Raw genomic sequence first — 72089 nt, forward strand, 5'->3', positions numbered from 1 at the left:
GTTAAGCTTATCAATATATACAATCCTTATATAGGCCATTTTTTCATTTGAGAAAGCTTGAACAAAATGTAGTTCAAATTTCACAAGTGTGTGACATAGTTTTAGAAAGTATATATGAGATTAAAGAAGTTGTGACTAGTGTTTGATAAAAATTTCTCAAATGGGAAAATGAGCTATGTAACAATTGTAGATCTTTCTGAGATGATCAAACTTGGTATTCAGAGTTTTTTCATCTGAGGTCATTTAGTGTCTCATTTGAGCAAGTTTGACCAAGTCAAATTTGGTCAAATAAAAAAACAACACTTTGACTCTAGTATTATGAACTCTAAATGACTTCAAATTGGAAAGTTTTGAATACCAAGTTTGTTAAACTCAAAAAGATCTACAATTGTTGTTTTGGTCAACTTTCCATTTGAGAAAGTTTGGACGGTTCCAATTTGTGATTTTTAAATTTCGACGCCTACAAACTAGTTTTCGGGACCCTAGATTGTCTCAAATTGAAAAGTTTTGAATACCGAGTTTGTTAAGCTCATCAATATATACAATCCTTATATAGGCCATTTTTTCATTTGAGAAAGCTTGAACAAAATGTAGTTCAAATTTCACAAGTGTGTGACATAGTTTTAGAAAGTATATATGAGATTAAAGAAGTTGTGACTAGTGTTTGATAAAAATTTCTCAAATGGGAAAATGAGCTATGTAACAATTGTAGATCTTTCTGAGATGATCAAACTTGGTATTCAGAGTTTTTTCATCTGAGGTCATTTAGTGTCTCATTTGAGCAAGTTTGACCAAGTCAAATTTGGTCAAATAAAAAAACAACACTTTGACTCTAGTATTATGAACTCTAAATTACTTCAAATTGGAAAGTTTTGAATACCAAGTTTGTTAAACTCAAAAAGATCTACAATTGTTGTTTTGGTCAACTTTCCATTTACGAAAGTTTGGACGGTTCAAATTTGTGATTTTTAAATTTCGACGCCTACAAACTAGTTTTCGGGACCCTAGATTGTCTCAAATTGAAAAGTTTTGAATACCGAGTTTGTTAAGCTCATCAATATATACAATCCTTATATAGGCCATTTTTTCATTTGAGAAAGCTGTAGAACAAAAAATACTACATTTTCTCTATTTTTATAGGTTCAACAAAAAATTCCTGTCAATTTTGGTCAAAAACCAAGAAAAAATTGAAACATTGACGTTACAATAATGTGATAATAAATTTCCTATCGAATAATATTAGTTTTATTAATTTTAAGTTAGAAATATATTTTTGCATTAACAAAATACTTAGTATTAGTAACATTTATATTCTATATTCATAAAAGAAATTAAAAACTTTAGGTTACAAAATTTTTCTATTTACAATAAATAATTAGTTAATCAATAGTATTTTTTAAAATAAATATTGCAAAGTATTGAAGTTGCTATGGAATTAATTGATTAACCTAGTATTAAACAAAAACAAAATCCCAGGTCTTTCCAATTACGCTGGCGGGTTGGCAAATTTTTCAGGGCTTCAGTCCCGGCCCAGACCAAGAACCGGGACTAAAGGGTGGGCGGCAATTTCGGTGCCCGCCAAAAAAATACCTTTAGTCCCGGCTGGCAACACGAGCCGGGACTAAAGGACATTTAGTCCCGGCTGGTAAGACCAACCGGGACTAAAGGGTTGGACCTTTAGTCCTGATTGGTATTACCAGCCGGGACCAGCCGGGACTAAAGGGTCGCAGGCTATATATATCGAACGTCTGTTCTGTTCATCTTCGATCTCGCCTCCGTCGCTCAGCCCCGCCTGGCCGCGCCATCCGCCGTCGTCGAGCTCGTCTCTGCTGCGCCGCCGTCGTCGTCTACCCCCGCCCGGCCGCGCCATTCTCCAGGCCCGCATCGCAGCATCCCGTCTCCGCCGCCGCACCCGACCCCACCATCCGTCGCCGACGCTTCCCGCGCGCCCACGCCGTACGGCCTCCGTCGAACTCGATATGATCTGCTGCTCTCGATCGGCCATGTTTTTTAGATTTTTTTTTACAAAGTCTCGGCTGTATGTTAGATTAAAATAAGTACATGTAGTTTATTGTTAGTATTTTTAGTTATTTTTAGATAGTTTTTGATATATTAGATTTAAATGTATTAAAATTTAATTAGTATTTTATTTAGATAGTTTTTTTAGATAGTTTTTTATTATAGTTTTTGATATACTAGGAGAAGCAGAGAAGACATTTATTCAATGGCGCAAACGCTTCATCATCATTCCTGGGGCGCCACCGCTTCCCCTACCTCACCCTAGGTACGAATGAAAGTGAACGAAATATTATTTTCCATTAATTTTCTATTGGCTTCAAAAATAATTGACACACAACTTGTTTTTGTAGCAGGGTCTCCCCCCAGCCTAGCCTAATCATTCATTCCCCATCTCATCACAGCGTCGCGGGGGGCGAGACGACTTCATCCCCACGGCGATCGCCAACTCCTACACCGGCTCCATCGCCTCCACAACGATCTCCAACTCCTACACCGGCCCCACCGCCTCCACAACGATCTCCAACGCCTCCACGCCGGTCTCCACCAACACCGGCCTCATCGCCTCCACGCCGGTCTCCAACACCGCCCCCACCCCCTCCACAGCGACGCACTACAAAGACGTCTAAGGTCCTGGCGGCAAAGAAGACCCCGAGAAAAAGAGTTATTTCTCAAGAAATACTTCCTGAAAAAGACTGATGAGCAAATAGCAACTGAAGAAGACAAAAAAGTGAAAGATTTTTTTATAGATATAAAAAACAAGAGTCAAGCGAAGCTTAAGGAGAAGCCGTACTTTTATATACCACGAGATGTGTTGAGGCAGAAGGTCGATGCTCATAAGAAAAAGATGATTGAACTTCGTAAGCCTTCGCCACTATCAGACTATGACCGCTCCCTCGTGAAGTCACATGATGCAGATAAGAAAAGGAAAAGAGCATCAGGGAAGGATGTCCCACAGCTCGGACAACAGAAGCAACCAATGCAGTTTTCACTGGATACTCATTGTCATTGAGTTAAACTCAAGTCGGTTACTAATCTTTGACTCGTTGAGAAAAGAACGGGCACTATACCAAGATATGATAGACATTATCCAGGGGTAATTTCGATCTCTCGCGCACAACTATTATTGAATAGACTTTGCCATAATTTATTAACGATCGTACATTATTGGTCGCACAGGGTTTGAAAAGAGTTTATTCGGCAACATCGCAAGGATTGCAAGGCACCACTTAATGTAGTTGAAATACCAGTAAGTTGTACTATATACACTTCCCCACGTGTTTAATTACTATATCGTACTTCAATTTACGTGTGAGATGATGAGAATAATCTTCTTCTCGTACAGTGGTGTTTGCGGCAGGAACCAGGTAATAACTTGTGTGGATACTACGTTTGTGAATTTATCACTGCGCACATAAAAAGAACTCCTGAAGATGTCCTCAGAGTACGTATATATCAATTTTTATTTATTTTTAAATGAATATATATACATATATGTGTATTAATACTTTTTCTTTTATTTCAAATGCAAGACTGAATGGTTGAAACGAAGGGTCATGCAAAAAGACCATCTGAAAGCAGTTCAAGAGTCAATAGCAGGATATTTTCTAGAAAAAGTGCTAAATCCCAACGGCGAGTTCTACTTTGATCTTAAGGAATAAATGATGTAAATTAAATGTTTATTGATATAGTTATTTTCGAGAACAAGATTATGAAAGTGTTGTATATATACACACATATATATATCTATAATATATATAGTTTCATACTTTATTCGAATATAATAATGCTCAAGATGAGAATTAGATGTAATTATACGCATGCGTGTATTTATATTAGCAGCGTAGAATACGTACATAAAAACATATTATATATTAAACAAATACGTGTAACTGAACTGAAAACAAATTAAACAAAAAAAAAAGAAAAAGAAAAGGAACCTTTAGTCCCGGTTGGTGTACCAACCGGGACTAAAGGGTGCGCCAGATTCGCTCGGCTGGAGGGCCTTTAGTCCCGGTTGGTGTTACCAACCGGGACTAAAGGTCCCTCTTTAGTCCCGGCTCGATGACCCGGGACTGAAGGTTCCACCTTTAGTCCCGGGATCGTTGTCCCGGCGCGGTAACCGGGACTAAAGGCTGTTACCGCCCGGGACAACAAGTCCATTCTGTAGTAGTGGAGGTCACGGCCTTGCGGCGCCAGAACAGCAGCCACCCCAGGGCACAGATGCCGACAACGCCAGCACAGCAAAGTAGTGCCATGAGTAATACGAAGCTTGTCAAGAGGCCAACGGAGACCTCGCCGCCGGCAAGCACCGTACCTGACGCCTGCAGGTACAACAGCTTCCTCAGCCGGACTAGCTGCACGGGCGCTGCCGGCAGAGAAGGGCTCACACTCAGCACCGGCATCTCCAGGCTGGTCATCAGGCCGGTGGTAGCGGGCGCCTGGCCGGCAGCGTGCATCAACCTGCATGGTTGTATACTGTATTGAGCACCACGATTTGTACAGCAGAGAAAGAGTATTATTTATAAAATGAGCCAGAAGAATGATCTAGGACAACTGAAATTAGGCCTTGTTTAGATGCATCCCAAATTCCAAGTTTTTTCACTCTCTCTCCATCACATCAATTTTTAGCCGCTTGCATGGAGTATTAAATGTAGGTAAAAAAAATAACTAATTACACAGTTTAGTTGGAAATCACGAGATGAATCTTTTGAGCCTAGTTGGTCCACGATTGGACAATATTTGTCAAATAAGACGAAAGTGGTACTATTCATCAGGTTGAAATTTTTTCGCAATCTAAACGAGGCCTTACTCAACATGAAGAAGATGCATGGTCAATATAATGATTGATGTATTAAATAACATAGAGAACGATGGCGGCTGCACAATAATAATGTTCTCTCATCATTTAATTTCATGCACATACAGTATATTAAAATGAAACTTTTCTGTACTCTAGCCTGTGTCCGGACTCCGGACCCCCTAAAAATATGCAGATCTCATGTTGGTTAAAAAACATTTAAAACGAAACTGTGCTTATATATATGGTCCTTTAGATAGTTGCATGCATATAGTATATATGCGATCATTGCATTTGCATAGTTAGGCCTTGTTTAGTTGGACCCAAAATCCAAAAAGTTGCTACAGTACCTGTCACATCGAATGTTTGCGGCTCGTGCATGGAGCATTAAATATAGACGAAAAGAAAAACTAATTGCACAGTTTGGTGGGAAATTACGAGACGAACGTTTTAAGCCTAATTAGTCAATGTTTGAACACTATTTGCCAAATAAAAACGAAGGTGCTACAGGGCTTAGATTTTATTACATACACAAAGCATATGACACAGACACACGACAAGCTAGCTGTCGTCCAAACATTGGACTAGCTAGGTAGCAGGCTTAAAGAGGAAACTTTTAACATATGACAGGCAAAACCAGAGGCAAACCCCGACAGCAGAATCCTGGTTACCCAAGACGCAGAGGGTTGGGGTGGGGTCAAAGTTGATTTGGAAAGGGATGTGATGGAATTGTAAAATGATTAATTTGATTTGGAACACGGTGGAAATGGGTTGGGATCTGACGCAGAGGGTTGGGGTGGGGTCAAAGTTGATTTGGAAAGGGATGGGATGGAATTGTAGAATGATTAATTTGATTTGGAACACGGTGGAAACGGGTTGGGATCTGACGCAGAGGACTGGCTAGAATATTATGTGTTGGCGACTTGGCATCTAGTATGACTTCAGGGTGAATAGAAAAACTGAAAGAAATAAACTATCATAGCAGGTTGGACTAGTTGCGCAAGCCCTTTTTCTAGAGCTTATTAGTTGAAGGGCGCGTAAGGCGACAGATACTAGAGACTGGTACTTTTTTAAAAAAAAATGTTGATTGATTACTGGAGTATATGTTGGTGTATGGATCATGATCCGAACGATGTTGTCATGTTGGTCTCATCATGCATGGAAGACTGTGTGACTGAGCCTGGTCGCCGACGGCGAGTAGTGCTGTCATGCTGCGCTGTCGTATGGGCCATGGGTTCGGACTTCGGAGTGGTGATCCTTCTATATATCACGGCTTAATAAGTCCGGATCGGGCGCGCGGGCGGCGGTGGCCGTGAGGCGTGGGGATGCCTCCCGCGGCTGGTGGTGGTGGGGTCGAGGCGCGCGGGCCGGCCGTGTACGTTATGAGGACCGAGGGGGAGGCCAGCGGTGGCAGCAATGGCAGGCGTGGAGTGGCGGCCGTGGACAAAGGCACCAGGCTGGTTTAGATGGGTGTTAGGAATCAGTATTTAACACTGTAGCACTTTGTTTATATTTGACAACACTTCATGGTTCGGCACTGGTGGTGTTGAAGTCGAGGTAGCAGATCTAAGCAGCGGAACACGTGCGGATCCCAGCGAGGATGCTCGTTGTTTCATAAAAAAAAAAGGGATGCTCGTTGTTTCATCAAAAAAAAGGATGCTCGTTGTTCGTTCAGGCGAAGTAGCCTGTGAGGGTGGTGTTGAAGTCGATGTCGGCGGTGAGGTGTACTGTGAGGGTGGTGTTAGAGTCGAGGTCACAGGTGAGAGTGTTGTCGAAGAAGGATGTTGAGCTCTGGAGGAGGAGAAAAGCAGAGCCGGGAAAATGGTGGTTCAGAGCTCACCTTCTGTTTTTCGATCGAGGCCTCGATGGTGGTTGTATATATAGCGTTCGGCGGTACGTGGCGTGCGACATCATTACGTCACACTTTCGCTAAAAAAACAAAACTTTCAAAGACGTGTTGATCTGGATCTGACATAGCCGACCATGAAGTGCAGCAGCATATACAGGACCATAAAGTACACTTCGTGACACATGCATGGAGTATTAAATATAGACTAATTACAAAACTAAATCCACAGTTTACGAGTTAATAAATTCATCTCGTAGATTACTGACGGATTCTATAATTTATTTTTTTCTTAATATCCGAACATCTAATGCTACACCCCATATGACTACTCCTAAACTTTACCAAACACCCCTAACACCGAAGGAACTGCATCGATACTATGCATTCCTTGTTTCAGTCATCTCATTTCTTTCTCCTTGTACGGCTGGGTTCCGGTGTTTCATTATTATAGGGGTGCAGAGGCCAGAACAATATCTTATCTTCAAAGTAAATGGCTAGCTTTATCTACGAAAAACAAATGTGAATTCTGAAACCGATGCAGAGCACCATAGATCAGTTGCTACGATGATCTCGCGCAGCTAGCTCGGATGACTGGATCTTGCGCAGCTAGCCCGTGCGTATGTACGCCTGGATGTGATCTTGCGCAGCTAGCTCGTACACATGAATGTGAGATTGGTTATGCACATATATCCGAGTGGTTGTGTGCGAAACAAATATCAGATATGCAAGAGGGTTCATGTTAGTGCACCATGCACGCTAAAAAACTACTGTACTATCATTTTTTGTTTGTATTGAATATTGCGTACGTGTGTAATAATTTTCTGGAGGGTGGACAAGTGCATTGTCGCAGTGTCTCGGAAGGTCCGTCAAGAGGGTCCATGTTAGTGCACCATGCACGCTAAAAAACTACTGTACTATCATTTTTTGTTGGTATTAAATATTGCGTACGTGTAATAATTTTCTGGAGGGTGGACAAGTATCTCGGAAGGTCCGTCAAGAGGGTTCATGTTAGTGCACCATGCACGCTAAAAAAACTACTGTACTATCATTTTTGTTTGTATTGAATATTGCGTACGTGTAATAATTTTCTGGAGGGTGGACAAGTGTTTCGGAAGGTCCGTCCTCGAGGCAAAAAGGCAGGTATCTGAAAAGAGTGACGCCAGTCTCATGACTTTTCATAGCAGATGGGATTAAGTAATGATGCACTATTTTCATTTCAAGATAGCTGATGCGGGGGTCGCAGTTTGACCATGACTTACAAGAGTTTGTAATCCGGACGGAGTGATGAGGACGGTGTCTGTCTGACAACACTTCACGGTTCGGCATAGTACCTGAAATCTAGAATATTTTATGCATTATGACTGATGTTATGGGAGTGGCATCAGAGGGAGTATCTAATTGGAGCCATTATCATAGGAAAAATGAAAGGGGCACCTACCATATCATATATGCCCAGATGGCATGTCAGGCAGCAAGCAACTTTATACACTGATTATAAAAACACGTCGCTTTGAACAAGATTAGGTCAAATCTTCTTAAAGAATATAAACATCCGTAACTCAAATGCTTTAGTTTGGAAACGTGTAGGATATATGTGTAGATTGCATTGAAAAATACTTGGAAAATCTCATAATTTGAAGGATATTAGGAATATATTCTAGAAGATACTAGTGTCAAAGGTATGCACTGAAGATTATGTGAAGTTAAATGTAACAAATATTTTTTACTGGATGGAGTGCCAACTTGAGACAATTTATTGTGAAGCAGGCATGTGATCTGTGTTTTCTCAGTGAGCAAACAATGAGCCTCTTGAAAGGGATACACGTTGATAGAAAAGTGTAGATCAAAAGAAAAGGAGCTCATTATGATCCTAGTTTGTGCAAAAGAATCAAAATGATAAAACAATAGGCTACCATGGAAACGACAATTTCCAAATTAGATCAATCAGTCAAGCAATCTGGGTATAATATAGGCATGCCAACTTGCACACGAATGCTACTTAGCATCGCAGAGTTTTGAAACAGAGCGAAAACATATACAACAGTGGCATATAGCAGTTAAATAAGCCATTGAGGGAAACAATAGATTTTTAACAGTTAACAAAGATTCAGACAACATGCCAGCAAAACATGACCAGGCAGGACAGGGTATGATAGAATGAACAAAGAGCTCAGAAGATTCAATGAACAATGCGAATGCTACAAGACACAAGTATTTCCAAGAAGTAGAATTGAGATGAATTATTTATAGAAGCTAAAAAGATCAAACAGGTTTTTATCATGTGCTTAGAATGCATACCACGTTGATAAGGAACCAACCTGATTAGGTGCCAAGCAGGTTGTCAAACAGATACAGAAATATACATTCAGGAGAGTGATATTGTACTGCATTCATTTCATGTTACTACATCTAACACTGCAGCCTGCAACACAAAAAAGAGTGTACGTGATTAGACATCCACATTGGCACCCAAAAAAATAATCCGTGTCAAGAAATGAGGTAGTATGACTATAATTCTTAGATTTTTTTTAGCGATCGTGTCAAGCATGTATTTCATTAGGAAGAAAGGAGTTTACAGAAACAAGAAGCAAGCCACGGCTTGCCAAGCACATATAATTCTTAGATATTTGACCAGTTGTCCAGTACAATCTGATGTACTTGCAGGGGCACACAATGGAAAAGCCTAGAAAGGAAGCTCAAGAATAACAGCAAGGGAAAAAAATCAATGGTGAGCAACACAATGTAAAATTAAATCCGTCATAGGAGAAACGCCAAAAAGTCTTTGGTTGCTCTCTGACGTGAGTTCTGGCGACTCAGAGTGGGTCTCGAACCTGGGCTTCCACCCCTGGATTTCGATTGGTTCCAATCCAATCTTAAGCTCAAATTAGCTCATTCCACCCACCTTCTCCACGATCCCACACATAATCTCCAAATCCCTTTCATCTTCTCCACCATTTTCACCCATCCACACTATCTGCAGTGCAAAACCCTTTGACCCTGAAGCTGTTCGACTGAGGTGCTGTGGAGGTAGGGAGAGACATGGAGGTACAAGAGGAAGGAAAGGAAGAAGAAACGCTCCGTGGACTGCTGAGTGGTTTGCGACTCTCGGAGGCGGAGAGAAGAGGTATTAAAGGCACTTGGCTGGAAAAGGAGAAAGGAAGTAGCGGGGAAGCTCAGGCAGTGGGGAAACTTTTTGCCGAGAAGCCTGGAAACGCAGAAGGGATTGCTCAATCTCTTGGGAAGATCTGGTGTCCAATTAAAGGTATAAAATGCAGGGAGCTTGGTTGCAATTTATTTCTTATTAGCTTTCTGCAACAAGGAGGAAAAAGAAGGGCACTGGAGGAGGGTCCTTGGGAGTTTGGTGGCGGTCTGTTTATAGTAAGGGAGTTTGATGGAGCAAGTAGGCTGGAGGAGTTGGAGTTCTTCTCAACTCCTTGTTCGGTGAGGGTTCTAAAGCTACCTTTGGGCATGATGAACAAAATCACTGGTGAGGCTATTGAGGACAATATTGGTAAAACTTTGGAGGTAGATGCTGAGGAGAATGAGTTGGCTATTGGATTGTTCCTAAGAGTGAAAGTTGTATTAGACATTCGAAATCCACTTCGGGGGTGGGGGTAACGGTTGAGATAAACAAGGAATGCGAGATGAACTGGTGTCCCTTGGAGTATGAATTTTTGCTACATCCGTGGGCTCCTTAGGCATACAGATAAAGTTTGTGATGCTGGAGGGTGGAGATGATGAGGAAGCCGTTTAGCAGTGAGTTATGCGTGATGGCATCTCGGAGGCGTTTTTTGGAGGACAACATAAGTCGAGGAAAGAATAGTAGTGGCTCTGGGGGTAGTAAATGGGAAAGAAGTTAAGGGAGTGCAAGGAAGTTGAGCTGGAGAGAATCAAAGGGAACAGTTTCAGGAAGTGCCAGGTTGAGCAACAAATTGGATAAAAGGGAAGAGTCCACCAGCCCACTGAAGACCCCAATGCTGGACAATAGAAGCAGATCCCCAAAAGAATTAATCTCTGGACAATCTGCAGAGGTGAAGTTTGGTGAAAAAAGTGGACAAGTTGCTATCCTAGAAATTGTGAAGGTTCAAAAGTCAGGGGTGATGGTGGCGTCAATAGTCCTGACAATAGAGAAGAACATCATCAGGAGGGGGTGAATTGTGCTCCAAACCTGATCTGCAACCTAGATGTTTCTGAGGAGCAGTACACCCCAGATAGTGTGATGGAAATAGAGAACATAGGAAAGGAGGCGGTCGGGAGTATGGACGATGCAGCTTGTGGGACAGGGGCTGGTTTGGGGTTTTTGGAGTCTTCAACAAGCAGCCACAGGCCTCCACTGTGATGTCGCCTCCTAAACCGGAGAAGAAAACCTCCTATATGATAAGGAGGAGCCGGAAAGCTAATTTGGGTGATGGCAAGTTGCTTGGTGATGGTCTGGTTCATAAACGCCATCTTATAGAAGAGATTGAGGTGAATGATGTAAGCCTGAAAAAAAAAGAGAGTGGAGGAGGTTCTAACCAAGACAACTAACTGTCTGAAAGCGGATGGCGCAGCAATTGAAACTATTGGTAGCAAGGCAGGGTTGCCAGGGCAATCCCGCCCAGCCAAATGAGGATAATCACTTGGAACTGTTGGGTTGGGGAATGCCTTGGCAGTTTGTGGGCTTCTGGATCTCCAGAAGCATGAATCCCCAGACATCCTCTTTCTCTCTGAAACAAAAATGGATTGGAAGAGGATTGAGAGGTTCAGATGGATCCTTAATATGCCCAACTTAATTGTGAAGGATTGTAAAGGGTTAAGTGGAGGCCTAGATCTCTTCTGGAATAAAGAAGTTGATTTAACAGTAAAAAGCTTATCTAGATATCATATTGATGCGGTGGTGAAGGAAGACTCTGGAAGAGAATAGCGTTTCACAGGGATTTATGGGGAGCCAAAGTTGAAAGAAAAACATAAGACATGGAAGTTGTTGCGCATTCTCAAAAATAAATATAGGAAGCCGTGGCTATATGTTGGTGATTTTAATGAGGTGTTGTTTGCTCATGAGGAGGGAGGCCAGCCAAAACCACAAGCATGTATGGACAGATTTAGAGAAACTTGTAGGCTGGAGGATATGGGTTTTGTTGGGGATGCTTTCACATGGCGAAACCATCACCATAAGGTTGAGGGCTACATAAGGGAAAGGCTGGACCGATCTGTGGCTTGTAATGATTGGAGGAGAGCAAACCCCTTGGTGAGGGTGATTAGTGGAGATCCGCGCCATTCAGAACATAGGCCTGTGATTGTTGATGTAATACCAAAACTTGAAGCTAAGTGGTTGGAGGAGGAGGATTGTTGGGAGAGGGTGACGAAGGCTTGGTCAGATGCTGTGGTTGCTGGGGCGCGTAACTTTAGGGAGATTCAACAGTCTGTACTCAAGGATTTACATGATTGGGACAGGAATGTCCTTGAAGAGCTAGAATGGAGAATTAGCAAAGTGAGGAAGGAGTTAGAGAGGTGCAGACGACAGCAGATTTCTCAAAGTTGTGTTTCTCAAGAGCACGTTTTGTAGGATAAGATGGAACGTTTGTAGGAGCAACTAAACACTAAACATTTACTGGAAGCAACGATCTCATACCGTGTGGCTCATAAAGGCTGACCAAAACACAAAATTCTTCCATGCTGCAGCCTCAGAGAGGAGGAGGAATAGGATTAAGAAGTTGATTGATGAGGATGGGAGAGAAGTAGAAGGGGGTAGGCTGAAAAAATTTATTGCTAACCAGTACAAGAATATCTTTCTTTCCCATGCAGGTTCACAAGCTGATGATGTGTTGTGTTGTGTTTCATCACATGTCACTAGCGAGATAAACGTGGCGCTCATCAAACAATTCACAGAGGAGGTCTGGGAGGCCTTGCAATCCATTAGGGACCTAAAAGCTCCAGGTCCGGATGATGCTCCCGCTATTTTTTACAAAAAAGTTTTGGCCTTTGATTGGTGATAGGGTGAAGGAGGTACTTACAGTCCTAAATGGAGAGCCTATTCCTCCGGTTGGAATGACACAAATACACAATCATGGTGTTAATCACGAAGATCAAGAACCCAACGAAACTGAAGGATCTCCAGCCAACAAGTTTGTGCAACGTTTTGTATATGCTAACCCCTAAGGTTCTGTCCAACCATCTCAAGTCAATTTTGTTAGGTTTGATCTCCCACCAGTTAGGCCCAACGGCCTTTTGGGCCTTGTTCTCGCGCCCTGATCGGGGGCGCCCAACCCTACATGGTTGGTGGGCCCCCGTCGCACAGCGCTATAAAGGAAAGGTGGGGGCCGGGGCTCGTTGTATGAGGTTCACCACGCCGCCAGTCACCCCACCGACATCCTAACCCTAACCCGATCTTGAGAAGGGGCGCTGCCAGCGACGGGAAGCACCACCGACGCCGGCAACGCCACCCCGACGCACACGCCGCCGCCAAGGACGCCACTGCGCCGACTCCAGACGCTCCACCGAACATCGCTGCCGGCGCGCAGATGGCGTCCGCCAACGAGATCCCGGCCGGTGCTTCGACCACTACGGCCTTCGATGGTCTGCTACCTCTCACTCCCCTTCTCTCTGCCTCTCTGTAAATCTTGAACATGTATTCCTATCCTAAATACCCGATCTGGTGAACTTGACTCGATTGAGTCCTAAGAAACTCTAACATTGGTACCGGAGCCAGGTTCCGAGAAGAAACCGGATCGGGAAAAGAAAATAGAAAGAAAAACCCTAGACCTAAATCCTTTCGGATAAGAGAAAACCCTAGACCCAAATCCGAAAGAGGGAAGAAGGGGAAGAAGAAAGAAAGAAGGGTCGAAACCCTAACCCTAACCCTAGTTTCCCATTCGGATGAACGAAAAAGAAAAGAAATCCAAAAAAAAAAATACAGAAAACCGAATCGGCAAAAATCGAACCCTAACCCTAATTTTTCCCCATCCCCACCATGGGTTAATCCCAGTAGAGTGAGAGGACGGGGAAGAAGGTAAAAAGGGGGCGGACTCACCGTCGCCGGCGCGGGAGAAGAAGAGCCGAACCGGCTCTTCGCCGGCGCGAGAGAAGAAGAGCCGATTCGGCTCGCTGCTCGCTGGGCTCGGCCAAAGGGCGCGCGGGAGAAGAAGAGCCGATTCGGCTCGCTGCTCGCTGGGCTCGGCCAAGGGGTGCCGCGGCCAGGCCGCTCGACGGCGGCGTGCTCACCCGTTGGGGAGCACGCGCGCCGGCGAGGGGGCCGGCGACGGCGCCATGGAGCGCCCGTTCCTTCGCTCTCGGTTGCGCTCGGCTCGCTGTTGCGGCTGAGAAGAGAGAGTGAAGAGAGAGGAAGGGTAGGGGCGAATGAGCTAGGGTTTCCCAGGGCACCGGCCGCGGCGGTGGTTTTGACCGCGCGAAACGGACGCTCGGCCGTCGGATCAAGACGGACGCTCGAGATTGGATGGGCCAACTCGAGGCCCAGGCGGGCGCGAGCGCGCGCGGCACTATGACGGCCCAGGCCCAGGTTGCGGCCTGGGTGCGGCCTGCGCGCGCGCGGAGGACTGGGTTGAGCCGGCTTTTGCCGTCTTGGGCCGCGCTGGGCTGAAATGAAAGAAGAAAAAAATTTGTTATTATTTTCCAGGAGCAATTTTAATGCATATTTTTTATGAATTTGAATGATTTTGATACAATTTTTCTGTGCAAATTTTATCCAACGATACTTTGCTCAGAAAACAGTAAATTTTTTAGTGCTTCTGGAAAATAATAATATGAAAAGATTATTAATGTTTCCGCTGTGCATGATAATTTTCGTTCTCTTTTGATTAAATTTGAACCAACGGGATAATTTAATTTTAAGAGAAGTGATGAATTTCTGATAATTTTGATGAGATTATGATGTTGTTATTTTCTGACCAACGTTGTTAATAACAATATTATAATTTTGATCCATGAGAAATTATGCATTAATTTTACTTCTGCCCAACGGTGATGTAAAATGTTTGCATGGATGAATTATAAGTTTTAATTTGACCAACGTTGAGTTAAAGCATGAAATTTTATGCATAAAAGTTTCTTACTTACTCTGGTGTGATTTCAGGAGGCAAATGCATTGTGAACATTGCCAACATCCCGACACTCAATGGGACCAATCACCGTGTGTGGCGGGAGAAGTATGAATTGAAACTTGCATTGGGAGAGGTCGATTTTGCCATCACCTCACCGTGTCCTACTGAGCCAGAGGACCCGGTGAGAGGTGAAAATGAATCTGACGCTGATTTCGCTGCTCGAGCGTGATCATGCTGAAATAAAAATGAAATATGACCTTGAACATAGGCAATGGACTCTCTCCAACCGCAAGTGCCTGTTGGTGGCCAAAGCCACCATAGAAGAATAAATAAGGGGCTCAATCCCTGAATGTGCTACTGCCAAAGAATATCTTGAGAAAATCAAGAGTCAGTTTACTGGGTCTACCAAGGCCACAGCAAGTTCACTGATTAAGAAGCTTGTGAATGAGAAATTCACTGGTGGTAGCATAAGAGAGCACATTTTGAAGATGAACACTACGGCATCTAAGCTAAAAGAAATGAATTTGAAGGAGGAGGATTTTCTGATTCATTTGATTTTTGCTTCTTTGTCAAAAGAATGACACCTTCATTGTGAACTATAATATGCAGCCTGAAAGATGGGGCATAGAAAGACTCATCTCAATGTGTGCTCAAGAAGAGGAGAGGATAAAGTCCTCACAAGGTGAATCCGCTCATTTTGTGAAGGATAACAAAAGAAAGAACTTTAATGGCAAGAATTCTAAACCACAAGGGAAACCTAAGTAGGATAAGGTCTCTTCCTCCAATTCACAGGGAAAGAAACCCTAGGATTCTGAGAATCAGCAGTATGGTGGAGCTGAAAAAGATCAGTGCAAGCACTGCTTCAAGAAAGGACACTACAAGAGGGATTGTCCAGACTTCCTGAAATCTCTACTAAAGAAAGGTGATGAATTTATTACATTTGTAGATGAATCCCTGTATTTATGTTATGATAAATCCACTTGGTGGGTTGATTCAGGTGCAACTACTCATGTTGCAAATTCCTTACAGGGGTTAAGTGGGACGAGAACTTTGCAAAGAGGAGAAAGAACGATTAAAGTTGCGAATGGAGTGCAAGCCAATGTTAAAGCCATTGGAGTTTTTTCTTTAGAATTGAATAATAGTTTTGTACTTAGACTTAAAGAAGTACTTTATGTTCCCTCTTTGCGTAGAAATTTGATAAGCGTTTCGAAACTTGATGATGATGGAATTGGTTGCCATTTTGGTGATGGCAAGTGTAAGATACTGGTTAATAATAAATGTGTTGGTCTTGCCTTCCGACAAGACAAGCTTTATTTATTATCTCTTGCTGAGAATGCTAACAATGTATGCGATGAGAATGTGAATGATTCCCCATCTACGGATGTAACTAAGAAGCGGAAGAGAATTGATACTGTCTCTTCGAAATTATGGCATTGTCGCTTGGGCCATATTTCGAGGGGGAGAATGGAACGATTGGTTAAGGAATCAATTCTCCCGCACGTAGAATTTTCAGATTTAGAACAATGTATTGATTGCATCAAAGGAAAGTATGTCAAAAAAATTAAGAAAGATGCCAAACGAAGCAAAGGAATTTTAGAAATAATCCACACTGATGGATAAGTCTCATGTGTGGTTGGTCTTTGTGGGACTGTGCTGCTCACATGGTCCTTGTGGCTGTTTTTCTGTTTTTAGGACAGCATCTTAGACTAGAGGACAGCATCTTAGCTAGGACAGCATATTAGCATCTTAGACTAGTGGCTGGCTAGCAGCCTATAAATATGTAACCCCAACCCCTCAGGTTGGTATGGCATTTGTGTGAGCTTGTGTGAGAAATAGACAAGAAAATTGCCCCAACTCCTAGTGTCATCCTCTCGATGAGAGTAAGAATTCTCCTACTACCAAGAGTGAGAATTCAGCGACTAGCAACTGGTATCGGAGCCGTATTATCCTGTAGCCTGAGCATCTCTTGCTCATCTTCTCTCCCAGCCCCACAACAGCCCCAGCTGTTGGCAGCAGCAGCTCCTCCGGCCGCTCCTGTTCACTCCTCTTCCAGCTCGTCTGAAGCAGCTCTCTCCCCACGCAGCAGCCCCCCGGTAGCCCGTCATGTCCGCAGGGCAGTCTCAGCGCTCGGTCGCCTCGAGCACGCGGCGTCGGCAGGAGGCCAAACTTGCCGCGGCAGAGGAACGCGAGCGAGCGGCGGCAGAGACCGCTACAGCGGCGGCAAGGGCGTCGAGGCTGGCAACGGCGGAGCTGGCAGCAGCCAGAGCGGAGGCGGAGGCAGCGGCGGCGGCGAATGCAGCGCGTGCGGCGGCAGCGGAGGTCGAGGCTCTGCGCGGCAGCATCGGCAGCTCCATTTCCGCTGACGACACTGCCGACGCGGATCTCGAGCTGCTAGAGAGGGAGGCAGCGCGAGCGCGGGCGGCGCAGTGGGCAGCCGCGCACTCCCACGAGTGTGGCGGCAGCCCAAACAGGCGCGGACGTGCTGGCAGCGCTCCTGGAGGAGGCGCACACGGCGGTGGCGCTCCTGGGGCAGCCGTGCACGCCCACGAGCGCGGCGGCAGCCCAGACAGGCGCGGACGCGCTGGCGGCGCTCCTGGAGGAGGCGCGCACGGCAACGGTGGCGGACGGGTCGATGGAGAGCGCGGCCTTCACAGGCAGCGTGGCTCTCTCTCCCCGGATCGGTACCGTGGTTACCACGGGCTCCAGGCTGTTGTCAGGGACGTCGGTCCCGGCGGTGGGTGGCCTACCCTCACCAAGACCAACTACGTCGAGTGGGCTGCGGTGATGAGGGTAAAGCTCCAGGTGCGGCACATGTGGGAGGCAGTCCGGTACGGCGACGTCGACTACGACCTAGATCGACGGGCGCTGGATGCTCTCATCGCTGCAGTCCCGCCCGAGATGCAGTTCTCGCTTACCAGCAAGCGGACTGCCAAGGAGGTTTGGGACGCCATCGCTGCGGCACGCATCGGTAGCGACCGCGCCCGCAAGTCCACACTGCAGGCACTTCGCAAGGAGTGGGAGAACCTGGCCTTCAAGCCAGGTGAGGACGTTAATGACTTTGCTCTCCGTCTTAACACTCTGTTGCAGAAGATGGTGCAGTTCGGCGACGACACCTACGGCGAGGAGAGAGCTGTCGAAAACCTCTTCCGCTGCGTCCCCGAGAAGTACAAGCAGATGGCTCGCTCGATCGAGTCTCTGCTGGATCTCTCCACGATGTCGATCGAGGAGGCGATAGGTCGCCTCAAGGTCGTCGACAGTGATGAGCCACAGTCCCTCTCGGGGCCCATCACCACTGGCGGGAAACTCCTTCTCACTCGGGAGCATTGGCTTGCCAGCCAAGGTGATCGGAGGAAGGGGGAGCCTTCTTCCGCGACAGGCGGCCGCAAGCGTGGCAAGCCGCGCAGAGACGCCCAGGCCGGGGCGCGAGGACGTGCCGAGGGTGATGCCCGCGGAGGCGCCCAGGGCGGCGCCGCCGACAGGCACAAGCCGGCACGAGACGACACCTGCCGCAACTGCGGCCAGCTTGGCCATTGGGCCAAGGACTGTCGACAGCCACGACGCGGCCAGGCCCACGTCGCACAGGCGGAGGAGAAGTCGGCTCTGTTCATGGCACATGCCAGCATCGAGCTACCTCCAGCGGCACCGGCCGCAGCGGCTCTCCTCCACCTTGACGAGCCAAAAGCACACGCCCTCCTCGGCGACAGCTCCGGCAACGACAAGACTGACGGGTGGTGCCTCGACACCGGCGCCACCCATCACATGACCGGTCGACAGGAGTTCTTCACCGAGCTTGACCCTAGCGTCCGAGGCTCCGTCAAGTTTGGGGATGCCTCCGGCGTAGAGATCAAGGGCGTCGGCTCCGTCATCTTCACCACCGTGTCTGGTGAGCACAGGCTGCTCACCGGAGTCTACTACATCCCCGCGTTGAAGAACTCCATCATCAGCTTGGGACAGCTGGATGAGAACAGTTCGCGCGTGGTGGTTGAGGACGGAGTCATGAGGATTTGGGATCGTCGTCGTCGCCTTCTTGCCAAGGTATCCAGAAGCGCAAATCGACTCTACGTCCTTAACGTGCAGGTGGCACAACCCCTCTGTCTCGCTGCTCGTCGAGACAACGAGGCGTGGCAGTGGCACGAGCGTTTCGGGCTCCTTCACTTTGAGGCCCTGAAGCGGCTCAGTGCCACGGAGATGGTGCGAGGTCTGCCGTGCCTCGACCATGTGGAGCAGCTCTGCGACGTCTGCGTGTTGACGAAGCAGAGGCGACTCCCCTTTCCACAGCGGGCTAGCTTTCGAGCTAAGGAGAGGCTCGAGCTTGTGCACGGGGACTTGTGTGGCCCGGTGACACCGGCCACACCGGGAGGACGACGCTACTTCCTGCTGCTCGTCGACGACCTCTCCCGCTACATGTGGGTGATGGTCCTCGGCAGCAAGGGAGAGCCTGCGAACGCCATCAGGCGCGCGCAGGCTGCTGCGGAGGCGGAGTGTGGCCGCAAGCTGCGCGTGGTGCGCACCGACAACGGCAGCGAATTCACGGCGGCTGAATTCGCGTCGTACTGCGCTGACGAGGGCATTCAGCGCCACTACTCCGCGTCGTACAGCCCGCAGCAGAACGGCGTCGTCGAGCGGCGCAACCAGACGGTTGTGGGGATGGCTCGGGCCCTCCTCAAGCAAAGGGGGATGCCGGCTGTCTTCTGGGGAGAGGCGGTGGTGACGGCCGTCTACATCCTCAACCGCTCGCCTACCAAGGCGCTCAACGACAGGACACCCTACGAGGCTTGGCATGGGCGCAAGCCGGCGGTCTCCCACTTGCGGGTGTTCGGCTGCCTCGCGTTCGCCAAGGAGCTTGGCCACATCAGCAAGCTCGACGACAGGAGCACTCCGGGAGTGTTCATCGGCTACGCGGAGGGCTCGAAGGCCTACCGCATCCTCGACTCGAAGACACAGCGTGTGCGCACGGCGCGCGACGTTGTGTTCGACGAAGGGCGAGGATGGGCGTGGGACAAGGCGGTGGACGACGGCTCGGCTCCGACGTACGACGACTTCTCTGTCGAGTACGTCCACTTCGAGGGAGCTGGGGGAGTAGGCGGCTCTTCTTCGGCGAGCGCGTCTACCCCAGTCCCCGAGCCTCCACCGACCCCGGCGCCTGCTACTCCGACAGCACCGCGCTCTCCAGCCAGGACCTCGGCTGCGATGAGTTTGCTGACCTTCCTCGTGGTCATCGCGCGATCACCCTTAAGTGGGTGTACAAGCTGAAGAGGGATGAAGCCGGTGCCATCGTCAAGCACAAGGCTCGCTTGGTGGCACGAGGTTTCGTGCAGCAGGAGGGGGTCGACTTCGACGACGCCTTTGCTCCCGTGGCACGCATGGAGTCCGTGTGACTCCTCCTTGCGCTAGCTGCCCAGGAGGGCTGGCGTGTTTATCACATGGACGTCAAGTCGGCGTTCCTTAACGGCGACTTGAAGGAGGTCTACGTGCACCAGCCGCCGGGATTTGCGATCCCCGGCAAGGAGGGCAAGGTGCTCCGCCTGCGCAAGGCCCTCTATGGCTTGCGGCAGGCACCGAGGGCGTGGAATGCCAAGCTGGATTCCACGCTAAAGGGGATGGGCTTCGAGCAAAGCCCGCACGAGGCGGCCATCTACCGACGGGGCAATGGAGGAAATGCCCTGCTGGTAGGTGTCTACGTCGACGACTTGGTGATCACCGGCACCAAGGATGCGGAGGTGGCGGCATTCAAGGAAGAGATGAAGGCCACCTTCCAGATGAGTGACCTGGGGCCTCTCTCCTTCTACCTGGGAATCGAGGTGCACCAGGATGACTCTGGGATCACGCTTCGACAGACCGCCTACGCCAAGCGCGTCGTTGAGCTAGCTGGGCTCACCGACTGCAACCCAGCTCTCACTCCGATGGAGGAGAGGCTGAAGCTGAGCCGCGACAGCACGACGGAGGAGGAGGTGGACGCTACGCAGTACCGGCGTCTTGTGGGGAGCCTTCGCTACCTCGCCCACACACGGCCGGACTTGGCATTCTCCGTCGGCTACGTTAGTCGGTTCATGCAGCGACCGACGACGGAGCACCAGCAGGCTGTGAAGAGGATCATCCGCTACGTTGCGGGGACTCTCGACCACGGCCTCTACTACCCAAGGTGCCCTGGGGCGGCACACTTCGTCGGGTACAGCGACAGCGACCACGCCGGCGACATCGACACCAGCAAGAGCACGAGCGGGATCCTCTTCTTCCTCGGCAAGTGCCTCGTTACCTGGCAGTCGGTCAAGCAGCAGGTGGTGGCCCTGTCCAGCTGCGAGGCCGAGTACATAGCGGCCTCCACCGCTTCGACTCAGGCGCTCTGGCTCGCTCGACTGCTTGGTGATCTCCTCGGCAGAGACACTAGAGCGGTGGAGCTCAGGGTGGACAGCAAGTCCGCCCTGGCCCTGGCAAAAAACCCCATGTTCCACGAACGCAGCAAGCACATCCGGATGAGGTACCACTTCATCCGAGTCTGTTTGGAGGAAGGGAGCATCAAGGCGAGCTACATCAACACCAAGGACCAGCTTGCGGACCTGCTCACCAAGCCCCTTGGGAGGATCAAGTTCCTTGAGCTCTGCTCCAGGACCGGGATGGTTCAACTCTCCCACAAGACGACGCACAAGACTTAGGGGGGAGAATGATGGATAAGTCTCATGTGTGGTTGGTCTTTGTGGGGCTGTGCTGCTCACATGGTCCTTGTGGCTGTTTTTCTGTTTTTAGGACAGCATCTTAGACTAGAGGACAGCATCTTAGAGGACAGCATCTTAGACTAGAGGACAGCATCTTAGCTAGGACAGCATATTAGCATCTTAGACTAGCATCTTAGACTAGCATCTTGGCATATGCTTGGCTGGCTAACAGCCTATAAATATGTAACCCCAACCCCTCAGGTTGGTATGGCATTTGTGTGAGCTTGTGTGAGAAATAGACAAGAAAATTGCCCCAACTCCTAGTGTCATCCTCTCTCGATGAGAGTAAGAATTCTCCTACTACCAAGAGTGAGAATTCAGCGACTAACACACACAGACATATGTGGTCCTTTTCCTGTGAAAAGTGTGGATGGTTATGATTCGTTTATAACATTCACAGACGACTACTCTCGTTATGGCAATATTTATCCAATTAAAGAAAGATCGGAAGCATTGGATAAATTCAAAATATTTAAAGCTGAAGTTGAAAATCAGCACAATAAGAAAATCAAGATAGTACGATCAGACCGAGGTGGAGAGTACTATGGGCGACATACCCCATATGGCCAAATTCCTGGACCATTTGCAAGGTTCCTATAGAAAAATGGCATAGTTGCTCAGTACTCCACACCGGGGGAGCCTCGGCAGAATGGAGTGGCTGAAAGACGTAACCGTACCTTAATGGATATGGTAAGAAGCATGATGAGTTACTCCACATTACCGATTAGTTTATGGATGGAGGCACTGAAAACCGCCATTCACATACTTAATCGAGTACCAAGTAAATCGGTGCCTAAAACACCGTATGAATTATGGACAGGAAGGAAACCCTCACTTAACCATTTGCGTGTGTGGGGCTGTCCGGCTGAGGCAAAAGTGTTTAACCCAAACATAGGAAAGTTACTCCAAGACAGTCAGCTGTCATTTTATTGGCTATCCAGAAAGATCGAAAGGATATCGCTTCTATTGTCCTGACAGACATACGAAGATTGTGGAAAAAAGACACGTTGTGTTCTTGGAGGATAACATGATCAGGGGGAGCATGGTAGCACGAGAAATCAGCCTACAGGAGAAGCGGGTACATGTACCCACTCCGATGGTTGAAGAACCATTCTTCACGCTACCTGCTGCTGTTGCACCGACAGTGCAGGACACTGTAGTGCCAACACCTGTTGCAAGTTCTCTCGTGGCGACAATGAATGAACATGAGGAACCTGTCCTCGAGGAACCTATCCTTGAGGAACCTATAGAACCAAATGTTGCACATGAGGAAGAACAACAACAGTCCAATGTGGAACAAGTGCCGGAGGCACCTAGAAGGTCTCAAAGAATAAGAAGATCAGCTATTACTGATAACTATGAAGTTTATGAAACAAAAGAATGTCAGATGGGGGATGATCCCACCTCATTTGAAGAAGCCATGAGAAGCGACCACTCATCAAAGTGGCTTAAGGCCATGGAAGATGAATTGAAATCAATGAGTACCAATAAAGTTTGGGACTTAGAAAATATTCCTAAAGGAGCCAAAACAGTAGGCTGTAAATGGGTCTACAAAATAAAATATGACTCCCAAGGGAATATAGAAAGATTTAAAGCGCGACTTGTGGCGAAAGGCTTCACGCAAAGAGAAGGGATTGATTACAATGAGACGTTTTCTCCAGTCTCGTGTAAAGATTCCTTCAGAATTATAATGGCACTTGTAGCCCACTATGATTTGGAGTTACATCAAATGGATGTAAAGACGGCTTTCCTAAATGGGGATTTGGAAGAAAATGTTTATATGGCACAACCGAAAGGTTTTGTCGTAAAAGGAAAGAAAATATGGGATGCCGCCTGAAGAAATCAATCTACGGATTGAAGCAAGCTTCAAGGCAGTGGTATTTGAAGTTTGATAGAACGATAAAAGGTTTTGGGTTTGAAGAAAATGTTGAGGACAATTGCGTTTATGTAAAGTTCAAGAATGAAAAGTACATATTCCTAATTTTGTATGTGGATGATATCTTGCTTGCTAGTAGTGATATCAATCTACTAATGGAAACGAAAAAATTCTTGTCCTCAAACTTTGATATGAAAGATCTCGGTGAGGCCTTGTTCGTTTTGTGAATAGAGATTCACCGAGACAGGAGAAAAGGGGTTCTAGGATTATCGCAAAAGGCATACATAGAAAAGGTCCTGAAGAAATTTAGTATGCATACGTGCAGTCCTTCACCTGCTCCTATAGTCAAGGGCGATAGATTTGGGGAACATCAGTGTCCCAAGAACCAATATGAAATTGACCGAATGAAAGCGGTACCGTATGCTTCAGCTGTTGGAAGTTGACAATATGCTCAAGTGTGTACACGTCCTGACTTAACTTTTGTTACCGGGTTACTTGGCAGATATCAAAAGAATCCAGGAATTGAACATTGGAAATTAGTGAAGAAAGTCCTGCGTTATTTGCAGGGTACGAAAGGCCTCATGCTTACGTATAGAAGATCTGATTCCCTGCAGATAGAGGGGTATTCAGATTCTGATTATGCGGGCGATGAAAGAAAATCCACGTCAGGATATGTATTTACTCTCGCAGGAGGGGCTATATCGTGGAAAAGCTCCAAACAAACCGTAACTACATCATCGACAATGTATGCCGAGTTTGTAGCATGCTATGAGGCAACGGGGCAGGTGAATTGACTGAAGAAATTCATACCCGGATTGAAAGTGATTGATAATATAAATGAACCACTGAGATTGTATTGTGATAACAATCCAGCGGTACAGTATGCTCACAACAATAGGTCAAGTGGTGCTACCAAACACATTGACATAAAGTACTATGTTGTGAAAGATAAAGTTCGGGATCATATAATAAATCTTGAGCATATAAGTACAGAGAAAATGCTCGCGGATCCGCTCACAAAGGGCTTACCACCCAACGTGTTCAGAGAACACGTAGCCGGCATGGGTTTAAGGGAAAGCCTATGATTCCCGAACATACGAAGGGCCCAAATAAAGTTTACATTTCAAAACGGAGAAGTGTATTGTGGCTGCTAGTCTAACGGCACTAATTGTTGTGACGATGGGACAGTTCTATGCACTAATCTGTGATGAAATATGATGGAAGCAAGAAAAATATGAATTGAAAGTTTTGAGTATGAAATTAAAGAACGAAGAATAGATGAGAGATCAAGGGGGAGAATGCTAGGTTTGATCTCCCACCAGTTAGGCCCAACGGCCTTTTGGGCCTTGTTCTCGCGCCCTGATCGGGGGCGTCCAACCCTACATTGTTGGTGGGCCCCCGTCGCACAGCGCTATAAAGGATAGGTGGGGGCCGGGGCTCGCTGTACGAGGTTCACCACGCCGCCAGTCACCCCACCGACATCCTAACCCTAACCCGATCTTGAGAAGGGGCGCTGCCAGCGACGGGAAGCACCACCGACGCCGGCAACGCCACCCCGACGCACACGCTGCCGCCAAGGACGCCACTGCGCCGACTCCAGACGCTCCACCGAACATCGCTGCCGGCGCGCAGATGGCGTCCGCCAACGAGATCCCGGCCGGTGCTTCGACCACTACGGCCTTCGATGGCCTGCTACCTCTCACTCCCCTTCTCTCTGCCTCTCTGTAAATCTTGAACATGTATTCCTATCCTAAATACCCGATCTGGTGAACTTGACTCGATTGAGTCCTAAGAAACTCTAACAAATTTTGCCTGATATTATCAGCCCCTCTCAAAGCGCCATTGTGCCTGGCCGTTTAATAACAGATAATGTTTTACTAGCATATGAATTGATACATTATATGCACAACATGAGTGGCAGACATGGAGTTGCGGCTTTCAAACTTGATATGAGTAGTAAGGCCTATGACAGGGTAGAGTGGATCTTTTTGGAGAAGATAATGAGGATTAAGGAAGATGGGATTTGCAGAGAGGTGGATTAACCTAATCATGAAGTGTGTGTGTGAGAGAGGGCTAAGTTTCATTTAAGGAAAAAGTCTAACTGACCCCCCCACCTATCATACTTAGTCTACTTCACCCCCCCAACTATGAAACCGTCTGTTTTACCCCCTGAACTTTCCAAAACCGTCTATTTTACCCCCTGGGCGGTTTTTCAGCGGCGGTTTTGCTACAGTAACAGCGGATTTGCTACAGTAACGGTAGTTTGCTACAGTACCGGTGGTTTTGAATTTTCTTTTTTTTATTTACTTTTGGTGAATTTTTGAAAAATCATAGTAAATCATAGAAAAATCATAAAATGAAAAATCTAATTTTATTGGACTCCACATGAGTAGATCTACACACTGAATATATAATACGGTATGCTTTAGTACAAATTTTTTTTGTAGCTTTAGATTAATTGGAAAATCCAATTTTGTCTGTAATTAATTGGAATAATTCATAGCTGCAGCTTCTATGGTCCAATTGTGGTCAAATTTTTATGGTACGCTAATTATTGTATGCTTGAACTATAGTAAAAATTTTGTACTCATTGGACTATGTATAACTTAGTTATAGATAAATTTCAATTAATTACAGATAAAATTGGATTTTCCAATTAATCTAAAGCTACAAAAAAAATTTGTACTAAAGCATACCGTATTATATATTCACTGTGTAGATCTACTCATGTGGAGTCCAATAAAATTAGATTTTTCATTTTATGATTTTTCTATGATTTACTATGATTTTTCAAAAATTCACCGAAAATAAATTAAAAAAGAAAAATTCAAAACCACCGGTACTGTAGCAAATCTGCTGTTACTGTAGCAAAACTGCCGCTGAAAAACCGCCCAGGGGGTAAAATAGACGGTTTTGGAAAGTTCAGGGGGTAAAACAGACGGTTTCATAGTTGGGGGTGAAGTAGACTAAGTATGATAGGTGGGGGGTCAGTTAGACTTTTTCCTTTCATTTAAAATCAAGGTGAACAGGGAATATACGGAGACCATAAAACCAAGGGGATTACGGCAGGGGGACCCGTTATCTCCATATCTGTTTATTATCTGAGTTGAAGGTTTTTCTGCTTTGATGCAGAGAGCTGAAAGAAACGGTGAGAATGAGGGTCTTAGGATCTGCCATGGAGCCCCACGGGTTAGCCACCTTTTCTTTGTGGATGATTCCCTCATCTTTATCAAAGCGTCAGCCACCAGGCATAAACATCTGCAGAACATTCTATCCTTGTATGAAGGAGCCTCTGGCCAGGTGGTTAACAAAGAAAAAACAGCAGCCATGTTTAGCAGGAACACCCCAGTCCAAGTGAGGCAACAAATGTTATCTGAACTAAGTATCACACACACACTACTAGCAATGACAAGTACTTGGGACTACCTGTACATGTTGCAAAATCAAATAAAAAAATAAATAACTTTTGAGTACATTAAGCAGAGAATTTGGGCAAGGATTCAGGGTTGGCAGGAAAAGCTCTTACCTAAGGCAGGAAAAGAAATTTTAATCAAAGCAGTAGCACAAGCTATTCCTACATACACCATGTCTTGCTTTGACCTTTCCAAAAGCTTATGTTATGAAATTAGCTCTATGATAGGGAGGTATCGGTGGAGCCAGCAAGACAAAGTTAACAAAATTAATTGGATTGGATGGCAAAAACTGACAAGGTCAAAAAATCTAGGGGGGCTGGGCTTTAGGGACCTTCATGCCTTCAATTTGGCCATGTTAGCTAGACAAGGGTGGTGTCTTCTTACCCAACCTGACAGCTTATGCGCTAAAGTGATGCAAGCCAAATATTTTCCAACCGGAAAACTTCTTGAAGCTACTGTTAAAGGTGGAATATCTTATACATGATGGAGCACTCTGAGAGGTATGGGGCTCTTAAAGGAAGGTATAATATGGAGAATTGGAGACGGAAACCAAGTGAAAATATGGTCTGATCCATGGATCCCCAGAAGTGAAACTAGAAAGGTTATCACTCCCAGAAACAGGTCCCTCCTCACCAAGGTTGCTGAATTGATTGATCCATTGACTGGGACTTAGGATATTCAGCTAATCAGAGAGACCTTTGTCCCAGATGGCATGGAAGACACAGTTGCCTGGTATGCTGACCCCAAAGGGCTTATTTTCTGTCAAGTCTGCATATGCATTGGCAATCAAGTGTCGCGGCCATTTCTGTAAGGCAGACACATCATCCTCAATCCTCAATGTGCAAATTGGATCAATCTGTGTGGGAAAAAAAATATGGGGTCTAAATGTCACCAACAAAATCAAGGTGTTCATGTGGAGGTTGGCGCATAACAGCCATCCAGTGAGAGTAAACATCAAAAGGAGAGTAATAGAGCTGGACACCCTTTGCCCAATGTGCCATCGCCTTGATGAGGACTGTGGCCACCTCTTTTTCAAATGCAAACAGATTTGGAGAAGTCTTGACTTGGAAGATCTGAGGATGCACATGGCCAATCAAGGAGCTGCTCTTGATGTCATGGATCTTATTTTTTATCTCCAAGAAGAAATAAAGCTGAAAGTGGTCACTCTCTTATGGTGTTGGCCGAATGTTAGAAACAAAACAAACCAAAGGGAGAGGAAGTACATAACTGAAGAAGTATGCAGCTCCGTTTTGTATCACTCTTGCCAAATGCAGAAGTTAAAATCAGCTCCGCCCCCCTTGGAACCAAAACAACATGGAAAATGGAGGCCACCTCGAGAAGGGTTTTACAAAATCAATTGCAATGGCACGTTCTTGCAGAATAGCAAATCTGGAGGATGGGGATGCATAATCCGAGATCACAAAGGAGCCTTTATGGCTGCTGCTGCAGGGCATTTGGAATTTCTTTCAAGTGCCCTTCATGCTGAAAGTTTGGCGTGTTTAAAAGGCTTGGAATTGCAGCAACTGTTTGGATGCAGAAAGTGTTAATTGAGTTAGACGCCCAGACCTTGATGGCTTGATGTCTGCACTTTCTTCTAAAGATTTTGATCGATCAGAGCTAGGGATGCTCTTCAGAGAAATCAAAAGTTGTATGGCCTTTGACTTCATATGCTGTAATATTACTAAGTGTATAGGACTTGTAATGTTGTAGCTGATTGCCTAGCGTCTTATGGTGCCTGTTTGGATGTGGGTAATTCTAGTTTGTGGCTAGATCAGAGTTTGTAATCCCTCATGTTTCCGGTGATTTACCGGAATCGGTTACTTAATGGAATTGTGTTTCCATCTAAAAAAAACATCATAGGAGAGAAGTAAATAACCTCAGTGGCACAGAAAACCATAGCTGACAAAGATGTGTTGATGCAAAAGTGGATCTGCAAACACAAAGGGCTAATACCCGAATCGTATCCAAGGCGTGCCAGTCGATTTGACCTGTTAATCGACAAGGATGAAGATACGAGCACTTTGGTCCTGACAACAGCGATACGCCCGGAAGTCACGGCCAAGAGGTACTCACGCGGAACTCGAGGATCGCCGAAGGTCGCACTGAAGCGATGCAGCTCGCCGAATCAATGAGAACTCGTAAAGAGAAAATAATGCAAATTGACGAAGTCGCCGAAAAGTAAGTAGATGCAAATAGGAGTAAAAATTGGTTTTGATATTGATTGATATATCTATTACATTGCCCCTCACTCCATATTTATACCCTGATCTAAAGAGACACAACCGAACACAACTAGGACACCAAGCCCATATCTAAGGAAACACGTGACTCTTACATGAATCATACTCTAACAAATATAGAAAAGGAAATCAACTCCTATCTATTTCCCTGTCCGCCTTAATTACGATGGAAATCTCACTGTCCTTCCTTCCCATCGGCATACCCCTGTTTCATCGGCAATAGTCTTCAAGTCTTCCCTCATCAGCATACTCCTTGTTTCATCGGCAGTAGTCCTCAATCTCCCTTCATCGGCATACTCCCTTTCATCGGCAGTAGTCTTCAAGCCTCCCTTCATCGGCATCACCAGCTATCGGCAACCATCTTTACAAGCTGGCTTTCATCGGCTATCAAAGTATACAGTAACTTTCCCCTTGCCGATTAGTCCACTCCGACATTTTAACACGTGCAAAAAACGGTGTCAACACATGCCCCCCAATTTCGGAGTATAAAACCATTAATGCTCCGAAATTTACTCCAGATTACCGTAACTATTCTCCAAGCCAAAACCTGATCTGTTATCAAATCCAATCAAATCTAATCCTGATTCACGCACTTCAGTAAATATCGCACAATCGCCAACCACTCTTGCCTTGATTATGGTTAAGATACCGAAACAATAACCCATCGGCAAGATCTTAACATGATAATGCTGTCATTTTCAGAATTAAAATATCCTGTACCGATATCTCTTCCAAGTCATGATTACTTGCCATCAACCCATCTGTACAATCCCCTGATCATCGTGCAACAGTTACCATATCCATCTGAACCACTTCGACCTACATGCGCGCGGCATAGAGATAAGTCCAAAATACCCCTACTCCAAGCGGCTTATAAATAGATTCCTCCGGAACACTGTCTTCTACCCTCAGACTCCAATCTTTGACATTTTCTCTTTCCGGCGGCGACTCCGACGAACCACTGCACGACCTCAACCAACAAGAACCCTTCTCCAGCGTTACCTCAAGTCTCCGGCTCGTGCCTCATCTTCTCAAGATAATGGCATCAACTTCGACGTCCCCGCGGTTCGCTCCACTTCCATTACCTTTACTTTGATTCCCCTAGTTTTTGCAAATCCATACAGTTGGTGATTTTTCCTTTCTTTTGTTCTCCGGATCCTTCAAACTTAGGAACTGCGCAACAAATTAGTTATTCCAACCGATCAGCCGCATGTCCAATGCCTAGGACCAATGGGCAACCCAGATCCAACCGATCTGATTAATGCAGAGGTTAACAGAATCCCCTTTAGAGCCCAAAATTTCTCTCTGAATTTATGGAAAGACACATTCCGATCTTGGCCCAAAACCACCAAAGGGTGGAAAGATTGGTACTTGAGGGTTAATAGATCGATGCAAGTATACTGGGCAGAACGGAATTAGACCAATGCATTAGGCTATCTATTGCCGATATGCAGAAGAATGAATCGATGATGATTGCAGCTGCTTACTTCTGGTCAGACACAACAAACACTTTTATGTTTGGACATGGCCCAGCTACTCCTACACTTGCCGATGTCCACATGCTCACTGGCTTGGATATTTCAACTGCCGATGAAGGCTCCATTTATGGTAGAAAATCTGAATATAGGGTGAATACCCGCAACATCGGCGGTTGGACGGGATACATTCAAGAATACCAGAAGACTGGGACACTTAACCAGAGGGAACATGCCACATTCTTGAATATGTGGTTAGAAAAATTTATTTCTGTGGTCGATCAGTAGGACCAACCAACGCCTTCCTCCCCGCAGCTGAACTTTTGGCTAATGGCGTAAGGTTTCCTCTTGGCCGATACCTTCTGAGCTCCACTTATCATCTTCTTCATCAAGTGTCTCAGAAACTTCTGCTTGGCGAACCCATCGGCAACCTAGGAGGCCCGTGGTGGTTTATCAACATGTGGCTGAATGCCCATATGCACAAACGTTTGCAATGGGACTTTTTTGCCCAACAATTCCCACGAGAAATTGCTGAAGACCATGTGCTTGGGGATGATGAATCGGCAACACGCTCACCCCTAATTTTGGTGAAGCCATAATTTCCTGGAACAGAGGCCAATGAAGACCAGATCGGCAGATTCTTCCAAACTTCTACAATGGTCTTTCTCGTGATCATAGGGCCTGGGTACCTTATATTGACGAGGAAACAGATTTCCCCTTCTTTTCAACTTTGCCGATGACACCCTGAATCAGGATAAGGAACTCATGATGGCCATCATTACTCCCAGGGCAATTCCAGTGAATACATTTGGTAGCGGGAAAAACACCAACATTTCATATGAATTTTACAACCCATCGGCAGTATCCCGTCAATTGGCTTTTGGGCAACTGCCAATCAAACTTTGCTTTGCCGATGTGATCAAACCCAGGGAAACAATCACCTGTGGAACAGATTGGAACAAGGTAGTACAACTCTCCCCCGATGCCGATATACAGATGTTGATATATCCACCTGGACGCCAGTATCCTTCATCACCGAGTCATACAAGCAATGGTGGCGAGAGTGGAAGGAACAACTGTTTGCAACTTCTGCTCACACATATCGGCACATGATCGACCCTGAATATGCCATCCCTGACGACGCAGTAAGTTTCTTTTAACTCCTTTTTGCTTTTCCCTACATATATCAGTAACTGACTCTCTATGACAGGTTAACAACCCAGCACCATCGGTGAGCAAAAGTGGGAAACCCTTCGATCTTCAGCCTATTTCCCCGATATCACCGATCGGCTACAACGCCCCACCTTAACTGCTTTGACCCACCAGAAGATCCGTACCAATACCATCACCTCTAAGTCCAGATTGGCTACAGCTAGGGCCACTCCATCGGCTGCTGCTACAACCTTGGTCAAGGCATTCAAGGTAACAACCTTGTTTATTTCTACTTATACCGATTACAAACTATATTAACATTAATCACCAGGGGGTAAGAGCTGCCACTGGATCGTCATCGGTAATTCCTCCGATATCAAGCACCACTTCTTTTGACAAACCTTCAGAGGTTCTCTTGACTTCTCATTTTATCGTTAAATATCATACCTTACACTTTTTGCAGCAACAATTGGGTACATCGGCAAGCGTACCAGACGTCCAAGCTTCACAACCAACAAGTGCCGATGCCCCCCAGCCAATCGTTGCCGATGCCCAAGCAAAGCGCAAAGCTTTAACAGATGCCGAGGCACAGCCAAAACGACAAAGGTCCATGCCGATCCCTACATCTGCCCCAATGTCATCGGTCATCATACCTCAAGAGCCAACCACTGATGAAGTCACAGAGGACATCCCATCGGCAAGCTCAGCCGATCCCTCACACGACACACTCCAGGTTGTTTCTTCCAGTCAAGCACAGGAAATTGCCTTGAAACAGGTAAACCGATTAACCTAGCTGATTTACAATTCATACTTATCCTTAACGACCTCCTTTTCTTTTCTCAGGAACAAGACTCCCCAAACAGCCTATTCTCCTTCGCTATTGACATCTCTGACGATGATGGAGAGGAAACAAGTTCTTCCCTTGTACTGGGAACAATATCGGCAGAAACTAAGTCCAGGTTGGAAGCTCTCCTGAACTTGCTACAGCAGGATACCGCCCAACTGGTAGATGACTCGGACCCCGCAAAGGCAATTTTCAAAACAATCCGTGGCCAGGTCCCTGCCGATGTTGAAGAAGTACTCTTCCCAGCAGCCCATTTAGAGAGTCGCCAACTACAATATCAACGGGCTGCCCAACGTATTGCCGATAGAGCAGCTCAGGCTCAACTCAAGAAGAGATGCTACAACTGAAACAAATTGCCGATGAGAAGCACAAGGGCATCGGCAACTTGCAGACTTCGGGTGCTGAACTTAAGCAGAAAATCTTGGATTTATCAGCAAGGAAGATGGCTCTATTGGCTGAATTGAAGAATCGAGGCAGCTTAACTCATGCTCAACAAGAAGAAAGCCAGCTACCCAATGCCATCAAACCCTTCAGCAAGAAAGAGATATCCAGGCTCGCAAAGCTTTGGCCATGAAGAAAAAACTCAAGCCGTGGAGGGTACTGCCGATGACGATATCAAAGAAATGGAGGAAGCCGAGCAGATTCGCCTGCGTGCGATATTAGCTATCCAATCCTTGTTGAACTTGTAATCTTGTTTATTGTATCGGCACTTTATGAGACATTGACATCCTTGCATAATTCTAGCCGATAGGACTGTTATCGGCACTTATACTTTTATGCATCCATCCAGATACTAGGGTAATATTTCTTTAAATATTTTCCATTTAATGCTCTAGGAAACACAACCCCTTCGAGGGTTTCTAGAATATATGCGTTACCAGGAACAGACTGATTTATCCGATATGGACCTTCCCAATTAGGAGACCACTTTCCAAACTTTGAACTTTTAGTCCCAATCGGTAAAACCAATTTCCAGACCAGATCTCCATCGGCAAACTCCTTTATCTTCACCTTCTTGTCATACCATCTGGCTACTCTTTTCTTATTTTCTTCGATGCTAACTAAAGCCCTTAACCGATGACCCGCCACATCTTCCAACTCATCCTTCATAAGAGTATTATAATCATCGGCTGTCAGCTGATCTTGAGAACGTATTCGCCTAGAGCCAACTTTAATTTCCCAAGGCAATACTGCATCGTGTCCATATACTAACTGATAAGGCGTTACTTTGGTTGCACCATGACATGACATCCGATATGACCACAAGGCTTCATTTAATACTGTATGCCACCTCCTAGGATTTTCTTCAATTTTGCGCTTAATGAGTTTGATGATCCCTTTGTTAGAAGCCTCAGCTTGACCATTAGCTTGAGCATAATATGGAGAAGAATTTAAAACTTTAATTCCCATACCTACAGCAAACTCATCAAATTCTCCTGATGTAAACATAGTGCCCTGATCGGTAGTGATAGTCTGAGGAATACCAAATCGGTAAACAATATGCTCTTTCACAAAATCAATCATATTAACCGATGTCACCTTTTTCAAAGGAATTGCCTCAACCCATTTTGTGAAATAATCGGTAGCAACCAGAATAAATTTATGTCCCTTACTCGATGGCGGATAAATCTGACCAATGAGATCAATAGCCCATCCCCGGAACGGCCACGGTTTGATTATAGGGTTCATAGCCGATGCAGGCGCTCTTTGAATATTACCAAACTTTTGACATCCCTGACATCCTTTAAAATATTTAAAACAATCTTCAAGAATAGTCGGCCAATAGTATCCATTCCTTCTGATCATCCACTTCATCTTGAAAGCCGATTGATGCGCACCACACACTCCTTCATGAATTTCACCCATCAAAGTTTTCGATTCATCACTACCAACACATCTGAGTAAAACTCCATCTATAGTTCGATAATATAATTCATCATCGAGGAGCACATACTTGGTAGCTTGGAACCTTATACGTCTTCAACCTTTTATATGGATCCTTTAAATAATCGACAATCTCCTTTCTCCAGTCATCGGTATAACTGCCGATGTTAGCACTTCCTGAATAGGCTGATACCCTGAAGCATGCTGAGCTAGTCGATTAGCTTCCTCATTATGCAATCGAGAGATATGTTCAAGACGAAAATCTCTAAATCCTTTCAACAATTGCAAACATCTTTCATAATACGAAATCAAAGCTTCACTTCGGCATTCATAAATTCCAGCCAATTGATTTATAACTAGCATAGAATCACCAAAGATTTCAACAGCATCGGCACGTATCTCCTTCAGTAATTCTAACCCTTTTATCAAGGCTTGGTATTCAGCCTGATTGTTTGTCGATGTAGCAACAATCGGCAATGAAAACTCATACTTCCTTCCTTGAGGTGAAATTAACACAATGCCGATACCTGCTCCTTCACCACATGTGGACCCATCGAAGAAAAGTGTCCAGGGAGCAATCCAGAGAGTCCACTGTATTACAATGCTGAGTGAGACAAATCAGCCATCACTTGCCCTTTAACTGCCTTAGTTGATTCGTAACGTAGTTCAAATTCTGATAATGCTAAAATCCACTTGCCGATTCTACCACTTAATATCGGCATCGACAGCATATACTTGACTACATCGTCTTTGCATATGACCGTACATTCGGCAGATAACAAATAATGCCTTAATTTGACACAGAAAAGTATAAACATAGACATAATTTTTCGATGGCCGAATACCTCGTCTCAGCATCCACTAATCTTCTGCTCAAATAATAAATAACACGTTCTTTCCCTTCAAATTCTTGAATAAGAGCTGAACCGATAACTGTATCATCAGTTGAAATATAACCTGAAAGGCTTCCCGTGTTGAGGTGGAACTAGCACTGGAGGATTTGTTAAATATTTCTTAATTTCATCAAGGGCTAACTGCTGCTCAGCTCCCCATACAAATTCCTGATCGGCTTTCAATTTAAGTAATGGACTGAAAGCCTTGATCTTACCCGACAGATTAGATATGAATCTTCTAATGAAATTAATCTTACCGATCAAAGATTGCAATTCAGTCTTATTGGCAGGAGCAACCACCTTGTTAATTGCATCAATAGACTTCCTACTGATTTCGATGCCCCGCTGATGCACCATAAAACCCAAGAATTGACCTGCCGATACACCAAATGCACATTTATTAGGATTCATCTTCAATCCATGCTTCCTTGTACACTCCAGTATCTTTCGCAGATCGGCTAGATGTTTTGTGATATCTCCAGACTTAATCACCACATCATCAATGTAGATCTCCACTAATGTGCCGATGTATTCATGAAAAATAAAGTTCATAGCTCTCTGATAAGTAGCACCGGCATTTTTCAACCAAACGTCATGACTATCCACTCAAACAACCCACATGACCTGGACATCTGAAAGCAGTCTTGGGAATATCTTCTTCAGCCATGAATATTTGATTGTAGCCTGCATTACCATCCATAAAGCTGATAATTGATGTCCGGCTGCAGCATCAATCAACAAATCAGCAATCGGCATTGGATAGCCATCCATCGGTGTGGCTTTGTTGAGATTCCTGAAATCAATACAAACACGAAGTTTTCCATTTTTCTTATAAACAGGAACCACATTAGAGATCCACTCTGCATATCGACACTGCCGAATAAACTTTGCCTCAATTAATTTAGTTATTTCGGCCTTAATATCAGGAAGTATATTAGGGTTGCATCGGCGCGCTGGCTGCTGATGTGGCCGAAATCCAGATTTGATAGGTACCCCGATGTTCAACTACTGATCGGTCTAATCCAGGCCATCTCAGTATAATCCCAAGCAAAACAATCTTTATACTCTCTTAACACATCAATTATTTGCTGCTTACAATACGGAATCTAATCTTAGCACTAATAAAAGTAGGTCTTGGCCTATCACCATTACCGATATCTACTTATACTAAATCATCTGTCGAGTGTGAACCCTTGACCTAATTTTCCATCATCGGTAAACCTATCCATTAAAATTCTTCTTCAGAACCGACTGCTTGGATCGGTGGAATTATCATAATCAGCAACTCTAAGGAACTCTTTTGTCCCAAACTTCTCCTGATATGCATTTAGTTCGCTCATAAGTATCTGATTTACTGCCCAATGCGATGATATAAGAAGAATCAACCAGGGACAACCTCAATCTTATCCCCAATCCACTGTACGAGGCATTGATGCATTGCTAGAAGGAACACAATAATTAGCATGAATCCAATCCCTCCCTAGAAGCAGATTATATGCACCATTGCCTGTTATAACAAAGAACGTCGTCGGTAAGGTTTTGCTTGCCGATGGTCAATTCAATGCATACTGCCCCCTTTAGCCGGCGACACATTGCCTTCAAAATCTTTCAGCATCATATCGGTTTTGGTCAAGTCTTGATCTCTCTTTACCAAGTTTTCGATACATCCCATAAGGCATAATATTAATCGCAGCCCCTCCATCAATAAGTACCTTAGACACAGGCTGCCCATCAACTCTGCCCTTCACAAACAAAGTCTTAAGATGCTGTCTCTGTCATCGGTAGGTTTCTCAAAACAGCCATCATTAGATCAGTGTCAACTGAGCTACTTTGATCAGAGAGAACAACCTCTTCCTCATTATCAGATAGTGCCAAAAATTCCATCGGCAACATGAATACCATATTAACATCTGCCGATGGACCCTTATTTTTGTGTTTTACCTGCCACTGCTGATGACCGGAACCTCTCATTGGAGGAATTTTCCTCCTTGGTATAAATTCCTCCTGACGCTCAACGTTGCATCCTCCTTCTCTGTTGTCTTTGTTAGACCCTCCGGGCACCATCGAGGAAATTTGGTTTTCCAAACCAGCTGATAACAGGTCCTAGTCGATTCCACACTGCGTATATTAGGGTCCCTATAGAATATTTCCTCATCGGGAACTCTTGCATTTGTCATTTCCTCAAGCTCCTCTTGATTCCTCGGAAAACATCCAGCGCGTTTACCAAGCCTTCATGTACACTAAGTCTGCCCCCCCAGCCGATCATGTACTGATGCTCGGCTTCTAATCGCTCATTGATAAAATAAACCCCGATTGCCAGGTTGAAATCTTCTTTCTGACCGATTGACCCCATAATAACCATTGCACTCAGGGCAATTTTCAACAGTTGGCAATTTAATACCTTCCTCCCAGCAATGGATAAAAAACGGGCACCTCCAATGATCTTTATGCCGATTGCCATTCTTCCCGACGTTTTTCTTCTTGCCTGTTGTCGATATCGATCATTACGCTGACGCCAATTCTCCTGCTGCCTTCGATGAGTAATCACAATGCCAGGTCGAGGAGGTTTTTTGGAACTACTGCTTTCTCCAAGCAATCCCTTACTTCTTGCATCATCGGTAGTTATCCGATGTTGAGGATCCACTGATGCGTTTTTCTCAACAGCCTCGGACGTTAATATCTTGGTCTTCCCTTTGGCCTCCAATGTATTTGCTGGAAATGGGGTTGTTGATCAATTTTCATCGGCCTTTGGGCATTAGAAGTACCAAACTTAATTCTCCCAGATTCAATAGCCGATTGTAACTGTTGCCTGAACACCCTTGCCACTCATTTGTACTGTGTAAGTTGCATTGTGCCATTTGCAGTACAAGATCTTCAATTCTTCTGCTGATGGAATCACAATGATTAGGTGACAGCTTAATTTGGCCCTCTTGAAGCAGAAGATCAAATATTTGTCGGCCCTTGGTGATATCAAAGGTGAACTTTTTCTGGCTCTTTTTGACCAAAGGGACAAGATATCGGCTTTTTTATTCTTAACCCACTCAGCTAAGCCGATAACTGGTTCTTCATCAGAATCAGAATCTCCTACTTCTTCAACAAATGATACCTTTTTACTCTAATTCTTTTTAGGTTCAAAACCCTAGTATCTTGATCGGAGATCCTTTGCACAAGATGACTGAGGCTTTCAAATTCCTGAGAAGCATATCTGTCTTTAAGATGTGGCAATAACCCTTGGAAAGCCAGATCGGCAAGCTGCCGATCATCCAGCACCAGACTGTAGCATTTATTTTTTACATCTCGTAGTCTTTGCACAAGCTCTCTATCGATTCATCATTGCGCTGTTTCAATTTACTAAATCGGTAAGCTTCTTTTCATGGATTCCAGCAAAGAAATACTTATGAAATCTGTTTTTTCTAGATCAGTCCAGGTAATAATAGAATTTGGTGGTAATGAAATGAACCACGTAAATGCCGATCCAGACAAAGATGATGAAAATAATCGAACTCTTACTTCATCTTGCTAGCTGCCTCTCCACATTGAATATGAAGCGAAATGACGTATTCCATATTGATTGTATCATCCTGCCCGGAGAATTAGTGAATTGGTACATCTAGGTATACCTTTGTACCAATTTGGGAGAGGAATTAAATCATATGCAGGAGGATATGGAGTCCGATAAAGATATGGAGTCCGATAAGAATAAGTATGACCTTGGGCTTTATCCCAAACTGATCTTCATAATTTCTGATATCCTATCGGCCCAAAAAGCTCAGCTTCCTGCTGACGAACTGGCTGAATTTCTACAGGGAGTACACTGCTGACATCCTTCCATATATCTTTGTGGCCCACGATCTCCAGCAATCGGCATATTTGCCGTTACTTGTGGTCCATTAACCTGTTTGGAAAAGGATTCATCGGCTGAGCTACGATGCTTGATTCTGAAACACCACTTGCATATAACCTTGTTGAATCCCTATAATCTGTTGATTTGCCTGAACTGTGTGTTGAACAGGTAACTGTCCTGACCAACCATTATTAGAACCCATCGGTACAAAACTCACCGATGGCTGGTATTTGCTGACATTGTTTGGATAATTATAACCAGCTTGAGGCATAAACTAAACCCCAGTTTGACTCATAACAGGGGCTTTCTGCTGTATCGGCAGGTAAGCTTGCCGATGGATTTGAACTGGGCGTTTGAACCGAAGGCATCTGGAAACCTCCTGGAGTTGGTTGCAATAGTAGTTGTTGTGGCATATTGAGGCACTTGGGCCATCGGCGAAACAGCCAATGGTACAGGAGCTTTTCCCTACTGCGTCAAACACACTTGAGGTAATCCAGGATTGAAAGCAGATGACCCCGGAGGGCATACCATATCCCCACCAATTAGTAGGGATCTGGCTATTCTGAGACACAGGGCCTAACATAGGCTGATGTCGATTAGATCTGTACTAAGCTGAATTCGTCCTCCTGGTAGTACCGAATCTGATCGTATCGGTGTAGATTGAATATTAGGTAAGCCTGCCGATACCTGGAGAAGAAGTACTTCTATACCCACAACGGCCGAGGGAACCGTGGAGTATTGACAGATGCCGGGCTCTGGTTGTGATAGGCGGAGGCCAACATAATGCGGTGACGCTTGTCCTTCTTTGAGAGTTCGAACCCACAGCATTATGAACAGTATTGGACAACACATTGGAATGATTAATCAAAGCATGATTTACTGCAGAATTAACCATCTCTTGAAGTTTACCAGGGTTGGAGGTCAAAGGTAACCTGCCGAGGCAACGAAAAATCTTGCTTCTGGATGACTTGTCCACTCTTGTTCAGGCTAATAACGTTTCAGACAAAGCTGCCTGTATTCTTTACGGCCTTTTCCATAGCCTGCCTCTGTTCTTCCTTAAGATCTTCTTCTGATACCCGCGATAATATTCCCCGCATCGATCTCGGAATTGAACATATTGATCGGATTGATTTGTCCCACCGGGCGTGCCAAAGATGTGTTGATGCAAAAAGTGGATCTGCAAACACAAAGGGCTAATACCCGAATCGGTATCCAAAGGCGTGCCAGTCGATTTGACCTGTTAATCGACAAGGATGAAGATACGAGCACTTTGGTCCTGACAACAGCGATACGCCCGGAAGTCACGGCCAAGAGGTACTCACCGCGGAACTCCGAGGATCGCCGAAGGTCGCACTGAAGCGATGCAGCTCGCCGAATCAATGAGAACTCGTAAAGAGAAAATAATGCAAATTGACGAAGGTCGCCCGAAAAGTAAGTAGATGCAAATAGGAGTAAAAATTGGTTTTGATATTGATTGATATATCTATTTACATTGCCCCTCACTCCATATTTATACCCTGATCTAAGAGACACAAACCAAACACAACTAGGACACCAAGCCCATATCTAGGGAAACACGTGACTCTTACATGAATCATACTCTAACAAATATAGAAAAAGAAAATCAACTCCTATCTATTTCCCTGTCCGCCTTAATTACGATGGAAATCTCACCTGTCCTTCTTCCCATCGGCATACCCCCTGTTTCATCGGCAATAGTCTTCAAGTCTTCCCTCATCAGCATACTCCTTGTTTCATCGGCAATAGTCCTCAAATCTCCCTTCCTCGGCATACTCCTGTTTCATCGGCAGTAATCTTCAAAGCCTCCCGTCAATCGGCATCACCAGTTATCGGCAACCATCTTTACAAGCTGGCTTTCATCGGCTATCAAAGTATACAGTAACTTTCCCCTTGCCGATTAGTCCACTCCGAATATTTTAACACGTGCAAAAAAACGGTGTCAACAAGGTCAGCATGCAACCCATGCATGACAGAAAGCACCAGGTGAGTGGCAAACAGTACGAAATGAAGCCACAAGAATAAGTTAACTGAAGAAAAATTTGAAGGAACTGTAAAGGAATAAGGACTCAGTTTGAATCATCTAAACAACATGTGGCAGCAACTTTTACAGCAATACAGCATATATCAACGTGTTTCTCCATTTTGTCTGTTTAATCACTCACATATTATCGTGGGGAGCTATATATTTAATCAACCCTTCTTCTTTTGCCAAAGAAATCTATTATATTTATCATAGGAGAGAAGTAGAGAACCTCAGTGGCCCAGCAAAGTAGCAAACCATTGTTGAGAAAGGGTCAGTATAGCAACCCCCGCATGGCAGAAAAGCATCAGGGTACTCAGGCGAAGTGGCAAACAGTACCTAAGTCAAACCACAAGAATAAGATAACTGAAGAAAAGGAACTATGAAGGAACTGTGAAGGAACAAGGACTATATTGAAGCATCTAAACAACGTGTGCAACAACTTAAAAAAATGCAGGGATGTAGTGTAGAGCATCAGAGGCTACAGCAATACAGCATACATCACCGTGTTTATTCCATTTTTGTTCTGTTTAATCACAACCAAATTATCCTGTGTGAGCTGTTTATTTTAACCAGTCCTCCTTTTGGCAAAGAAATCCATTATATGTAGTAAAGAAGAAAATTTCCAAATAACAGTTAGATCATGTAATAAAAGAAATTGGCTTTGCAAGCATAAACCATCTTAACGTTGGGTACAATTGACCAAGAAGAGCCATGTATAAGGCCCCGTTTAGTTCCAAGTCAAAAACCAAAAATTTTCAAGATTCCCCGTCACATCAAATCTTGCGGCACATACATGGAGTACTAAATGTAGACGAAAAAAAACTAATTACACAGTTAGCCGAGAAATCGTGAGACGAATCTTTTAAGCCTAAATAGTCCATAATTGGACAATTTTTGCCAAATAAAAACGAAAATGCTACAGTAGCCAAAAGCCAAAATTTTTGGAAGTAAACGCGCCCTAAGCCAAGTTTTCCATGATAGGCGTAATTATAAACGCGAAAGAGCATTCAACAGGCACCGAGTACAATAAATGTTTTGGAGAACTGCTGTTTTGGCGAATGGCGTGATTCAAATGTGCTACTGCTACCGCGACGCGGACCATTGCCTTGCCTCCCGACAGTCGCCATCTCCACCTCCAAAGTACTACTACTGCGCCGGCGTCCCCCACAGCTTCCGACACCACGCCGCCTCAATCCACCACAGCCTCTCACAGCCCGCCTTACACTGAAACCAACGAGCAAAGCTCACCCTAGCGGCCGCACCCTAACCTTCATCGCCGTCAAGGCACCTCCCATGGCGAACACAGAAAGCTGGTGAGGGGAGGAGAACAAGTAGCAAGAGAGATACCTCGATGTGCTGTCCCCGCGGCTAGAGGCGCGACGGCCGCCGCCATCGACGGACAAGGACGAGGCGGCGGCCAATGGGACGATTTGCGAGCACGGACGGGATGGAGTTTCTTCAGCTACGGGGCGGCGGAACAGCTAGGCTGGAGCGGAGCTCGGCGCTGCCGGGGCGCGGTGCAGCTGGGAAGGAGCGCGGCGCGGCCAAGAGACGCGGGCGGCGTGCTGCCTGCGTACGGAGGAAAGAAATCGCACGCAGGAAGAAAAGAGACGAATCGATAGAATTGTGTGTACGAGAAATTTCAATATTTCACCCTCAGTTCGAGCGTATCTCTATATTTGACATCTATATAGTAATTCACAAGCATTTTAAAATATAACTCTAGGCATACGAATTCTTTCGATCTATAAGAGTTTTCTCTCTTTTCCTTTCTTTTCTTATTTTCATTATCGCCTTGTTTAGTTGGCGATTTTTTTTTGAAATGGTACTGTAGCACTTTCGTTGTTATTTGTCAATTAGTGTCCAATCATAGTCTAATTAGGCTTAAAAGATTCGTCTCGTGAATTTCGTCTAAACTGTGTAATTAGTTTTATTTTTTATTTATATTTAATACTTTATGCATGCGTCCAAAGATTCGATATGACGGGGAATCTTAAAAAATTTACAAAATTTTAGGAACTAAACAGGCACTGTATCTCTTTCACTATTTAGGGCATGCGAAAAGACCATATTGCCCCATAATTAACTCATAAGCCCGTGCAAGTGCAAGGGCATGAACAGATCCCCATAATCCTACATGTCGAGCAAGGGGCTTGGCAATCTGAAGAATCAAATCATGCACGATAAGATAGCAGCAAGCATATTAGTATTACGAGTTTATAAAGAATAAGATAGCTCATACTTGTCAACTCTGTTTTATCAGCGTTGCCAACTTTCTCTATGTGTTACCTGAAGCTTCCTCCACAGGTAATCAAGCAAATTGACATTTACAGAAAGCATTGTTTATGGAGCAATGGTGACATTAACAGGAAAGGGAAATGCTTGGCAGCTTGGGAGATTACATGCAAACCCAAGAATCAGGGGGGGACTAGACATAACAGATATAAATAAGTAGAATAATGCCTTACTGATGAAACACTTGGATAAGTTTTACAATAGAGCAGACATCCCTTGGGTGACTTTATACTCAAATAATCAAACACCACCTCAAGCAAGAAGCCTAGTGGGCTCTTTTTGGTGGAAACACATTATGAAACTTTTTGATAGTTTCAAAGGCTTTGCCATTTGCAGTCCTCAGAGAGGTGATACTGTCCTCTTCTGGTCTGATTGTTGGGCAGGGGAGGCTCTCAAAGAAACATACCCACAGCTTTTCTCCTTCACCAAAAAAGTAAAATGCTGTTAGAGGAGGCATCGTTAGTGTCATCGTTAGATTGCAGCTCGAGGACGAGCTGCATGTCCAGGTGGGGTGTAGTGTTAGAGGAGTCAAGGGCTTATTGGGCCTTAGCCCATTAGGGTTAATTAGTCGCTTGCTTAGGGGCCAAGTCAGACCTCTCTATATAATGAGAGGAGATGTATCAATCTAGAATCAAGCAAGAGATTAGAAGGAAATCCCTTCTCTCTTGCCGGCCGTGGGCGAAGCCTCGTGGCCGGCCTCCCCCAGCGCCCTTGCAGCCCTAGCCGCCGCCGCTGTGATCAGTACCTGCGGCACTGTAGCGTCGTGGGTACTGTAGCGCGCAAGCCGCCGTCGCGACCCTCGGCTCTCTCCTCTCAATCCTAGCACCCACATAACAAATGCTCTATCAAATTCTTCCTTGAACAGGACATTCATAGGCTTTTTAGTCTACCTCTATCAGTGCAAGCTGCTGCACAATTGGAAGAAGTTCAGTCTGTTCTGGCAGAAAGAATATGGGATGAAGACACTAGTGATATTTGGAACTACAACTAGGGCTCATCGAAATTCAGTAGCAAGAAGGCTTATCATATCCTAATTGGAAACACAAAAGCATCTCCATTATTCTCCTGGCTGTGGACTTCAAGCAATTTGGGAAAACACAATTTTTTCTTTTGGTTACTCCTCAGGGATAGGTTGAACACAAGAAATTTACTCAGAAGGAAGAATATGGATCTTGATGATTATAGCTGTGTCTTATTCAACACAGGACATGAAGAAACCAGTTTCCACCTCTTTTTTTAGTGCTCTTTCAGTCAGGAATGCTGGGAGTCCATACCAATAAACTGGAATGTCAACATCCCCCCCTTGATATGGTGATACAAGCTAGAAGTGATTTTGGGAATTCATTGTTTAGAGAGATTGTTATCACTGACTGCTGGGTGATCTGGACTACAAGAAACAGAGTTATCTTTGATAATGGTCAGATCAACATTGATGCTTGGAAAAGAGAGTTCAAGGAAGAACTTGGCTTAGTGTGCACCAAGCCAAGTCTAGCAGGCAGGGCGCTCATAGTCTTTGGAGAGATAGCTATAATGTTTAAATTTTGCTTTTCATTCTGGGCCTAGATGCCTTGTATCTTTATTCTGTTGTACATAAACCATTCTTTTATTTAATGGAAAATAAAAAAATTAGGTAGGGAACTCCGGTGCCGGTTCCGTAAAAAAAAAAGAGAATGACGTGCTAGTAGTATCCCCAATCCTGTGGGCAAGAATGCTAGAAAGCACACAAATATATCGCGAAAGGTCATATGAAGAAATACTATCAAGACAATCAAAATAGCAGTGAAAGCAACAAACATAAAAAACTTGATCAGACGGAAGAATAGCTGGAAACTTGGGTCATTGTTGTGCCACTGCAGCAGCCGCTGTAGGAAGGGGCAGCCGATCGGAGCATTCGATTTAGTGACTCTTCACTTTTTCAATTCTTTTTTTTTGGGGGGGGGGGGGGGTGATCTTCACTTTTTTCAGTTCTAAAACTTGTTGTTTGTTTGTTGTGCAATGTCTTCTAGAAAAACTTGTTCAAAAGTAAGCTCAGAATTCCTTCAACTATGCCTTTACACGACTTTGTTTATAACTCCGTCAACTTGAAACTCGCCGAAACATAACTTATATACTCCACATATTTGTGGATGCCTTTTCTAATAATTTTGTAGTCAACTTATTCTAATTCTAAAAAATATAGTTGAATTAAATTTTGTTAGAGCATGTATAAGCAAATAAGTAGATTGAGTGTACAAAAAGAGTAAAAGAAAATAAAAGAAAGAAAGAGAAAAAAAAAAGGCACTCTCCACCAGGGATAATGTTACTCGTAAGCGACCCGACAGACGACAGTCGTGCCGTGCGCCAGCGCGTGACGGTGAAACCGGATTTCCGGTGACCACCCGAGTAGCAGGGCAGGCCGGCGCGCACAGTCTCCTGCGCTTTGGGCGTCGCCCGGCATCCCCCGGCGGATGGCCTCGCCCCCCCGGTCTCTGTTCTGTTTCCCAACCAGGCCAACGTACAGGTAACAGGTGGGCATTTCATTTGCCGACCGCCCTGGTCAGTGTTCCAAAACGCCCGCTGCGTTCCGGCTGTGCTGTGCGTGCTTTCCTTCCTCCACTGGAGCCCATCTCGTACCAGGCGTTGTTGCCGCCGGCGGTGTGGAGCCTGGAGAAGGAGAAGACGGCCTCTGTGAAGTCCGGCCAGGTTTGAGTAACAACGCCAGCAAATGAGCGTCCGTAGCTCGTTGTCCAAGGCAAAACTCACGTGATCACCTCCGTCCAATTTATAACTCAGTGCAGCGCAATTACGTAAATCCACCTTCACTCCACTCGGGACCAGTAAAGTTTTCAGATCTGGTTCAGTAAATAAAACCCAAAAAAACTTAGCTTCCAGATCTGTTCTTCTCGTTTGATTTCTTTCACTAGCGGAAGAATCTTTTGCCTCAAACAGGAATGGATCTCAGGATCTGAGAGGACGCCGGTGTGCGAAATGGAATGGCGCAGCTGCTCTGCAAGACCAAGACTGCAGCAACCGGAGAGAATATCGTGTTCTGAAACTACCATGAAAAAGGAAAAAAATGTACATGTTTTTTTGCTCAAATTACATGTGGAAATGGCAATGCACCAATAAATTCAATCAACCAACGGCCGGAACAGGGCGGTGGAGAGAGATCACAGGGCAACGGATATCTGCTTGGATCGGAGGAGCTGCCAAGCAACAGTGGATGGACGTGCTGCCAGCAGCCAGCCAAAATGTTTCTCATCAGTTGCATTGCATCACAATCACAAGAGGGACGCGAGCACGACGGAACACACGGCCGCCGCGGCGAGCGCGGCCACCGGGCGCGACGCGACGGCGGACGACGCCGACGGCTTCTTGGACTTGTGGTCTGCGTGGTCCGCGGCCACCGACGGGGCGTCAGCCGCGGGAGCCGGCGCCGGTGCCGCCTCCGGGGCGCCGACGTAGAGCTCCGGCGGCACCAGGAGGCTGTCCATGGTGAGGAGGCAGAACGGGACGCTGTCGACGACCGTGGACGCGACGCGGGACCTGGTCTTGCCGGTGTCGAGCGAGACGTCGTCGCCCTTGGCGACCACCGTGACGTCGTCCTTGGCGGCCAGAGTGCGGAGCGGGCCCTTGACGGACTTGAGCGACGTCTTGGTGTTGTAGGAAGGCAGGCCGTGGAGCTGGAGGAGCTTGGTGAGGTTGGCTTTGGACATGGTCTTGACGTCGGGCACGTCCTTGGCGCTGAACGCGTCGTCGTTGACGGCGAACAGGGTGAGGCCCTTGTCCATGGCGTCCTCGTACGACTTGAGCACTCCCGTGGAGGCGGCCAGCGACGCGAAGACCTTGCAGCCAGCGCGCTCCAGGAGGCGGGTGAGGTTGGCGGTGGAAGGGACGTCGAAGAGGCCGTCGAACTCGATGGGCGCCGTGACCTCGAGGATGGCGAACTTGAACGGGTGCGTCTCCACCTCCTTGGTGACGGTGCAGATCCTGGCGCCCGCCGTGGCGGCGGAGAAGCCGTAGTTCTTGTCCTCCTGGTCCACCACCTTGACGTTGCCCGTGGTCTCCGCGGCGTCGCCCGTGGCCTGGTACAGCGTGGCGGCGCTCTCGTCGCCGTACTTCTTCACCTTCTTGCGGTCGTAGTAGTCGAGCACCGAGTGGAGGCGCAGCGCGTTCTTGATGGCGGGGAGCGAGTCCCCGGCGTCCTTGGCCAGCGTCGTCATGGCGTCGTTGGAGAGCACCAGGATGGTCATCGACGTCGACTGCCGCGAGTTGATCTCGTCGCACACCTTCGTCTCCGACAGGTACTGGTTGTACAGCTTGTACTCCTTGTACCCCTGGAGGATGGCCGTGATGTTGCGCCCGTGCACCGGCAGCACTAGGAGGCAGGCCACCAGCGCCGCCGCCGCCACGAGCCGCTGCGTCGCCATGGCTCTCTCTCACACACTCACACCCCCCTGATAGCAAGCAAGCGAAGACGAGAGAGCTAGTGATGAGCAGAGCTGCTAGCCTGTCACACATGGTGATAGGCTATTGGCTAATTAACTATGGCTTGGTTTGCGAGGTTGGTGAGGTTTTGGCTCAATACACACACATGGTGATAGGCTGGACAGCGTTGGCCTCTTGGCGAGTGACGAGACGAGCACCGCTGGCGTGTGGGGACGACGGCAGCGTTTGAGGCTGCCATCCGGGGCCCCGTTCACCATTTGGTCGTCGTCGTGGGGGTTTTTTTCCCGCTTGTGCGCATTCGAGCCGTAGCATCTATCGCCCCGAGGCCCCCGAAGCTTTTCTGCCATTTTTATCATTCATCCGCTAGAGCACACGTGATTTCACTCTTTGCCGGCCGGCCCCTGATCCCTTTTCACTGCTCTGTTTGCTTCTCGGTTCCTGGATCTGCAAGTGCAAGCGTGACTGAAACGAACGCTGTGTCTGCTTCCAGTTGTCCATGTGGGCGAGATGAGTGCATTGCAGATCGCACAGGGCCCAGGCGACGTGCCACCACGTCAAAAGGCGACGCGCCGACGGATAAGGTGAGGGGGGCATTTCGAAGATTCTGCAAAGCATTTCAGAGGAAACCAAAGGAGGAGATAGTCCATAGCCCTTGTTTAGTTCGCGAAAAGTTTTTTCAAAAAGTGTTATAATACCCATCACATCAAATCTTATGATACGTGCATGGAGCATTAAAAAAGACGAAAAAAAAACTAATTGTACAGTTTGGTTGAAAATCGCGAGACGGACGTTTTGAGTCTAATTAGTCCATAATTGAACACTAATTGCCAAATAAAAACAAAAATATTATAATAACCAAATTTCCAACTTTCCGCCAACTAAACACGGGCAGGCCGGCTCTCGCTATTTTGGCGCCGATAATTGTTAGAGACCGTGGACCGCACTGGAAGGTGTGTGCGGTTCTGCGGGGTGCGGGGCGTTCCTTTGCCGCATCCAGCGATGACCGACACCCAGACGCTGGTGGTGGCCGTTGGATCCGTATCCGAGGGACAGAAACTGGTGTCCTTCTGGAGCGGGGATTAGAGAATTCGTTCCGTGAGGCCCGTGATATTCAAGCTACGTCGCCGTCACGAATGGATGCTCCAACGGCAAGAGGCTGTCGTGGGCGCAACAGGAGGTAGGTGAGGAGTCAGCCATCAACTTATCTTACTACTCTCTAAGTCCCGAAATGACATGTTATCAATATCGTCTTAAAGACACTCCGAATACAAATTTTTAAATCTTAAACTTGTTTCTTTCGGGGAAAAAATATCTTAAACTTGTTTCTTTTGAGGAATGAAAAAAATATCTTAAACTTGTAGAGTGACTATTGATCGAGGTTTGTAAAATCTAATTTTTCCCCATACCAAATACCTTTATTATCATCTTAGGATTAAGAAGTGTTATTTACTAATTGAAGACCTAAAAGAGGCTTCACATTAATCATTAATCCAAATTAGCTTTTGGTATTTAGGAGCTTTTTGGCTTTTGAAAGCCCCAAAATCAAGCTACGTAATTGAAGTTGTCAGAAGTTTCATCTATGTTTCATTATATTCTACATTTTAAAAACAACGCTACAAAATTCTTCACTCACAATGGAGATACAAATCCGATTACAACTCCACCGTCAATTCGCTACCAATTCAATGCTGGCAACCCCCACGATAACTACAGCAATGTGACGCCTGACTTTTGCCTTCCTCTCGAAACTTAGCTTGTACTGTACTACTTTCATGTTTAGATTAAAAACAGGAATGATTGGAAATAGTGTCATAATATGGAAAATAATATTGGTTGGTATGGGATTTTCTATAAAGCTTTCACCCCTACATAACATTGATACACGCGCCCACCTACTCGGCGCCGGTCTTGGGCCCAAGCATATGAATTCCAATCCGGTACCGGCTAGAATTGCCAACATATCTCATACCGGTGGCTAGACCAGCATCGAAATGCCTCCATCCCATATCGGCGAATACCAATCATTCTGGTCTATATCAGTATCGTTAAAACTCAAATAACGTCTTATGTGATGTACAATATTATGAACTTTTTTAATCATATGCTAACGTTATCTAACTCTATATACTTTCACATTGATTGTGCCTAAATTTATATGTACATAAATCATAAATAATCTATTTTGGGTACCTATATGTATATATTTTTATTATTTAATTAAGGTCTAGAACGATACACCGGGATAAGCTGATATCGGAAATTTAATGACCCATATCTATGCACTTCGCTTGATCTCAGTTTAGCATGCTTTAAAATTGAATATGGAAAGCTGAACTCTCTGTAACTAACTTTTCTCCTTTATTTAAGGCGGAAGCCACTCGCAATTTATTTGCAGCGCTTTCCTTGCTAGCATTGGAATGATCTGTATTGATGCACTTTGCTTGATCTCAATTTAGCATGCTTTAAAATTGAATATGGAAAGCTGAACTCTCTATAACTAACTTCTCTCCTTTATTTAAGGTGGAAGCCATTCGCAATTTATTTGCAACACTCTTCCTAGCAAGTGTTGGAATGCTCATACTTGTTGAGGTCTTGTGGAATCATGTTGACATATTACTTGCAGCTGTTATACTGGTTATAATAGTAAAGAGTATTGTCGTAAAGGCATTTGGATACATCAGCACAGATCTGTTGTAAGTATCTTGTGTTGGTGGTTCTCCATCAGTTTTTCACCAATCTTGAAATGTATTCTCACACTTTCCTTCTTATTTGATGAAGGTTGGGTTGTCCTTAGCTCAGATAGGAGAGTTTGCTTTTGTGACTTTGAGCCGTGTCCCCACCCGGCGCAGCACCGTCCGCTCGCCGCTACATCATCTACGTACGTGCGGGTACGTACCAGGAGGTATTGAAGGTCAAAAGGAGCAACATCACCCTCGCGACAACATGGGGCACACTGTCATAACACGGAACCTCTCCAAGCACACAGGCCATGACACGCCAAGTTCGGCGTAGAGACGTAGAGGCCATGACACGCTCCAAACACCGTAATAAATATGGTTCGGCGTAGAGACGTAGGAGGCCGTGACACGCTTCAAGCACCGTCATAAATATAGTAGAGAAGCCAAGGGGGGCTGGTAGGGGCCAATGCCCCCCTAACATCACAACAAAAACTTTTTACTTAGTATATAATTTAACGATCTATATTTATATTAAAAAGATATGATAAAAAGTTCTTGCCATATATATTTTTGTATGCCTTTTGGACAATAAAATCACACATAATGCAATTCAAATAGAATATTTTGAATTTATGATTTTTTTTCCTACCATATTGTGACACATTTAATAAAATTTTAGGTTTTACTAATAAATGTGTACTTACATTTCATCATATTTTATATTTTAGAAATAACAATCAAGGTTCTAAGTGCAATGAATGCACCTTGATAAATCTCATATCGTACATATCGAAATTTTTTAACCGCCTCCTTATATAATTCCTGGCTCTGCCACTGATCTGAATGGAATTTACAATAATAATAATGCTCGGGACGACTACGCTGCAACCCGTTCAGTTCCCATGTACTTATTGTTGGGCTTGGTCATCCTTTTGCTGCTAGGCGCTGCGGCCAAACAGAGCTTCTTGTGAATGACACTCGGTCTGCTGACATGTCATGGTGGTTTTCTGATTATCAAAACCATGTTTCAATTCAGCACTCAGGCCAACAACTATTCACGAGGGACTGATGAGTGAGTATCAGAAGATGGGGAGGGAGAAGAGGCTGCCCCAAGAGGCTGCCCCGTTCGCTTGAACTACTACGACAGTACTTTTTTTCCAGTGAACGAACAGTATTTTCTTCTCACAACAAATCAGCATAAGCTAAATTTTAACGAAACGAACAGAACAATGTTCAGAACATGTTCAAAATACAAAACCAAAAATCCAAAGCGTCATGCAGCCGTTGCACGGCCACGACGGTGCCATCATCCACCATGGCGTGGTGCATGCGCAGCCGCGCCCATGTTGTAAGAGCGGAGGGAGATGCCATGGCAGAGAAAAACCATTCACTAGTACATTGGTGCTTTCTCTTGGTATCACCCTTTTTTTCACCAACGGTTCAGAAAGAGCAGGCATCACTAGAAATAAAACTGTGGGTCCACATCATGATCCGCCAGTATAAATTCATTTTTACTGGTTGTTTTTTTAAGTTTACCGTCAGTACTACTGGCAGTAGCTTTAAGAAAATAACCAGTAAAAATGTATTTATAGTGGCGGTTTTCGTAACCTAGCGTCACTATAAATAGACGCTGAATATTCAAAATTAAGTACTAAAATTTGAATTTTTTAAACGATCTTAGGTGGAGAAATGATGAAATTAAAAGTTGTATATCTCGAAAAGTTATAGAACTTTATTATTTACAACATTTTCACTTGAAATCATTTGATGTTTCAAAATATTGTTTAAAATTTAATTTTTAAATGGTTGAAGAACTCTGATATCTCTTTTTAATCTCTGGCTAAAACTTGTAACTAGTCTTTCTCTCTCGTACTATCTTTAAATTACTTGATTTTTTTCCTAAAATTTTATAAAATCATGCTCTAAAAATTTATTGTGTTGTTACATCTAATATTTTGGTCATTTTTTCTTGTGAACATTTCAAAATTTGAGTTTCAAAAATGACAACTTCAGACAATATTTTGAAACATCAAATGGTTTCAGTTGAAGAAGTCGTGAATATAAAAGTTGTAGAACTCATCAAGATCTATAACTTTTTATTTTGATCATTTCTTCATCTGACAAAGTGGTAGTAAACATTATTCACAAATGACATATATCTTATATAATTTCGTAAACTATGTGAGAGATTTATGAATTTATGAACAATTTAGACTATCACTTTGTCGGATGAAGAAATGATCAAAATAAAAGTTGTAGACCTTGGTGAGTTCTACAACTTTGTTGTTGATGACTTTTGCAGCTGAAATCATTTGCTATTTCAAAATCTTATATTAAGTTCTAATTTTTTGAAATTCAAAATTTGAATTATCCAAACCAAGTCACAAGAAAAGATGACCAAAATAAAAGTTTTAGATCTCGATGATTCGTAGAACTTTGTAGTTGACAAAATTTTCATTTAAAATCATTTTATCACGGAAAACTACGTTTGAATTTCTTAAATTTAAATTTTGAATTTTTTAAACGACCTCGGACAGAGAAACAACCAAAATAAAAGTTATAGAACTAAAAAATTTATGCAACTTTATAGTTGATAACTTTTTCATTTAAAGTCATCTTGAGGAAAACTACGTTTAAATTTCTAAAATTTGAAAGTTGAATTTTTTAAATGACCTCGAATGGAGAAACAACCAAAATAAAAGTTGTAGATCTCAAAAAATTATGCAACTTTGTAGTTGACAACCTTTTGATTTGAATTTATTTAGGGTCTTAAATAATCAATTTAAACTCGGTTGAGGATAATATGTGAAAAAAGAAAATCTATTATATACAGAAGTGAGTGTGAGGTGTAGTGGTTAGAGTAGTATTGCGCGAGGGGAATGTCGCGGGTTTAAATCCTGCTGACCGCGAGGTGCGTGAAAAGTACCATGACTTGTGAGTTTGACGGAGAGGGGGCGGGGGTGGCTGACTAGTGGAGGGGGTGGCTGACTAGTGGAGGCCTCTTCGGATTAAATTTTTTTTGTTATTTTTTTGACCTGATTAGTAATTTTTTATAATCATTTGTAGTGGTGGTTTTCTTAAAAAAAACAGCCAGTGTAAATCATTTATAGTAGTGGTTCTCTAGAAGACGCCTGTGAAATTTGTGATTTTCACTGATCTTTGCCACTGATGGTACTAACAGACGCATATAGAAATAGCTTTGAAACCACTAGCAGTGAGCTCTGTTGTACTAGTGATTCTTAACATAGCAAAGGAAGAGTAGTCATACGTAAGAATAGCAAATAAGACCTTCAAAAAAAAAAGAATAGCAAATAAATACAGCACGTGTAGCAAGAATGGTTTCTATGGCAAAACGCTATTTCAGTGCACGGTAACTGATGGTAATCCTCATTACCTTCAGTGGGCCGTAGTTGTAACAAAAATTTCTACTTCCTCTTAATAAAATACTCTCTCTATTCTAAAATAATTGTTATTCTGGTTTCAGCCAGAGCTTATTAGCCAGTCAACAGTGTTTTTCTCTCACAACAAATCAGTACCAGCTGGGCTTATCAGCCTAGAAACCAACCAGCGAACAGGCTTTTCTCGAGAAATAACTTTAACTAATTTTATATAAAAAATAATAATATTTACGGTACACGATTAATATCATTAGATAGATCTTTAAATTTATTTTTATAATAAATTTATTTGAAAATACAAATGTTGCACGTATTTTCTACAAATCTAGTCAAACTTATGGCACGAAAATTAAAAAAACAGTTAATTTAGGACAGAGGGAGTACGTGTAATCGCACGGTCTTGAAAAAAAATAAATACAGCACGTCAGCACAGGCAGTTTACTGAGAATAATAATATGAGATTCTGACGAGTATCCTTCAAATCTAGGCCGATGCATATCCCGCCACTGAAAAACTAGGCCGACAAAACCCACCATCCACTAACTCATTGAATCAACAATTCAATTCTCATCAGTAGCAAATCATGCATCATTCCAAACATTACGGACAAATGTAACATGGCAATGGCATTTTACCAACCAACTCAATCCGATTGTTCACAGCTAATTAAGATCCACCGAAATTGTCAGGAAGATGATGTTCTGCATTGGTCATTGGTCATATATATCAACAACAGCACTCCCAAAGTCTATTAAGAACAGAGATTTTAACACCTTGCACGCCCTAGCACTTCTTCCTTGTCATCCCTAAGCCATCTCCTCCTAGTATTAAGAACAGAGATTTGAACAAGATGAACTGTCACTCCTAGCATGGCTGGCATATGTGTTCTTGGGATAGGGCTTCATTCAGGAATAGACATACTCTCCAAAGTGCCTGGAAAAAGGCTTTGATGCACTGATAGACAGTCTCCGAAGTGCTCGAACAGTGGCGTCTTATGGCCATTGAACACAACCTGAACTGTCATTCCTACGATGGCTGAAACATCAAGAACCCTCTTACTCGTGAGGGCTATGAAATCGTCATCGAGATGAGTCATGTTGCACTCGGCAAGGTCAGGCTTGAAGGTGATCCTTGTCCACTTGTCACCCCGTAGGTAAACCGTTACCTGGGGCTCTGACGTCTGACCCTCTTTCTCATGTTTTCAGAGAAAACCTGCCAAAACACGAGGGTAAAATTATATATGCTCTGTATCTAAACTTGCATTGGGTGCCCCTAGACAGGTAAAATTATTGAATTGCATCTGTCACTGTCACGGTCATTACCAGTTCTTCAGTCCTGTGTTGCAGGCACTTTCGATTGAGCTAGTACCCTTGGGTTAGAAGGTACATCGTTTTCCTGGTCCTGTTCAGCCGATATGTGAATGGTCATGGTCCATTCAAGCTTGTCCAATAACACTAACAACAAGCAATCCTACAGGTGGGACTACAACAACCAAAGTCCTACTCTGCTGCCCTATCAATTCACAAGACCACATTCCCATCTGGTCTCAAGTTCATCATTCAAACCCAGTTTCTACAAGCAAAGCGTATACACGAGCCAATATAATCTGCTCCTTAGGGTTTGTTGGGATACACTCTTGGGTTTATTTCAATAAAGCCAAACAAGACCTTCGGAACATCAAAATAGCCAATAGATAAGTTTCAGCATTAGTTACTAACTTAACTACCGTTTTCCTTTTCATTATACCCTTATTCATTCTCATACAGATCTCCTGGACGCAGAAACATACAAAAGCTATATCAAAATCAAACGGCTATTTTGTTCTCCTTTTGCTCACTAGGAGGGCTATCCAATTGTCTGTTCATGTCAGGAGTTGTATCCACTTCGTCCACATTTCTGAACCCAAGCTCTGACATGTCTTGCTTTGCCATCAAGTTTCTGAGGAAGATAGATTCAGAGATTTTTAGAACCACACATGAAAACAATGATTTGAAATTTTAACCGAAAATGCGGCTGCAAACAGAAAAAGAAGCAAAAGGTGCATCTAGCTACAAGAGCTCAACTTGGTGCCAGTAGGAATTTACAAGATAAAACAACAAAAATATTATTTTTCAAAACAAAATCATTACATGCACTAAAAGTAGGTGTTGCCCACTTGTGGAGTTGGGGTTGGCGAACTGGTGCCTCACATAATTACCAAACACTGATCTCGATATGATATGTTCGCCCAAGGATGGAAACAACTAAGCATGCCAGGAGGCCAAACTAGGTTGCCATAGGCTACTGTGGCAATGGCACTTATTTCACTCAACAACTGAAAATGGATCATAACATGATGTAGTTTGGGGAGCATGTTCTAAATCATTTGATGCAGGAAAGAGAATTAGTTTCAACCAAAAGGCCAACTATCTAGAAACTTCGATAGTTACCGATATTTTGGCTTCAGATAATATATTTTCATTTCTTCCTTGGGCCATTAATTTTGTAGAATGTAGCATGCTAAGTGCAAAAGCTAAATTACCCCTAGGTTTTGAAAAATTTGATAAGCCAAAAATGAGGTTATGAACCTATATCATCAAAACTTTTACAGATCTGAAATTAGAATATAGACAATAGGAACTAAGCATACTAACCTCTCCATTCGACATTCCAGATACTTCTTTGAGAACTGCCGACATTTTTCAGATTGGAACCCTGTAGATTTCAGGCAGGCAAGATAGTCTTTCTTCTCCTGTTTGAATAGTTATTATCAATACTCATATAACAAGTATACAAAGTCAGTGGTAACTGATGGAATTCTTCAGCCTTACCAAGTCACACTCATGTAAGTGATCCAATGGGAATACACCTTTTTCAGGAGGTACAGGCCTCACCCCCCTATTTCCACCAAAAGCACCACCTGTGAAAACTCACAAAGTTATTCAGATCTTCGTATAAATATAAATTACAAATAATAAAAATATTATATACGAAGCAATTTTACAAGGTTAACCCTAGGCCGGCACACCTCCTTACCAGCACTCATTTGAAAAAAAGTTCAGATAAATGCCTCCAGGAATAAAGTCGGATCTCTAACAGTTGTGTGGACAATGCTCAGCACTGCAACAGCATAATAAACAAGTCAGCGATGCCAGTAGCATGTGTAGCATTCATACAGTTCATTTGGTAAGCACTTTATAATTGGTAAGTGCAGTGTGAAAAATCAATCGGTTGAAACCTTTGCTTGGTATCAGTAAATACCATGTTTATACCTATACCTATTTAAAACAAATTACGGGACGATCATACAATATTTTAGTGTATTACCGGAATATCAACAAGTATCACAAAGCCAAACTATAGAATAGCCAATGCAAGCATTTTGTACTTATGTAGTTTGCAAGTTGCAACAACAAACAACCACCTGATGAATGAAGCTCCGTGTGTGTTTTTTTCTTTTTTGAGAGAGCGGAAGTGAGGAAGTGAGAATGTCGAATGGAGAGGTTAGTATGCTTAGTTCCTATTGTCTATATTCTAATTTCAGATCTGTAAAAGTTTTGATGATATAGGTTCATAACCTCATTTTTGGCTTATCAAAAATTTCAAAACCTAGGGGTAATTTAGCTTTTGCACTTAGCATGCTACATTCTACAAAATTAATGGCCCAAGGAAGCAATGGAAACATATTAATATGTATGATCTGAAGCCAAAATATCAGTACCTATCGAAGTTTCTAGATGGTTGGCCTTTTGGTTGAAACTAATTCTCTTTCCTGCATCAAGTGATTTAGAACATGCTCCCCAAACTACATCATGTTATGATCCATTTTCAGTTGTTAAGTGAAATAAGTGCCATTGCCACGGTAGTCTATGGAAACCTAGTTTCGTCTCATGGCATGCTTGGTTGTTTCCATCCTTAGGCAAACACATCACATCAAGATCAGTGTTTGGTAATTATGTGAGGCACCAGTTCACCAACCACAACTCCACAAGTGGGCAACACCTACTTTTAGTGCATGTAATGATTTTGTTTTGAAAAATAACATTTTTGTTGTTTTATCTTGTAAATTCCTACTGGCACCAAGTTGAGCTCTTGTAGCTAGATGCACCTTTTGCTTCTTTTTCTGTTTGCAGCCGCATTTTTCGTTAAGATTTCAAATCATTGTTTTCATGTGTGGTTCTAAAAATCTCTGATTCTATCTTCCTCAGAAACTTGATGGGCAAAGCAAGACATGTTAGAGCTTGGGTTCAGAAATGTGGACGAAACGGATATATCTCCTGACATAACATATTAATATATAAAACTCATAAGAGACATAACATAGATGGAACAAAACCATCTCTTGAGACCAATTTGACACACAACACAAATGGAACAAAACCCGCTCTTGATACCAATTTTTTTATCCAAGATAGACTGAACATGCAGCTGCCAGCTATGGAGTGGCAAACAAGAGAAAAACAAAAACAGCATTTGCATACAAGCATCAACAATATCAAAACCTAATGACAAACAATGTGCGAACCACCAAGGTACCAACCAGCAGTGAGCAGCAGTAGTCCAGCAATTGATGCCTATCCAAGAAAATAAGCAATGCAAATTGCAAACTATCCACCTATCTCGATTCTAAGTTCAAAGTTCAGTGTATTTAAAAAACCCCTCTAATGTACGTAATGCACTCATGCAATAGCAAAAGAAACATCCAAAGTTTCACAAAAGTTGTACTTCACAGCAAGTTGTCTACCCAACCCATTATCACAAGGACCCTGTGATTCTAAACGGCAAACATGCAAACTTTTAAACAAGAGTGATATTTGAAGTGCGGCTCTGAGTTTACTTACATTGCTAAACAGCAATGGACTGGTCCTCGAAACGAAGTAAAGAATACTAGCTCTTCGTGTACATATTTGAGTCGACAGCACTAGACAAGATGACACCTGATGTTGACAGGAACTACTAGCTCGCACAGACCACAGTTTCAGTTCTAGTTCCCATAAACTAAACCCTAAATAAAACATGCAACCGATTAAAGGTAAGCCTACACGCGGAAATAACAGAAGCAGGCAAAACGGAAACGTCGTATCAGGAGGCCGTGCATATGCGTCCCTACTACAGAACTAGCGAACATCATCCATCCATATCTACGGTCCTCTGTACTACCGACGAAGTTCAATTCCTCAGGTAAACTTCTCACACAGCCAGATCTACCGACAAACCGCTATGCACCCATCTCAAAAACAAAATTAGATCCCGACTGATCCCCTCGCAAATTCACGAACCTGACCGAAGCGGCTTGGTGGAGAGAGAGAGAGTGCGTACCGAAGAGATGGAGAGAGTGAGGATATAGAGCGAAGCCCGGGTTCCCGCCGACGCCGCGGTCGGGCGGAGCCCCGTCGCGGCTGGCGTCGCCCTCGCTCGCGCCGCGGAGGAGAGAGGTGGTGGAGTTGGGACGGGGGCTCTCTGGTTGGGTCGCCGAGACCTGAGACGAGACGATCTCTCAATTGCGCGGCGGAGGAGGGAGGTGGTGGAGTTCGGCTCGGCCCAGCCTTGTGCTGCGTGCGGCCGTAGCCCGTGACGATCTCTCAATTGGGCCAAGGAAGCTACGCTGGCCTTTCCCATTCGTGTTGGGCCCGCTGAACAGCCCTGTCCGTCCATGGCGTCCAGGGTGACGGCCCACGACACGTTGCACCACGGCGGACTTGCCCGGCCCAGGAACTGCTTGCCACTCATCGCATGGCTTTCCAGCTGCAGCTCCGCCGGCCAAATCGCCCTAGCACCGGCATCTCGGTGGGTCGGACCAACAACGCCTACCTACAATCCTGCGACACGGTGCTGCTCTGCTCGTCTTGGGTTCTGACCAACTGACCATCACTGCGTATACTAGCTTAAGCTTTAAGCCTAACCCTCTCACTCAGTCACTCTCGGTGTCTGTCAGTGCTCACGGAGTCACGGGGATCACAAAACTAGTGGAGCGCAGCCTAGTAGTTCGGTGCTCTAGGAAAAACTTGTAATGAACGTCGATACCAGCGATCGGTTGTTGTTTACAAAAGGATAGCATTGGATCTTGCATGCACACGCGCAGAGCGCAGTTGTCCTTCGACTAGTGAGCCGCCGTGATGCCGTGACAGGAATAGGTTACTGGTCGAGCGAGATCTTTCGCCAGGGCTGTTTGATAATTTCTCTCCAACAAACCCTTAACCACGACTGAGCACGGTCCGCAAGAGTCCGAAGCTCCGAGCACATGGGTCCAAAGGGCTCTGGAACCATTCGGAGACACCAAAGTCCTCGTCTGAAACATACTGTAGTTTACTTATTACGAGCAAGGACTTTCGACCCTATTCGGCAGGACTTATTGATGCTTCGGCTGGTTTGTAGGGCTGATTTGTTGTGAAAAAAAAAATAATGTTCCCATTGTAAAAAAGTAGGACTGATTTTGGCTGATAAGCTCAAACGATCAGGGCAGTTCAGCTCTCCAGCGGAGATTGGATTGGATGACCAAACGTGCATTAATACGTGACCTCCTCCTCTTCTCCTCCGCCAAGATCGGGAGACCTCCTCCTCTTCTTCTACACTGTCGGTGGGTCTAGCGGCTTCCTCCCATGAGCTCCGCCTCGGCTCGACCGTCGTGGAGGCAGAGGCAACCCCCGGCGAGGTCACGCGGCCCCACGTGGGATCCGCCGCGCCACCCAAGCGGCCGCCTCATCTTCTCCTCCTCCGTCCCCCTCCTCTTCTCCAGCAACGGCGCGGCCAAAGGAGACTGAGCGTGCGGCTCGATGTCGATCTGAGGCGGAGTGTGTGGCCCGGCGTCGAAGACGAGAGCGACCGGTGTAGAGTTGCGTCCGCCAGGTAAGGAGGAGGCACGGCTGCACAGAGTTGAATCTGGATCAGAACGGAGGAGCGCAAGAGAGAGAAGAGCATTGTGCTAGGTGTATTGTGGTCTTTTACCTCTGGTCTTGGTACACGTGCTGAGTCCTACAACGACCCTTTTATTGGGACGGATGGAGTATATTTTAGGGAGATGAAATGCAATATGGCAAAAGAATTTATGATATGTTCAGAGAGGGAGGCAGATCCCTCGAAGATGAATTTGTGATCTGTTCGGAGAGTGGAATCACCCGTATCAAAAGCAGATTTCATTGAGAGGATGTCATGGTTGTCGGAGATCCTAAGTATCACCTCCTCTAGAAGAAGGGACAATAATAAATCACTTAGGGCCTGTTTGGATGATGCTGTTTTTGGAAACTATAGTATCACGAAATAGTAGTTTTATAAGCCAAAGAGACATAAAACCGTAGTTTAGAAGAAAAAAAAAGAGGTCATGAGTGGAGTTCCTAAAAATTCAAAAAGACTACAGTTTTGATAAAACTATAGTTTTAGATTCTATTAGATTTGCTGCATCCAAACACTCAGAAACTTTTAAAAACCAAAGCATCTTGTAAAGCCATAGCATTTTTTTAATATTTTAAAAATACTTTGTATCCAAACAGTGTCTTAATCTGCTACCCATGTTGAAAGCATCTTGAATAGAGAGAGGAGACAATAATATTACTTAAGCTGCTGCCCGTGCTGAATGGATCTTGAATAGAGAGGTGCTTATAAGAAAATGAACGCACCATAATGTAACGAATGCTCATCATCTGATCATGGTAAGGAATGCTTATGGGGATCCCGGTCCCATGCTGAATGCATCTTGAATAGAGAGGTGCTTATAAGAAAATGAGCGCACCATAATGTAACGAATGCTCATCATCTGATCATGGTAAGGAATGCTTATAGGGATCCCAGTCCGGAGAGAGAAGAGAAACCGGACCGAGACTAGTAGACTACTAGACTAGTGCCGGGCTGATCTTCCACTGTTCTCATATACTGTATTTGTTTACTTCTCGTTGTTTTATGGGTGCTATGTTACCTCAGCCACTAGCTGTCGTGAATCTAGATTGAACTCACTGAATGTCGGTGTTTCGTACAAGCACCGGCAAGTAAAATTATAGTAATGTGCGTTCAGCTCGGATGGTGCGCTAAAGGACACAAGATTTATACTTGTTCGGGCTGAATATCCCTACGCCCAGTTTGTTGCTGCTCGTGTTATTAGCACCGTGAATGGTTCGTAGTAGGGGATACAAACAATCGAGAGAGGAACAGGTCCCAAGTCTCTGATGGAAGGATCAAAAGGAGGCCAAGAGCTTGGTAGCAGCTTGACTGTGTCTGTGTGTCGTGTTGTTCGGTCCCCCTTATTTGGAGGAAGCACATCCCCTTTTATAGATGAAGAGGCTGGCTTTACAAGGGTGAGGGCTTAGAATGCGTACTCTACCTAGTCTTGTGGCTCACATCTACCCAGCCTGGTTTCTCATTCTGATGAGTGCGAAGGATGATAAGCGCCTGCAATACTGTTGACGCCCCTGTAGAATGTCAGGATGTCTGCATAATACTGCCCTACGTAGGATATGGGCTGCAGTATAGTGTTTTTGACTTACGAACCTTGCCCAGCCTTGCTTCGCACGCCTCCTGGCTCCTATGAGTCTCCGTCAGAGGGACGCGGGGTCGGGGTCCGGAGTAGCGCTGTGGGCAAGGTCCTTTGATTTGGTGGACCCGAGGGGTCGGGAAGCGGGCGCCGCTCCCTTAGGTCCATAATGTGGCGACGGCATGTCCATCCTTTGTGGCGACCGCAAACCTTTGTGGCGAGCTCTTCGGAGGCGATGATTGCGGATGCGTGTCTGCAGCATTCGATTTCGCACTCGTAAGCACGCTGGAAGGAGGTGTCGATGGTGATGACCCCACGGGGGCCCGGCATCTTCAGCTTAAGGTATGTATAATTGGGGACGGCCATGAACTTCGCGTAGCATGGTCGTCCTAGGATGGCGTGGAAAGTCCCCGGGAACCCCACTACATCGAAGATCATGAGGGCACTGTCCTTCTCCTCTGCATCGTCTGTGGCGAGTACAGGTTCCTTCCCCTGTTCCCCTTTGTTAAGCCCCTCGGACAAGTATTTGCGCATGAGGTCATGAGTGGAGTTCCTAAAAGTTCAAAAAGACTACAGTTTTGATAAAACTATAGTTTTAGATTCTATTAGATTTGCTGCATCCAAACACTCAGAAACTTTTAAAAACCAAAGCATCTTGTAAAGCCATAGCATTTTTTTAATATTTTAAAAATACTTTGTATCCAAACAGTGTCTTAATCTGCTACCCATGTTGAAAGCATCTTGAATAGAGAGAGGAGACAATAATATTACTTAAGCTGCTGCCCGTGCTGAATGGATCTTGAATAGAGAGGTGCTTATAAGAAAATGAACGCACCATAATGTAACGAATGCTCATCATCTGATCATGGTAAGGAATGCTTATGGGGATCCCAGTCCCATGCTGAATGCATCTTGAATAGAGAGGTGCTTATAAGAAAATGAACGCACCATAATGTAACGAATGCTCATCATCTGATCATGGTAAGGAATGCTTATAGGGATCCTAGTCCGGAGAGAGAAGAGAAACCGGAACGAGACTAGTAGACTACTAGACTAGTGCCGGGCTGATCTTCCACTGTTCTCATATACTGTATTTGTTTACTTCTCGTTGTGTTTATGGGTGCTATGTTACCTCAGCCACTAGCTGTCGTGAATCTAGATTGAACTCACTGAATGTCGGTGTTTCGTACAAGCACCGGCAAGTAAAATTATAGTAATGTACGTTAGGCTCGGATGATGCGCTAAAGGACACAAGATTTATACTGGTTCGGGTTGAATATCCCTATGCCCAGTTTGTTGCTGCTCGTGTTATTAGCACTGTGAATGGTTCGTAGTAGGGGATACAAACGATCGAGAGAGGGACAGGTCCCAAGTCTCTGATGGAAGGATCAAAAGGAGGCTAAGAGCTTGGTAGCAGCTTGACTGTGTCTGTGTGTCGTGTTGTTCGATCCCCCTTATTTGGAGGAAGCACATCCCCTTTTATAGATGAAGAGGCTGGCTTTACAAGGGTGAGAGCTTAGAATGCGTACTCTACCTAGTCTTGTGGCTCACATCTACCCAGCCTGGTTTCTCATTCTGATGAGTGCGAAGGATGATAAGCGCCTACAATACTGTTGACGCTCCTGTAGAATGTCAGGATGTCTGCAGAATACTGCCCTATGTAGGATATGGGCTGCAGTATAGTGTTTTTGACTTACGAACCTTGCCCAGCCTTGCTTCGCACGCCTCCTGGCTCCTATGAGTCTCCGTCGGAGGGACGCGGGGTCGGGGTCCGGAGTAGCGCTGTGGGCAAGGTCCTTTGATTTGGTGGACCCGAGGGGTCGGGAAGCGGGCGCTGCTCCCTTAGGTCCATAATGTGGCGACGGCATGTCCGTCCTTTGTGGCGACCGCAAACCTTTTTTTGGAGTGTAGTGGTTGTCGTATATCTTTGTCGGGTTTCGTGTCCCAGAGCTGAAGGCGGCGCCTACAACTCTATAGGGCGAGGAGCACGCTCCTGTAATACCTTTTGGGCTCTGCGACGCCCGGAAGAGTCTAAAGCACCCGTCTAGTCGTTCCCTGGCAGTACCTTTCCTGCCGGGGCGTAGGGTATGGTCCTTGAAGCAGCGGTTGACCCGAACGTCTAATCTTGCTCCGTGCCCATGATCATGGGCGAACGAAGGAGAAGTTATCAGGTAAGACAAGACTAGTCTTTGGACATCGAACGGGGCGAGGTTCGTCCTTGGTCGTCGGGCGAGACAGAGTCCAGTCCTTATCCTTTGGGCGTGACCGAGCCCACCCCCTAGGGGTCGGGCGAGGCGGAGTCTATCCCTCAACCCTCGGGCGAGGCGGAGCTGTCTCGAAGGTGTCGGGTGGATTGGAGGCCAGCCCTTAGCCCTCGGGCGAGGCGAGGCTAACCCAAAGGCGTCGAGCGAGACAGAACCAAACTTCTATCATTCAGGCAAGGAACATAGCGGCGCCCTTGTCCGTCCTAAAGTTTTTAATGTTCGATGGTTATTGGTTCCACCTCCTAGGATACCCTAGTATTAGGTCCCCGACAGTAGCCCCCGAGCCTCCGGGTGATTTGGATAGAATCGCCTGGGGGGTGTTCTCGGTTTCGCCGGAGTTACTTTGCCGGAAGGTGCGCGCGAGCGCACCCGATGGGTGTAGCCCCCGAGCCCTCGGGTGAGTAGGGTCGCCCGGGGGTTGTATTGGACCCTTCACGGGTAAGGCTGAAGGACTTAGTTTTTTGTCAACTGGATATTTTTTCGAGGGGGTCATGGTATCTCGTTCGCGGGGATCTCATTCAGGGCTGACCTAACTGGGGCTTGATGGTGGACCGAGATCCGATAATACTTGTGTCCTTGATTTCAGACCGTTCACGGACCCGCCCTCAGTTCGGCCAGCCGCCAAGCTTCTGGGCCCTAGGTGGGCCAAAGAGGAAAAAGTCTTCATGCCCTGTGTTTCCCAGGTGGGTAGAGAGTCCGGATTCACCTGGAGAAGGTGAACCGTCCACCGTGATTTTTGGTGGGAGAGGATAAGGACTGTGGGCGCGTGTCCCATGACATGACGCGGCGGTGCGCGTGGCAGGCCTAGAGATTGAGGCGGACGGTTGCCCTTCTCGCATCCGTCGCCCCTATAGAACCATGGGGTTCGCCCTCAAGGTTCCATATTTCGCTCCCTTGCCTTTGCGTCTGAAACATCCGCCGCCAATCGCCCCAGCCTCCTATGCCTGCACCGCCATCGTTGACCGGCTCACGTCCGTGTTGCAGCCGCCGTCAAGCTTGGGCCTGCCTTGTAGCCACCGTCGAGCTCACGCCCACCTTCTCTCCAATTGGTTTAATGGAGTTATGGGGCAGATCTAGCATCACCTCTCAGTGTTTGGAGGGCCTCGTCCACCATGGCCTTCTCCGTCCACTGTCCGTCATCTAGGAGTGGCTGCTACCTAGCGACGAGGGTGAGCCGACGCCGCCCGAAGGGTATGTTGTATCTTTCGCCATCTTCCATGAGAGGGGATTTGCGGTACCCGCGCATAGATTCCTTTAGGGGCTGTTGGATTATTATGAGGTGGAGCTGCAGCATCTTACCCCCAACAAGGTTCAACATATGGCGGCGTTTGTTGCCCTGTGCGAGGGTTTCTTGGGGATTGATCCCCATTTTAATCTGTGGCGGTATTTCTTCACCGTCAGTTTGTCAAAGAGGAAGATTGGGGGGAAGGATGTGAATGTGCCAATGGGATGCGCGCAGTGTTCATCTGTGCCATACCCGGTCGAGGGGTTACCTGTTCATGCGTCTGGCGACTTCTAACAAGGGATGGCACTCGCAGTGGTTTTATGTCAGGGATGATGTGAGTGCCACCCTGCCGAGGTACACCGGGTGCCTTATCGAAGAGGCTCTGGAGTCGTGGGCTTGGGGCGTCTAGTTCAAAGATAAGAAACACCACGTCGACCTTCTTTCTGCCCTCCAAGTCCTGAAGGAACGGGGCGTAAAGGGGGCGGGGATTATTGGCGCCTATCATGCGAGGAGGGTGGCTCCGCTGATGGCGCGCGCGCTTCCCTGCATCAGATGATGCCTGGGATGTCGTTCGAGGGGACGGTGCTTGTTGATGAGGCGCTCCCTTTCTCGGAAGTGGCGTAGCGCATTAAGGAGGCAATGGAGCCGACGAAGGATTCCATAGGCGGTGTCCTCGACATTGTGTATCCGGTGCCCGGACACCTCCCAATGTGGCCGGAACCTGGGTTCTTCGAATTCGTAAGCCTTCTCCTCCCATGCTCTTTCTTTTTCCTGAATCTCCATTTTTTATTGATACTCACTTTTGTGATGTTGGAACCAGCCAAGGGGGCTAGTCTTCAAAGATAGTCCGGTTCTACTGCCAAAGGACAAGGCCGTGGCGGCGGTGAATCGACTCGCGGCCAAGCGGGACAAGAATGCAAGGGAGCAGATGAAGAAGAAGAAAGGACTAAAGCAGGAAGCACGGGATTGGGAAGAGGACATGAGCAGTGATGATGATGATGATGACGATGACGATGACGACGAGGTAGCCATCGGCGTGGATTGGGGCATCCTGGAGGACAAGGACATACTGACAAGTGTCCACCTATCCATGCAGGGACCCTTCCCGTTCCACGCGGAGGGAAGTGAATCGGTGAGGTCGGAGGAGGCCGGAGAGTCCGTCGCTTCGCATGGCGTGCCGACCGGGGATCGGTGGATGGAGGAAGGCGGGCCTACCGCCACCGACCCCGAGGTGATGGTGGAGGGGAGTGGCTCTGGTGCCGCGCCCCATGAGATAGTGGAGGGGAGTGGCTCTGGTGCTGTGCCCCATGAGACGGTGGAGATGAACCCCCCTGCCTCAGAGCTGGGGGCAGGCTCGAAACGGTCCCGCCCAAACAAGTCGGGGCAGGGATCTAGGGATCCATCCCCAAAACGCTTCTATCGGCCGAAGGCGTTAGTGTAAGCCACTGATTCCCTTGTTTTCACCCCTCTCTCTCTCTCTTATTTTGACCTAATGGCTTTTACCTTTGTGTAGGTTCTTGCGGACGGGCCACTCCCTGGGGCTGGCGCCCAAGAAGAGCCTCGCCATTCAGGCGGGATGGATGGCACTGCCCGGCGTCGCCCCCATTTCGGGCAGGAGTGGTGCCGATGTTGGAGCCATGTTGGCCGATCCGACGGCGCCTGTGGTGGTGCCCGCGCCTTCGGTGGTTGCTGAGTAGGCAGCATCTTCCGTGGCGGGCGTGGTATAGCTGGCCGAGGGTCTGGTATTGCCGACAGAGGTGGTGCCTGAGGGCACAGTGCAGTTCATGCCGCCGGAGACCTAGGTGGAAGTGGCCACAGCCGTACCAAGCCCGGTAGGGCTGGATGTTGCCATGATGGCGTCCAAGGGGGTGGCGTAGTTGATGCCATTGGAGGCCCAGGCGGTGGTGGACGAGGCGGGCCGGATGGAGGTGGATATGGCTGGAGGGTCGTCGAGCGTGGCGGTGGTGCCACATAGGATCAGGAGGGAGCCGCCCCCGGCCCCCTTGTCAGGAGGTAGCCGCTCCCTTGCGTGGGGTGAGCCGCCGCTTCAGTGGATGAACGCTGAGGACCCAACGTCGGCCCTTTTTACGCTCAACGACCATTCCGAGAGCATGGAGCGGGAAAGTCTCGACTTTGGGCTTTCAACAATGATGAATGCCCTAGACCAGGTTAGAGGGGCCCTGCATGAAATTGCCGTTCCTACTAGTCAGGTATTTGCTCGTTCTTCCTCGTTTTCCTCCTTTTCCAAGTATTTTTGTGTTTCTGACACCGGTCTTCTTTTTAGGTCATTATTGCTCGCAGTCGGAACAAATCCCAGTTCCTCTGTGAACAGAAGGCGGAATGGGATCGCCTTGTCGAGGAGGCCCGGCTACGAGGGGATGTGGGTGCACAGCTTGCTGCCGCCCAGCAATGGGAGGTCCAGGCGTGTCAGGACGTGGAGGATGCCCACAGGATGTTTGAGGACTTGTCGGTGAGGACAAAACTAGATGAGGAGGAGATCACTAGGCTCTGAAAGGAGTGAGACAAGCTGCTGCAAAAGAATGTTGTGGCCGGTGAGAAAGCCAGCGAGCTCCTAGAGGAGCTACAGACAGAGCGGGACCTCAAGCTAAAGGCTGAGGAGAGGTCCACGACATTGCAGGAGAAGGTGAACTAGGATGCCGCAGTGATTGAGCGGACGACCCGAGAGCGCGACGAAGCACGTCGAGAGGCCAAGGCATGCCAGACGGATCTTGGAGTTGAGGTGACCCGATGGTTGGATGCCGAGGAAGTTTCTGTCAGTTTGTGCACCGATCTTGCCAAGGCACGGCGGCTTCTTCAAGGTGAAGGTGATGAATATGACCGCCTGTCCCTCGCCATTCTAGCGGTCTATGACAACCTACAGGTGGCACAAGAGGAGGGGACTAGCTCGCCTACGACCTATGCCGCTAGTATCACGTCTCAGGTGGGTTAGCTTGAGGAGAGTGCTTTTCACGCCAGGATCACCCAGGCCTTCACCGTCGCCCATGCTCATTACGAGAAAGAGATCAACCTGAAGGTGATGAGCAAAGGTTTCCCGCCTACCTATGAGGATGATGAGCTGGAGGCCATTGAGAAGGTGGTGGCTCCTCTTGCAAAAAACCTAGTAGATAGTCTGAAAGAAATGGTTCTCCCTTCGCAAGAGTAGTTAGTCGAATAATTTTGAGCACAACTTATATGTAATATGTGAACAAGTGTCGGTATTTTCGAGTCTGGACGTAGTTTCATGATTTTGCTTTGTAATTTCATTTTGTTAGATTTCACCTTCTGCTCGTGGCCGTCTGGTTGTTTGGTTTTTGCGGTCTTACCAATCTATTCCCTGAACCTTGCCGCTGGTCTTGACGCGAGGAGGGAATCTGATGTAATGGTTGTTTTGAAAAGAGGAAGGAAGGTAGCCGTACCTTTACCAGCCCCTGAGTGAGATCCGACCCCTTGGGGTTGCTAGGGTTGGGTGTTACTGGAGACCGGAGCGATGGTGTGCCCGATGAGCTTGCCAATGGGGGCTATTGAGACGGAATCTTGCTCCATGGTTTTGTGACGGGGTTGGCAAAGTCCTTGGATGGCATTCCACCATTCTCCGCCCTGTCTTCCAGCAGAATTCCCTAAATGGGGACTCTATGGGCTCGGCAAAGGGGGCCTTTGAACCTCTGTCCCTGCATTGAGTGGCTCGAGCCACTGAGCCCTCTTAGGGTCTGATAGGGGTCGGCCATGTTTCGCATGTTACCCGTCCTCGATTTTCATAATCGAAGGAGTTGAGTAGACGACACTTGCTTCGATGGCTCGAGTATCGCGCTCAATGAGCTCGCTAATGGGTACGTTCGTGTAGAATCCGGGTCCATCATTTGCTGATGGGGTCGGTAGAGCCCTCTGGTGGCATTCCACAACTTCTTAACCCGCCTCCCGGTAGATGCCCGAGCCGTTTGATAGGCTCAGGCGGCCCGATGGCCTCTCCTCGATGGAGATTCTATGGGTTTAGCTCGGGGTTAGAATCGAACGAGAAAAGGTTGAGACATCCCTGTCCGCTTCTAAGCAGGGTCAGGCAGGGCCATTGGGGCTCGTCTCAGTTATTTCTCCCTGGCTCTGTTCAGCACGAGGTGGCCTCGAGCCCTTCGTAGGCTGGCCTTCGAACCTCGGCCTGCTGCCACCTATATCGAATCAGGCGATGGCCGTTTCATGACACGACACGAAGCGTTGGGATGCAACGTTTTACATATGTAATGTTTGAATGTGTAATTTAATCGAAATAAAGGCGGTGTCGGTAACGTTATCTTGGTGGCATGAGTGACGGGAAAGCTCCTACCAGCCCCTTCCAGATGTGTTCATGCAGGGTTCGAACCCTGATGTTTGCGACGAGGTTGGAGTAACCTGCATAAGAATCATTGTTCTTTGTTTTTTGTACCTCGGTGGCGGTCCGAGCCATTCGATTGACTTGGGCAACCTGATAGCTTCTCCTTTGGGGGAGATTCTATTGGCGGACCCTTCCGAACCCTTCATGAGAAGGTAGATGTTGAAGCTGGAGACGTGGGAGGCATTGAGTATGATTTTTCTGGTGAACAGAAACACCATAGCTATCGGGGCGTAGGGTCTGCTAGTTCGTCCAGTCTTACTCAAAGTTTTATGCCCGTATTTCGTGCCCCTGGTTTCAAGCGTACGAAGGGGTTGGGTGAGGAGGATATCTAGACTGGTAGACACCCTCAGCAGCCCCCGAGTGATGTTCGTGTCCCCGCCGTTTGACAGGGTCGGAAGCTCGGTAATGAATTTTAACGTGTAAAGTAAGAAGGCAGAGATGCTTATCTTTCTTTGGACATTCGTTCGTCGTTTCTATCGTCGGATCGTTTTGTGGTCCTGCATGGGGAGGCAGAGGGTCGTCTGCCCATGTGGGCGCCTTAATTGCCGCGTCCGGAGCGGGTCAGTGGCAGGCCATACCCAGGCAGTGTCTAGTTTGACCGGGGGGACGCCTCGTCGACCAGGGCGCGTCCTGTCAGTTTTGGCGCGTCCCCTCAGGTGTCTATCAGCATTGATTTCGCATTTAAGGAGGGGAAGGAGAGAGTTTTTTGTCCAACCTTTCGCCTTTCCTTAGCTGCAGCACCTCCTCTTTAAATAGGGAGGGGGAGGGGAGTTTTTATCCCACCTCATCTTCTGCCTCTGAGCCGCTACCTCTCCTTCTTCTTCCTTTCCACCGAATGCGTCTGTGCGTCGTGGCGGTTCCTAAGTGAGGAAGGGTCATGCCAGAGAGAGAGAAAAACTCACAAATCTGCTCGTGAATCTAGAGCGTGATGTCGAGCCAAAGGTTATCCAACGTAGATGAGATGGTGTGTGCCGCCCTTGCCGAGGAGTCGCTGCTACCGAAGGAGAAGGGGTGCTGGTGGGCGCCGCACGTCGCCGACTTTGCCGTCACTTGCTATGTTCCTCCTTTGGTGGGAGGGGCTTCCTGCCCTGATGACGTGGTCAGAGTTGCGGCTGATGATGATGGTGTAGTCCCTGGGTGCCCCAGTGGAGGTGTCGCTGTCGGGGTTGCGGCTGACAACGATGGCGTAGTCCCCAATGGAGGGGCACCACCGTCAGTGGTGTGGTGCTCGATGTTGCAGATGACGGCGCCTTCGAGGATCTCGCGGAGCGGTGGGACATCACTGATGGAGAGCGTGGTACTGTGGCCACAGTAGACGAGCTGGCCCATGCACATACCTCGGGCATTGCCGATGGAGAGCATGGCGCAGCGGTCGCAATAGACGAACTGGCCCATGCACATGCCCCGGGCATTGCCGATGGAGAGCATGGCGCGGCGATCGTAGCAGTACTTGTAGTAAAGCTAGGCAGAGACTGTAATTAAATAATTTTGTGGGGAAGCCCCTAAGTAAACAGTCCTCTGAATTTACAAGTATGTTAGTCCTTTTTGTAATGAAATCACTTTGTAAGTGGTGAATTTATGCAAAAATGAACAAATTTTCATCTTTTGCTTATGGCAAGCAGTTTTTAACTTTCTCTTTTTTGTAGAAGCGGTTTTAGTGCCCTCCGACCCTTCCCATGGTCTAAGCCATAAGAAACTAGGAACGCAGGCGAACAAATTCTGATCGCGCTGGTGACCAAAGAGGTTGCAGCCGCTGGGGCATGGGTCTCCCGTAGTCCTACCAGTTGAATTCAGAATTTGTTCCTAAAATCTTAGTCCTTAGGATTTGTTTATGAGAAGAACGGAAAACTTAGAGAATGTTTGCAAATATAACACAGGAGGTTTTTGCAAGCGTACTTGTATCATTCATGTCGGCCCCC

The 72089-nt window shown here is 46.0% G+C and overlaps 3 protein-coding genes, 1 long non-coding RNA gene and 1 pseudogene across 5 annotated transcripts in view; 1 reads left to right on the forward strand and 4 right to left on the reverse strand.

The window, feature by feature from the left end:
• Positions 1-4436, reverse strand: part of LOC136469941 (receptor-like protein kinase 5) — a 6705-nt gene extending 2269 nt beyond the window's left edge. The window contains exon 1 of the mRNA XM_066467951.1: positions 4284-4436. Coding sequence (XP_066324048.1) covers positions 4284-4436 — 153 coding nt within the window. The remainder of the gene's footprint in view (positions 1-4283) is intronic.
• A 2435-nt stretch (positions 4437-6871) lies between these two features.
• On the reverse strand, positions 6872-41379 carry LOC136449983 (uncharacterized). 2 transcript variants are annotated; one of them, XR_010758231.1, is made up of 5 exons: positions 41309-41379; positions 8984-9087; positions 7925-8003; positions 7614-7809; positions 6872-7312 (listed from the first exon to the last, which is right to left on the reverse strand). It is a non-coding gene; the product is annotated as an uncharacterized lncRNA (long non-coding RNA). The 2 variants fall into 2 exon arrangements; XR_010758230.1 differs by having other exon boundaries at positions 6873-7809.
• Positions 8015-13223, forward strand: LOC136449978 (uncharacterized; annotated as a pseudogene).
• Positions 41380-46465: 5086 nt separating the features above from the next.
• LOC136508902 (fasciclin-like arabinogalactan protein 10) lies at positions 46466-48049 on the reverse strand. The gene has a single exon (XM_066503685.1). The coding sequence runs from the start codon at positions 47781-47783 to the stop codon at positions 46635-46637; it is 1149 nt and encodes a 382-aa protein (XP_066359782.1). The 5' UTR covers positions 47784-48049; the 3' UTR covers positions 46466-46634.
• Positions 48050-55419: 7370 nt separating this feature from the next.
• LOC136508911 (uncharacterized) lies at positions 55420-59351 on the reverse strand. Its single transcript, XM_066503695.1, has 5 exons — positions 59177-59351; positions 56894-56977; positions 56689-56777; positions 56512-56609; positions 55420-55816 (listed from the first exon to the last, which is right to left on the reverse strand). The coding sequence occupies exons 2-5, from the start codon at positions 56901-56903 to the stop codon at positions 55684-55686; spliced, it is 330 nt and encodes a 109-aa protein (XP_066359792.1). The 5' UTR covers positions 56904-56977; positions 59177-59351; the 3' UTR covers positions 55420-55683.
• Positions 59352-72089: the final 12738 nt, after the last annotated feature.

The sequence above is a fragment of the Miscanthus floridulus genome, chromosome 1 (assembly GCF_019320115.1).
Source record: "Miscanthus floridulus cultivar M001 chromosome 1, ASM1932011v1, whole genome shotgun sequence".
NCBI classification, from domain to species: Eukaryota; Viridiplantae; Streptophyta; class Magnoliopsida; order Poales; family Poaceae; genus Miscanthus; species Miscanthus floridulus.

Excerpts from the sequence above, each read along its gene's own strand:
- LOC136508911 (XM_066503695.1), bottom strand. Across the intron at positions 56,610-56,688 it reads ACTTACATGAGTGTGACTTG|GAGAAGAAAGACTATCTTGC; the intron begins GTAAGGCTGAAG and ends CTATTCAAACAG. Across the intron at positions 55,817-56,511 it reads CTGGAATGTCGAATGGAGAG|AAACTTGATGGCAAAGCAAG; the intron begins GTTAGTATGCTT and ends TATCTTCCTCAG.
- LOC136508902 (XM_066503685.1), bottom strand. The coding sequence starts at position 47,783 with ATGGCGACGCAGCGGCTCGTGGCGGCGGCGGCGCTGGTGGCCTGCCTC.